This window comes from Sorghum bicolor, chromosome 5, assembly GCF_000003195.3.
Source record: "Sorghum bicolor cultivar BTx623 chromosome 5, Sorghum_bicolor_NCBIv3, whole genome shotgun sequence".
NCBI classification, from domain to species: domain Eukaryota; kingdom Viridiplantae; phylum Streptophyta; class Magnoliopsida; order Poales; family Poaceae; genus Sorghum; species Sorghum bicolor.
In genome coordinates this window covers 36509602-36581690 of record NC_012874.2, presented here as the reverse complement: position 1 = coordinate 36581690, position 72089 = coordinate 36509602, and the positions used below count along the sequence as shown (strand labels likewise).

Here is a 72089-nt window from a genome sequence, read left to right as displayed (position 1 = left end):
TTATATAAGTACTGAAGAAATAAGGAAATCTAACTATTTCCTGAAGAGTGAAATGGTGAATCGAATTGAATCATCATTTTTTGGACAGTGAAATGGTGAACTGAATTTTTAGCAACCTGCGCAGTTGAAAAATAAAATCAGAAAATTGTTAGCATACTAAGGCTTAGCTGTGCATATATAGTTGATTATAGTCAGCACTGCATACATGTAAATAGTCATATTGCAATCTGCAAACAGTTATAGAATAAAAAGTCCACTACACTTCAAGATAGTGCACTAAAGAATTTGATTGAACACGTGTACAAAGGAAGTTAGCATGGTACCAGATGTCAAAGATCCTTGCATAGTCTCTCAAAACAATGTGTTGACATTTCCTGATATCCTCGATTATAATTACCGATCTACAAGTTCGATAGCAGAGTTAATACAAGTACAATGATATTAGGACAACTGATATAGGAGCTCTCGGACATTAATGCATTTTCTAGAAACTGGATTTAATAAGGTACAGGTCTGTCAATATACATATCCATCCAGACAATGCCAAATTGCAGGCAAGTAGGCATCACCTTGCACTATGCACAGCAATTAGTAAGAAAAAAAATATTTCCATTGATAAATAAAAGATAATTAGTCAATTAGATAAGATAATTACCTTCAGAGTAGTGAATGCTTCTGAAATTTGTAGCGCTGAGTGCCAGTCTTATAGCTCATGGAGCCAACCACCCTTGAGTGAAATTTGTAGCTCATATACATGTCTTGTTCTAACATTCTTAGGGCGCATCATTTATTTCAGGTTAAAAAGGATGTTATATTATATGCTATATTGAGATCTGAGTTACCAGTGGCTAGGGGGACAATCCTTTCAACTACTCCAAGCACTATTGTAGGAGGACAGTCCATTCAATAAAGTAATAAACTAGACTTGATAGAATTTTCATTTCCACGACCTCTGATGCATGACCAATGTTTCCAATTAATCCTATATGTGATAGATAAAGGAATGCAAGAAGAGGGAAGACAAAAAGGCATCAAGCACACCTCTCAAGGGCACTACAGGTATGTCCCTTGACCACCTGTAAAACCTACTGACTAAATTCAGCACCTAGTGACAATCCTCAAGTAATGATTTAACTTACTGTTGTACTACTATAAAAATGTGGAAGGTTTTGACCAGCCAAGAAAGTTTCTGGTTAGATATTTAGTATGTAACAGTAGCCCATTTTTTCTAGGCCTTAGTCATCTTGTTTGTCACATGACAGTGCTGCTATGTTCATAAAAAAACATGACAATGCTGCTAGGTAGAGGCCTTTGCACTCGACTGATCTGCACCTAATTATTTTAGTCATCTTGCCACTAATAAGAAGTATACGTGCTCCCTAGTGGTAAATTTACTAATTCTCTAGTGCTCCCTAGGATGAGGCAAATGGAATTGTTGAATGATTCTGAAAACAAGAAGAGTTATGCCCATGGCAACCCACTGCCTCAACCTAGCAAGTGACTCAACCTAGCAAGCAGAATTTAGTTAGCAAGTAGAAGAGAGAATCTTTTAAAGATGATCCTACTCACACACCAGTAGTACACTACTATTATACAATAGCTTTATATTATTTTCTCCAACTCAACCTAGCAAGCAGAATTTAGCTAGCAAGTAGAAGAGATATTCTTTTTAACAGATGATCGTACTCACACACTAGTAGTACACTACTATTGTACAACAACTTTTTATTATTTTCTCCACTTGCCTAATTACATGTTATATTTTTCAGGAAGTGCTAGGCACAACAAGTGTTTGGCTTAAGTTCATGGAAAATGGTTCTCCACAACCTGGTGGACGTGCTTTTGGTTTTTCATTTTCTATTGTGTGCACCAACCTTAGTATTATATATCAAACACAAACTACTATATATTGCTTGGTGTACATTCATGTAAGCTTGTGTTGGATAATGTACTATGCAAGACAAGATTGTATGTTTGACTTTGTTGGATGATGTAGTGTGATGTAATGTGCAAGACAAGATTGTATGGTACAATATAGATATATATATATATATATATATATATATATATATATATATATATATATATACCTTCATGTCATGTATGACCTTATATCTTTGTGTGTGATGGACATTGAGCTTGAATGTGGGTTTGATGTGCTAAATATTTCCATATTTTTATTCGAATTGTGTCGTTGAACAATCTGACGCTATATATATGTTGATCATTAGATGATCTGACGGTATATGTTTGGCCAAGGAGTGTCTGACTCTAAACATTGCTAGGAGACTATCTGACGCTAAAAATTCTCACAGCAACAGGCTATCTGACGCTAAAAGTCTGATCTAACGCTATATGTTTTTAGCGTCAGCACTTACTGCGTCTGCAGAAGTCTGACGCTATATGTTTTTAGCGTCAGACAGCATGACGTTGTAGCGGCTTTCTGCGTCAGATCATCCGGCGCCAAATCTGGTGTTGTGGTGTAGTGCGAGAAGCAAGGCAAACATCATGACGCTCGAATTTAATCCCTTTAGGGGGTACACTTCCCTACCAAGGCCTCGGGGCTACACCCAGTGGGTGCGCTCGTGCGCACCCTTTGGATGTCTCTCATCGCAAACTACGCAGCAAAACACCTCCTTTATGCACATTACCACAGCCACAACATATTCGAACCTATGAAGTAGTGCCATACTCCTCCATAGGCTCGAGGGCTACTTGGGTATCGATATCAGGGACACCCAATCAGACGACATTAACCACATGGCTGGGTTAATGTTTCCGGAGAAGGGAGAGACTTCCACCTCGACTTACCCCTCCTCGGGCAAGTGCCGCTCGTTCGTAACACCTTTCCGTCTCGCCCAACTCCCCTGACATCCCTGTGTTCGACGCCCTATAGTAAACCATGTTGCACCCACGAGGAATCACGCCATCTCGAGGGTGCCTGACCCTCTCAGAGCAATTACGTCTCGCCCGAGAGACACACCTCACCCTCAGGCATGATGAGAATAATGCCTCCACCTCTTCCACGTAGCCTGCCCCCTCATACGGGATAAGCACGACTTTGTGTCACGTACAGAGACAGAAAAGAATGCTACCTGACGGCCTATTCTTCAATCATCCTTAGTCATGGGATCCCATCAAAATAGTTGGTTACTACTCCCTCCGTCCACGAAAAAGTCAATTTCTAGAGTTGTCCTAAGTTAAATTTTTTAAACTTTGACCAAATTTTTAGAAAAAAATGCTAAAATTTATAGTATAAAATTAGTATTATTAGATTCATCATAGAATATATTTTCATATAATGTGCATTTTATATTATAGATGTTGTTACTCTTTTCTAGAAAGTTAGTCAAACTTTAAAAAGTTTGACTGGCACGGATCCTAGAAATTGATTCTTTCGTGGATGGAGGGAGTACTATAAACACACACGAGTCTCATACCGTTATTTTTTACTGAAAAACTAATACGCCATCTATGAAAAAACGGAGGAAGTATATTATGTATAATAATAACTTACTCCCTCCATATATGATTTAGATGTCATTTAAAACACTATAAATTAAAAGTATTTTTCAAGACAAATCTATTCATATAATTTTTACATTTGCAAACTCAACAATTTAAAAAATATTAATAATTTATATTTCTAATATTTGATCTAAACCTTATCCAAAAACACCTCCTAAACCCTATATGGAAGGATGTATATTATTATATATCTCCATCGTCTACCATATTCCCTCCATCATCTTGAGGTGACCAGCTGTAATTATAGTTATATCTTGCATGCACGCTGGCCATTCATTAGATGCATACATATGTCTCCATGTAGGATTTAGGCCATTTTGGATGCTCCTTGGTTGCATGCAGCATGCTCATTAATTCTATTAATTTGACCATAATAATTTATTGAAAAGACATGAGTCATTTATGCTTTTTGGTCTCTGTGAACAAGGCTTAAACGAAGGAGAGTTATGCATATTAAATAGTGTAACACCCAAAATTTGCTTTCCAATTAATAGGAGTTAAATTGAGTTGTTTAAGTATTTTTATGAGCATTGAATTTAGCAAATAAATTATTTTGTGGAGAATAAAAATTCATCATAAGGGTAGCAACTTGATTTCTTGCATTCATGCTGAGAATAGCATTTATTTTCTTGTGTTGTTGTTTCTATTTTATCTTATTTGGTTATGTTCAAAAATTCTCTTTAGAAAAGATTTGAAAAAGGAAATAAAAGAAAAAAAGGGGGGAAAGCCTCCCTGGAATCTGGCCCAGCTTTCCCCTCCTCCCTCTTTGCGTTCGGCCCAGTCGCGCTCAGCCGGCCCGCGCGCGCCTCCCCTTTCTCAACTGACAGCCGGGCCCCATCCTTCCTTCCACTGACGCGTGGGGCCCGCGGGACAGCATCCCCATCTCCTACCTCTGTGCAGCCGAACCGGACTCAGCGCCGAATCAATCCCGCGATTTCCTTGCTATTTTCGCGTGCTATGCCCCCATAAAACTCCCAAATCAACCCCGCGACACTCCTTTCGCATCTAAACCAACTAATCCGTGCCCTAGCTTCGTTTTCCGCGAGAATTGGATCTCGCCGAGAGTCTTCTCCGCCTCCTCGCGCGGCCGACCCTCTTCCAAGCCCCCTCGGGTCACGATAGGAGCACCGGTGAGTTCGCAAGGAGCTCCGCGCCATTCCCGTGCTCTCGGTTCTGTGTTTGGTGCCCTAAAACGCCGAGGCCGTGAACTCCGGTGAGCCCAACAATGGCGCCGCCGCCGGAGGCTTGAAGTCCGGCAAGCCGCCGCCGGAGACTCCCTGGAGATGCTCTGGGGCGTCCGATCGACGATCAACGGCTGTAAAAAGAAGATACCCCTTCGCCGGTATTTTTGTTAAAGAAACCCTGAGAAACCTTGTTTTCTAACCCGCGGTCCTTGGCGCCCTGCGCAGGTTTCCGTGTTCTGAGTTAGAAAGCGTATTCTTGCCGACTGATTCAAAATACGTTTTCAGGTATTTACAGATTTGCCACTGAAATTGTTTTGCTCATAAAATGGTCATTTTAACTCCGTTTTTGTCCATCCAAATTGCGTTAGATTCGTTTCAATGAGCTCTACGTGTTAGAAATATTAGTTTACTGTTTTGAAACTTTTTAATTCTGCAGTAGCATTTAATTAATTATTTCTCTATAGGAAATCTTAGAAAATTCATATCTTCCACGTTTTAATTCCGATTTTCGTGAACTTTACGTTTATGTGATCGTAGCGCTGCGTAGAATACTTTGATAAACTTTTATATTTGTTTTACCACTGTTTGGTGTATTGTTCTAATTATAGCTTGTTTTCTTTGTGTATGACTGTCTACATTGGATTGCGTGTTGTTGATTGATGTTTGGGAATAGACGGTGAGCCGTACGTTGGTGATCAAGACCAATCCTTTGAAGACCAGCAGGCTCAGGAGAGCTTTGATCAAGGCAAGTATAACTTGGGATCATCCTTGTTACCTATACACAATTAATACAATATCTATCATATGCATATGTCCACCTTGATGACCTTAGTAAAATCATAGATGATTGTTATCCAGAATTCCTTGTTACCTATTTTGATATGCATTTGGGTAGTTTTGCTAGTGCTTGATTATAATCCATGATCTTGTAACATGAATGTTTGGATAAACAATAAACAATAAAATAAACTTTCTAGCAACTTGAATATAAAGGGTGGAAAGAACTCTGGCTTTGCTGGATTGATCTTGACCCTCCATAAGGACTTATCCCTTGGCAAAAGCTGGGACAACTCGTACAACCATGAGGGCTATATGGCTCTGGTTTTAGCTCAGTATGAGGACCTTTTTCTAGCTTGTTAGCGGTTACCTTAAATGGCGTAAGAATGGCTAGACACGTTGGGTATAGTGCGGCCTCTGTCCATGTGTATAGGCTGCGAGTCATGTGCCATGGAAGGGGGGCTCTATATCTGCCTGCCGAGTGAATCTAATGGCCCTAACTTGTTAGACGAAACCTTTGAAAGGCTTCATAGTGATCCCTGCCGACCTCCCTAGGAAGGGGGTTAAGAGACTTGCAACCTCGGGCGAAAGGGTAAATCATGACTCATGGGTAAAGATGTACAACCTCTGCAGAGTGTTAAATCTGGTATACTAGCCGTGCCCACGGATACGGGCGGTCCGGAAAACTGACGGAATAGATGGACACTGATGAACGTGAATAATGATAATAAATGATGGTTTATTGTGTTGTTTATATGTGATATTCTTAATTCTTGTATACATTGATCATGTGGTTATGGGATTAATTATGCTACCTTGATAATTGCTATCCAATAATTAAATATGCTATCTACATATAAAAGCTAATTGCAGTCAAATCAGTGTCAGCTATTTGAGCCTCATGAACCCCTGGTTATACTTGTTGAGTACGATATGTGCTCACTCTTGCAATTTCCCAACACCTCAGGTTATGATAATGAAGATGACTGGAATGAGGATTACCGTTAAGAGTACTAGGTTTGGAGTCAACCAGTCAACACTGTCCCTGTGTGGAGCTTCCGTCGAGAGCGTTGTTTAATATTATTATCATTTTTGTGTAAGACTATGTGATTTATTATGTTCCGCTATGTAATAAACACTGCAATGGTACAATTGAGATTTGTCTACTTATGTGTGCGACTATTCCTGGGGCACATATGAGTCTTTTATGCATCCTATTTTGTTTTTAAAATATGGGTGTGACAAATAGGGTGCTACATAAGCAAAATTGCTGACTTGGCAGGGTCATTAAACACCTATCTCATCTGATGAAACTCTTTCATTTAATGACCCTGCCAAGTTAGCAATTTTGCTTATGTGGCAGGCTATTTAATGTGCATGACACTCGCATGAAACATGCATTGAGACTGATCTAAGAGAGGAGTTTCATCACCATAAAATTTATGTGGCTCGGTTACATAGTTTATAAATAATTGTATCAGGGCACTCACAATGTAGACTCTATCATAGAGTCTAAAGTTATTTATTACCTCGAACAATGTGGACTTGAAGTCTAAATAAGACTTGAAGTCTTATTTTTTCTACCTCTTTCTTCAATAAATATGCTGCCACATTAGCAAAATACCATAACTAATATGTAATTAAGTGTTTTAGACTCTGTGATAGAGTTTTGCATTGTGAGTGTCATCTTAAAACTTTGCATTGAGATTGCGCTAATGGACGGAGCGAGTATTTAAGACCCACAGCGAGGATATTGTTTTTGGACCCGGTCGGTCAAACACTCTCAGCAAGAAAGCGTCTCGAACGTAGGAACACGCCCGCGCCAGTGCACTTCGGCGGCCACAATTTCGGCGGTCGCGTACGGCACGGCCTCGCGCCGTCCTCGCGCGCTGCGTGTCGTGCCGCGTAACGAGTAGCAGCTGCGCGGCCTGCAGCACGAGCGGGGGTATAATTAGTGCTGAGGTGACGTCGCTTGCTTTCGTCGTCGCGTGGGTCCCACGCCTCACGCCATCATCGGGCGTACAACCGCAACGTGGAGCCACGGAAAGGCCCCTACCGACCACCCGCAATTATCACATGGGTCCCTGGCGTATCTGCAATTTAATACTGCTCGAACCACGGGCCAGCTTGTTGTAGGCTTTCACTTTTATGTCTTCGATTCGAGTGGTTCGGTTGGAGGCAGTTTAAAGAACATTCTAATCATATTTTTTGTTCTTTCCGAAAGTGATTTTGCTGAATGGACAGGCCAAAGCTGTTGGAGCTCGCCATCCATGGTTCTTAAGAAATACTTCCATACGTATAAAAAAATCGTTGAACAGTGACATGGTGTGTAAAAACTAACTTTGTCTTCTTATTTTATAAAAATATTTATCAAAAAGTTATATATATATATATTTTATAAAGGTGTTTTTCAAGACAAATCTATTAATATAGTTTTTATATTTTTAAACTCAACAACTTTCAAATTATTCAAAATTTATATTCGTAATGTTTGACCAAAATCATGTACAAAACGATTTTTTATAAGTATAAATAAAATATACAATGGGTACGCCCTTTCATGCTGATTGGATAGACAACATTTAAAAGCAGCCAAAAGTGGTTGTAGAGGGGAATGACACTAAGGCCCAAAAACTTCTACCTCATCCTATCGAATGTTTAAACACATACATAGAACGTTAAATATAGATAAAATAATAACTAATTGCACAATTTACATGTATTTTGTGAGATAAATCTTTCGAGTCTAGTTAGTCCATGATTATAAACTAATTGTTATAGTTACATATGTAATACAATACCCAAAAACTATTCACGGTGCGAACTAAACAGGCCATAAACACTTTATTCTATGGATATGAATGATATTATATTGTGATAGTGAGAGGGTACCGCATCCACTTTATTCTTATATGTGTGTTGTAAATTAAATTCCAATCGCTCATAGCTAGAAAGCAATTAAGAAACATGTATATCTTTTTCATATTTAATGTTTCAAATGTGTGCTCATATAAAATCGTTTAAACTTCTAGAGGATAAAATTCAAACAAAATGTAGAAAATTTAATTATTTAACTTTGCCAATGTTGCTTAAGACCGTAATTCACATTTACACCAGATGTAAATACATGGTAAAAAAGAAAGATTAGAGGGTTTCATTGGATAGGCCAACACATAACATATACTCCCTCCATTGCAAAATATAATATGTTTTGACTTTTCTAAATCACTATGTATCTATACATAGTATATATCTAAGTGCATAGAATGGAGGGAGCAAGGAGCGCATGTGACTGAACAAAATGTAAATGGGAAGTCGTCGCTTGGTTTCTCATACAAAACAAGATCCTAACGAAAGACAACTTGCAGCTAAGAAACTAGCCACACCAAAACCATTTCATGCTATGCAATAGACCACTCGAAATGGCCCTTCATTTGTGCCTGCTATGCCTTGTAGCCATAGGAATCTAGTGCCTTTGTGCTGGGGTGGGAACACAACGTTGAGGAATTAATTCGGCCTTATGTGCAACCATCTAACGTAAGGGCGTGGTGGGAAGAGGGGGCGGCCAAGATACCAAGGCAGACATGAAGACACTTCAATCGGGTGGTCATCCACACAATGTGGAATATATAGAAAGAATGAAACACAAAAGTTTGGTGATGGATGTCCAATAGGTGGCCATCAAAACCAAAGAGGACAACGACCTATGCTCTAGAGTCTTTTACCACCTGACTTAGACCATGTAACTTATAACCTGGACGTGTGCGGTGTATGCTTTACTTTACTCTACACAGCCTTTGGGGATTCTAGTGCCGTTGGTACTTTTTGTACCTAAACACTCTTTCTTTCCTTAATGGAAAGGCAACGCTCCTGCCAGGTTCTTAAAAAAAACTTGAATATATATGTTGAATCCTTTTGTACCACTAGTACACAGATGATTTCTTTTGGTGGTGGCCTTTTATTTCTAGTGGCAGTTTCTCTTGATGTTGGCCACTAGAGTTCAACTGGTTCCAAATCGCCACTAGAAATCATGTATCTCTAATGGCGGTTCTTTAAAAAAATCATTTGTAGAAATAATTTAAAATTATTTTTTTGTGTTTTTAAATGATATCCTATGATGGCGGAGTGGTAGAGGAGGTTACACGCGAGGGGAGGTCGCAGGTTCGAATCCCGTTAGCCGTGTAGTGCGAGGTTTTACACAAAAAATATACTTAACTTGCGGGGGCGACTGGCTAGTGGACCATCCCTAAGATTAAAATATTTATTCCTATTTTTAGAACATGATTTATATTTTTTGAACAACCATTTCCCCTGGTGATGGTCTTAAATAAATTGACAGAGGAAATCCTATTTCTACTGGTGCTAATCTTAACTGAACCGTCAGTAGAAAATCTATTTTCACTTTTGATTTTGAGTTGAGGAAATCCCTTTTCTACTGGCGGTGATCTTAACTGAACCGTCGGTGGAAAATCTATTTTCATTTCAGTTCTCAGTTAATCGTCATCGGAGAGAACCATTTCGACTGGCCTTGCCCACCGGCCGATTCTCATTTAACGGTCAGCAAAGAGAACCATTTCCACTGGCCTCTTCCACTGACGATTCTAAAAAACGCAAGTGCAGTGTGTTTACAGCCGCTACAACTGAGGTTTTGTGTACTAGTGTACCCTTTAGCAGATATGGAAAATATGCATTTCATTGACTAAGATTTTATTCCTTACGAAACATTGTACTACGCCACGTAAATTGTTTGAAAAAAAAAAACAAATTAAAGCTTGAGTTTTAAATGGTGAGAGTTGGTGGACCTAAATGCAAATATGAAGGAAAAAGTTGAGTGAAAAGGAAAGGAGCCATCAATTCCACGCTGCTCCCGCTCCAGTCAAAGCCCCCAGCTCACAACGTGCAAGATGTGCTTTGCTCTCTCGCTTTCCATCTAGCCAACACGTCTCGCAAGAAAACGGACACACTCCGCGTCGGTCCTCCTCTCCCATATAAAGGCTCGCGAGTGTCACCTCCAGCTCTAACTGCCAACCTCTGAGCTCCCTCTCTCTTTCGTCTCTCCCCCATCTGGACCTCTCCCTAAGCTCACAACAAATAAACCGTGTGCAACTGCTGAATTACGAGGAGCTCCACCCGGTCGATCAGCCAGAAGAAGAATGGCCGTAAACCTCCCAGTATCTCAGCCTTCTTCCGGCCTATGCGTGAAACCCCACCAACAGCGGGGCCATGGCTCGACCGCCGCGGCAATGGCGGCCGTGGCCGCGCCGCCCTCCACGTTCGCTCCACAGACGACACGGCTCTCTGCTGATCCGTCCATCGCGGTGAACACCAAAAACACAACGCTGGCAGCAACGGTCGCCATGACTGAAAGAGTGACGAAGAAGAATGATGAGACGCTGGCGAGCATGTGGCGGGAGATTCAGGGCACCGGCAACTGGGCTGGCTTGGTGGAGCCGCTGCACCCACTCCTCCGGGCCGAGATCGTCCGGTACGGCGAGCTTGTAGCGGCCACGTACAAGGCGTTCGACCTCGACACATGCTCCAAGCGTTACCTCAACTGCAAGTACGGCAAGGCACGAATGCTTGAGGCTATGGGCATGGCCGGCGCCGGGTACGACGTCACGAGGTACATCTACGCAACACCGGACATCGCGCTTCCTGGAGCGGCGGAGCCTTGCCCTATCCGGTGGATCGGGTACGTGGCGGTCGCGTCCGACGAGACGGTGCGCCGCCTCGGGCGCCGCGACATCGTCGTGTCCTTTCGTGGCACGGTCACCGGATCGGAGTGGGTGGCCAACATGATGAGCTCCCTCGAGCAGGCGAGGTTCGATCCGTCGGACCCACGCCCAGACGTGAAGGTCGAGTCGGGCTTTCTCTCTGTCTACACCTCCGACGACGCCACCTGCCGCTTCACCTGCGGCAGCTGCCGAAACCAGCTCCTTTCTGAGGTGACTCGCCTGATCAACAAGTACAGACAAGAGGACATCAGCATCACGCTGGCCGGCCACAGCATGGGCAGCTCCCTCGCCCTTCTCTTCGGGTACGACCTTGCCGAGCTTGGTCTCAACCGCGATGGTGGTGGCGATACCGTGCCGATCACCGTCTACTCTTTTGCTGGCCCGAGGGTTGGCAATGCTGGGTTCAAGAATCGGTGCGACGAGCTCGGGGTGAAGGTGCTAAGGGTGGTAAATGTCAATGATCCTATCACCAAGTTGCCCGGCATCTTCTTGAACGAGAACTTTTTGGGGGCCAGGTTGGAGCTTCCATGGAGCTGTGCGTGTTACACGCATGTTGGTGTCGAGCTTGCCCTGGATTTCTTCAAAGCGAGAGATCCTGCTTGCGTGCATGACCTAGAATCCTATATAGGGTTGCTCAAGTGCCCTAAGATTGCAAAGGTGAAAAGAGAGCATCTTTTAAGCAAGGCAATGAAGTTCGTGCTTCAACAGAGTTTTGATACTTGGAGGTGGCAAATGGCTGCAATCCAAGTTGGTGAGTTAGTACAAGCCATGGGGTTGTAGATTTATACAGGGTCCAATTTCGTTCCCATTTTTGGGGGATATGAAACATACATGCCCTTGTAAATTCATTCATTTTGTCAATAAAACGAGGTAGAGAAGAGTGGAAATTAGAAAAAAAAATCACCAGTATTGTACATGAGAAAGGTAACAAAAAATAATCAAAACAATAGTGGTCATAGTTAATAGAAATACTTATGTCATCAATCCTACTAACAAAAATGCAAAAGAGATTTTATAAATAGGTTCAGCACAATAAAAATAGGTTTCTAGATGTTGCTGGCATTTTGGTTTGCCTCTAAAAATAGGTGCAATACAGTAAAATTCATATAATTTTTTAAAAGTCGAGTTGAATGAAGAAAAATTTAATATGAAAATTATAGTGCGCAAAGAGATCTCAACTTTGTAGTTGACATTGTTTTCATATGGAACTTTTAACGGCATGTTGTAAGATTTTTAATTAATACTGATTTGGGTAGTCGTGCAACAGCTCATTTGGGTAGTCTTTTACTTTCTCCAAATCATGTTTATTGCCAGGCTACTAACAAGTGATCATGTACTCCCTCCGTCCCCAAATACTGCTATTTCTAGCAGATTTCAGAAAGGTTAGTGTAGCAAACAAAAGACCATTCTACCCTCAATTAATTTGGGTACCACCATTTAATCATGCACGTTAAGCCATGGTTCTCTGGTTCCAACGAGCTGCATTTAATGCCAACTAAATAAACTCAAACAATTACAATGCGCCAAAGTACTACTCCCTAGAAGAAATTAAATAGGCTGGTGGACCACGGAAGTTTCGAAGAGAAATTAAATGGGCTGGTGGACTGAGTATGATAGTAGAAATAGCAGTATTTGTGGACGAAATTTTTTCCTAAAAACAACAGTATTTAGGGACGGAGGGAGTAGTTCTTTACAAAAGCCCTTTTGAGCTAGGCCTAGGTATCCATTCTAGGAGTTTGCGGATTGGTTGATGACCATTGGTAGGTAGTTCGCCATAACATCTTCATCTCCTCTCATCACTCAGACAGTGATCTCATACAAAGTTACCTACTACTAGAGGTTGGCCTTGCCATCATAAGTTCTAGGAGTTTGAAATTTTTGGGCCAAACTACCGTGCGGAGCTGATTGGTAAATGGTCGAAGACCTACGATGTTGCCTCCAACAGCCGCTTGGCCAAGATCGGGTTCCCCGTGGGCTTGGTCATACTCGTGTCTGTGATGCATCTGAGATACATGTCGCTCATTTCTTTTGTTTTTATGCACTCCCTTGGATCGACGTTGGCACTGAGGTGGTCGCAGAGGTCACCACCTGCCCGCTACTCCACTTCCTGGTCAGCACCGTGGCGACCACCATGGCAGCCACCGTGATTTGCTTCTCATCCAGCTTCCTAGCCTGCTCCACACCCTCCATCTTGGATTTGAGTGTTGGGTGGTTGGTGAAAGGTCCAAATATGATTAGACGGGGTTAATAGCCTATTTAAAAATCAATAAAACACTAGAGCCAATAGTTAGTATATAACAGAGCAATGCTTCCCTAGTACAGCGAAGGGATTTAGGCTCGGGCGGTAAGAGCCTTTAGTTCCGGCAATGGAACCGAGGCTAAGGTGGACTAAATGTCCCACCTTAGTTCCGGTTCCACGAGCCGAGACTAAAGATCCACCTTTAGTCCCGGTTAGTAACAGCAACCGGGACTAAAAGGTGCGCCACGCGGTGTGCCACCTGGCCTCCACTTTTAGTCTCAGTTGGTGTTACCAACCGGGACTAATTTTTATTTTTTCTTTTTCTTTTATTTTGGTTTTCATTTAGGGTTTACAATTATGTTATTATTATTTTCGAATGCGTATTGTTTGCTGCTATTTTATGGAAACGCGCACCTATAATTTATATAATTTAAAGCATTACATATAAATATACTATAAAACATTATATATATTATATATGTATCTATAGGTCCATAATATAATATTTACACATATGCATCATGGATAAAGTATTTACAACAAAATTTATCTCTGCCACTCAAGAATCGTACAAATGATCATCGTGATTTGGTTTCGTTGGCTCCTCAGGGTTGAAGTAGCACTCGCCGCCGGGATTTAGGTCTCGGTCGTTAAGAAATCCTGCAATTGTCCCTTGAATTCCTTTTAGGCGCACCGCAGTCAACACCTGCTCCTTCAACCACATCTCCTTTAACATACATTAAAGAAAAAAGTTAGAGGTATGAATAAGATTTCTTAAATAGCAACAAATAAATGAAATAAACTTATTATATATACATGCTACATACTTTTAGGTGCTCAAAATTAGTTCTTTTGGCATAGACCATCATAAACTCGCACACATAGTAGTCACACAAATTGTTGTCCGGTGTCTGCCGTAGAACCCACTGTACTAAGATAGGCTTTAAAAGTGGCGCTTTCAAATCTGGACAGTGTTTCTGCACGAACCCAACCCAAACCCTAGCAATAAAACGATCATTATTAATTATATAATACTGAGTTAAAAAAGCAGAATTCAATATTTAGAGATCGGAGTTACCCTTAGATAATATCTATCATTTCTAGGTAATCTTCGTGTGGTTTTGTCAACGAGTCATAGATTACCAATTGACATTGACAGAGATCAGTAACAATTAGTATTCAATGAAAGCTAAATTTGTGTGCATGTAGGCCAAATAATTATATATTTTCATACTGATCTGATTAATTAGTTAAATAGAATGTACACACGATAACGACACTTACTTAAAGTTATAGGGAAAGAGTATATATCTTTTGTCCTTTTAGTTGATCAATAACCTCTGTAGATTTCTCTCCGTTTGAGTTCTCCATAAGACATACGGGGTCTTCAGGTCTTTGAATACAACATATGGATCCACAAATCTAATCTCCTTGTCATTTCTAACTCTAAGGTCTCTCATCATGTTTGTGCATATATATAGTGAGTTTCTGTAATTAGATATACATATACATGATAAGTTACAGTGACATTATTGAAAGAAAGAATCACTTACAGAGAGAAGGAACTGATTAGAGATTTGTCAAGAGCGTCCATGTGGCATAGTTAGTGTATCTCATTAAATTGAATACAAATAATATCAACACCATGGAAGTAATGATAGTTTCTAATTGGGACGCAAAGATAGTCATCAACTTTTCTGACACATGCTACGATGTACCATTTGCTTAGCATGTACATTTGCGTTCCAAGTTTGCTGAGGGTCACAGGGTTGTATAGACTCTTGCCATATGTATATTCCTTCTGCCAATGATCAATTTCAGGAGCACTTTCAATTGGTGTCCCAGTTATCATTTGGGCTAAGCTAAGACCAGTTTCCGCAAAAAAAATTTCAAGCTCATCAAATTTTAAATCTGCCGGTATCTGCTGGTCTAGAACGTCGATGTTTGAACCATATTCATTTCCAATTACTAGCGGAGGCACTGATTGCTTTGATTGTTCCCCGAGCTGTGCTACACCCTTGCGTGCTCTTTTCTCTTTCTTCTTCTCTTCTTATATGGATTTCCTTAGAGTGCGATCATAGTCTGATAAAGACGATGATTCTTTCTGAGCTTCACACCACTTTTTTATTGAGCCTCAACCCTTTTTCATAGATCTTCTGGACATAGTAAGAGGTATGGCTTCTCAGAGTTTCGCTTGGCTTCACTTCACTTTCAGCATTAAATTTCTTGAAGAAACTGTCCACATCTAACTTTACCGAAGCATCTAGTTTTGCATCAGTCATCTCATAGGAATGATAGGTTGTTTCTTTTTGGAGGCTTTCTTTTTTGGCAGCGGGATGGCCGACACATTTGATTGTGTGGCCCGCCTCTTCTTTAAGGGTGGGTCCACCGATTTTCGCGCTGGAGCCACGTGTGGAGGCGATGGGGCGGCCGGTGGGGGGGTTGGAGCCCGAGGAGGTGGTGTTGGAGCCCGAGGTGGTGGTGTTCGAGCCCTAGGTTGTGGTGTTGGAGCCCGAGGTGGCGGGGTTGGAGCCCGAGGTGGTGGCGTTGGAGCCTGAGGTGGTGGCGTTGGAGCCCGAGGTGGCGGCATCGGAGACCGAGGCGATGTAGCTGTTGGTTGCACTCCCTCGTCATCACCCGCAGCACTATGACATGTTGATGACCACCTGTGAAACCAAAGAGGTATATGAGTAAACTGCTAACTAAAAGAATGTAAAATAAAGTTAGTGAACAAATGTATCGTCAGTTTTCATCTGCACCTAGGATTAGGTTCATGACGAGGAGGTGGTGGTAGACTACTCGGTGAAGCCTCAAGAATAACGATGTAGCGCTTGCGCCAACAAATGAAAGTCTTCTCTGCTTATGAGTGAATATTCCTTCAAATTTTGACACAAGGCACATGGACAACATATGAATCCATCCCGCTTGTTTTCCACGACCACTCTTAAGAAATAATGCACACCATCAATGAATTCTTTAGAGCGGCGATGGGCATTGTATATCCAATAATATGTCATTGTCTGCATTACAACGTAAAGTATTATAAGTTTCTAATTTTTTATACAGAAATTAAAGTAACAAATAACCTAAAATTTTCTATTTCTAATTTTTCTAAACAAGCAAAATTAAAATAGCACAAAAGTTCTCTATTTTTGTAACTAATCATGAAATGTGGTATGGATACTAGTTATAATTAACTAATTAACTCGATCACAAATTGCAAATTAAAGGATTATAAGTTTTTATTTTTTTTCTAAACTAATTAAAATAAAAAAGCCATAGTATCACTATTTCTCTAAAAAACGTGTCGATGATGTTGAGAAGATGAAGCTAGTGACCTCTTAAAAAAAACTATAAAATAAAAAACAATATACATAACACTAGGAAATAACATATGACGCTGCTAAATATTGAGAAGATGAAGCTAGTGACCTTTTAACAAGCCGATAACAGTGTAGAAATGATGAAATGAATGAATATCCGGAGATGAGAGCAAGAACAAGCAACTGCAAATGAAGAACATAGCAAAAGAGTGAGGATCGGGCTCGGCCAGGGGAAGAAGAATAGTTCAAATATGGAGAAGGACATTTAATCCCGGTTCCCATTACCAACCGGGACTAAAGTCCAACATTTAGTCCTGGCTGAGTGTGGGGGTATAAACCCCTATACCCTTACGGCTAGACTTGGGCCTGGAGGCTTGGCCCATCACGAAGGCAGTTCGAGGCTTGATCCAACTGCTCGGAGTTTCGCGCAAGGAAACAAGACGTGAGATCAAGCCGTATTCTGGTAGGTTAGAATATGAATTGATATTATGCTATCTATGGCAATTGTAGCCGACTAGGATTAGTTTCCATATTTGTAACCCTGCCCTCTGGACTATATAAAGGGAGGCAAGGGACCCCCCTAGGCAATTCATCAAAACACAATCCAATACAATCAGACGCAGGACGTAGGTATTACGCCCACACGGCGGCCGAACCTGGATAAAAACCTTGTCTGTGTCTTGCGTCACCATCAAGTTTGTAGCTTGCACACCGTCTACCGATAAACTACTACCATGGGTATACCCCAAGGTAGACTGCCGACTAGCTTTCGTCGACAGTGGCGCGCCAGGTAGGGGGTGTGCGTACAGCTCTCTCGACGAACAAGATGGTCATAGTTCCAGATTCCGCGGCCGTGCCTGAAGGCCTCACGTTCACCGTCGGCCAGATCACGTGGACGACTCATGGCGGCGGCCTCACGACCACGACTTCGGAAGAAACCCAGATCCGATCTGGGATGACAGCGACGTCGATTCCGATCACGCCGACGCCGAGCACTCGACCTTCGCTCCCTCGTTACAGGGGAAAGAAGGTCGACGACTCGAATCTTTTCCGAGCCCTTGATCACGCCGATCTCAGGCTCCTCGAAGCTTCCTGACTGGTAGATGGGATCTTGCGCCAATCTGATCAAGTCACGTCGGCAGACTCTTTCGTCTCCTGCCGGCCAACTCATGTTGTCACACACGAACAGCTGGGGACGTCTCTAACAATAACCTCCACCCCCACGGGGCGGTCCGTCGAGCTCAAGGCAGATCCAGACCAGAGTCCTCCTAACAGACTAAACAACTCGGCCGATCACTACTCCCGGCACGTCCAATCCCTTTTCAACAGGGCGGGCTGGTCACCGAGACAGAGCAGCTGTGGGGGTATAAACCCCTATACCCTTACGGCTAGACATGGGCCAGGAGGCTTGGCCCATTGCGAGACAAGCTCAGGGTTTGATCCGACAGCTTGGAGTTTCGCGCAAGGAAACAAGACGTGGAGATCAAACAGGATTCTAGTCGGTTAGAATAGGAATTGATATCAAACTATCTATGGCAATTGTAACCGACTAGGATTAGTTTCCAGATCTGTAACCCTGCCCTCTGGACTATATAAGGAGAGGCAAGGGACCCCCCTAGGACATCATATTCTCTCAACACAAATCAATACAATCAGACGCAAGATGTAGGTATTACGCCAACTCGGCGGCCGAACCTGGATAAAAAGCTTGTCCGTGTCTTGCGTCACCATCGAGTTCGTAGTTTGCGCACCGTCTACCGATAAACTACTACCGTGGGTATACCCCAAGGTAGACTGCCGACCAGCTTTCATCGACAGTGGCGCGCCAGGTAGGGGGTGTGCGTGCAACTTCTCCGGCGAACAAGATGGTTACGATCCCAGCTTCCGCCACCGTGCCTGAAGGCCTCACGTTCACCGTCGGTCAGATCACGTGGACGACGTGCAGCGGCGGCCTCACGACCATGGTTTCGAAAGAAACTCAGATCCGATCTGAGATCACGCCGTCTCCGACCACTCGCGTGGCGGCACCGAGCGCCCGACTACCGTTCCCGCTCTACAAGGGAAAGAAGATTGACTGCTCGGACCTTCTCCAAGCGCTTGATCGCGCTGACTCCAAGCTACTTGAAGCCTCCCAACTAGTAGACGGAGTCCTGCGCCAGCCTGATCAAGCTGCTCCAATGGATTTTTTCAAATCCCGCCGGCCAACTCGTGTCGTTACACACGAACAGCTGGGAACGTCTCTGACGGTAACCTCAACCCCCTCAGGACGATCCGTCAAGCTCAAGAAGGGAGATCATCCTTGCGGCCTGAACAACTCGGCCTCTCTTTACTCACGACACATCCAATCCGTTTTCAGCAAGGCGGGTTGGCCGCCGAAAAGGAACGGTCGTCACTACGTCAACATGGTGGCAATCCGAGAACTACGGGACGGACAGGCTTCCAGCACCAACTCGAGCACCGGTTCCGTCCCCACCGAAGTTATAAACACCGAAGACAAGGACTACGACCTGGATTTGCCTTCACACCCTCCGGGTTTCCCTCGTTTCCCGGTATTCCCCCCTCGGTGAGGAGATATTGTCTTCAACGTCAGCACCGACGAACCGGTCGTTGATGGAGAAACGGATGAGCAGAGGCAACTCCGCGAGCAGCGCAACGCCGATCGCGCCCGACGACGTGCGGACGAGCAACAACAAATTCCACCGCATAATCTCAACGACGCTTTTGACATGGTCGGGGACCAGCCAGTCTACAAGACGCCAAGCGCCAACGTGGCTGTTGCCATGGCTAATCTAGATCGGCTCCCTGATACCCCTGAGTGCCAAGGAGTCCGGACCAGCATCCGAGCACACCTGATCGCCGCAATGGGGCAGACAGCCACTCTGCTCAAGAGAGTCCAGGACGTCTCTTACACAGAAGCCACCTCCGACCAGACTAATCGTAGTCGGACCTCACCGCCTCCCAGCAGGCGTCGCCGTAGCCGCTCTCCCGACAACCATCGAAAAGATTCATGGCGCGACGATGGTGGTCGGGACACTGACGGTCACCGTGAGCAGAACCGCAGACGCGGTCAAGAAGTAAACCAACACAGGGATCTCCGGCACAACATCCCTCCCAAAGATGCCCGGGACCGCATCAACAGGCGTGCCACAGAGAGAGCAGTCCACGAAAACCTGCGCCGTATTGAGTACGATGCAACACACGGCCCCCCGGGCCTACGACAATTCTCCTCACACCTTCGCCAGGTCGTGTGGCCCCGCAATTTCAAGCTCAAAAAACTTAAAAAATACGATGGCAAGGAAAATCCAGAGAACTGGATCACTCTCTACGAAATCGCCGTCCGATCAGCAGCGGGAGATGAGCACGTCATGGCCAACTACTTCCCCGTAGTCCTCGACCAAGCTGGTCATCAGTGGCTCCTTGGCTTGCCCGAGGACTCCTTCGACTCTTGGGAAGAGCTACGCCAGGCTTTCATCGACAACTTCATCGCCACATGCGAGTAGCCTGGAAACAAGTATGACCTTGAAAGGATAAGGGACAGGAAGAACGAACCTCTGCGCGACTACATCCGACGATTCTCGGATATGCGCCTTAAAATCCCAAAGATTTCCCATGACGAGGCCATCTCTGCCTTCATCAAGGGCCTGCGTTTCCATGAAGCGCTGAGGAACAAGCTGTTGCGTAAACGGCCAACAACGGTGGCGGAGCTCCTCGCCACGGCCAAAAATTACGCCGATGCTGACGACGCAGAAAAACTAATCCGAGACGATGCGAGAGGTCCCGACCAGCCTCCCCGGCGAGATGACGGTCGCGGTCGCTACGACAACAGGAGCCACCGCCGCCCCGACAACCGCGATCACAGAGAAGGTTGGGATCGGCGGCGCGACAACCGCGACGACTTCAGGGGCAAGCGCCCTCGTCACCATGACCACGAGGTGAATACGGTCAAGCGCCCCAACAGGCGGTGGGACTACCAAGAAGATTACAACAAGACATTGAAAGGACCGTGCCAACTCCATCCCAAGTCCAATCACACGATGGAAGAATGCCGTGTCCTCAAAAGCATCTACACACAGCGGGCCGCTCAAGACGCCTCCGCCAAGAAAAATGGGAAGCAGGACGGACGTGGTCACGAAGACGGTGCGCTGATTGGGACAACAACTTTTAATTCCGGTTGGTGTTACCAACCGGGACTAAAGGCTGGGCTTTAGTTCTGGTTGGTAAGAGCAACCGGGACTAAAGGTCCCTTTTGCCGATCTCTGTCACCATAGCTGTTGGGCAGTGGACTTTTAGTCCCGGTTGGTCTCATCAACTGCGAGTAAAGATGTTTTTGTCCCAGACGCTGATTGGGCCGAGATTATTGTTCATTTTGGGGAACTGACCAATGGCCTGTTCTGTAGTAGTGCTTTTTGCTCTAACTCTAATTGAGGGTTGCAAGCCACCTCTCCAACAATTCTAGTTGCTATTATCTCTAAGTTCACACAATGACTAAGTCACTACATACATTAGAGTGCTACCCAAAGTTTCTATACAAGGAAATATAAAGGAGTAGAATAGACTTTTATATTGACGTGTAGAGGCAAGTGAACCAAACACAATAATATAAAAACCAATCACTAGGAGAAATTCATGAGACAATCACAATGAAGACACTTGATTTTTCTCCCGATGTTCACGTGCTTGTCGATCAGCACGCTAGTCCCCGTTGTGTCGACCAACACTTGGTGGTTCGGCAGCTAAGAGGTGTAGCATAAACCTTGTCCTCACTAAGACACCGAAAGAACCTAGCCACAACTAAGGTAGCTCAATGATATGAGGAATCCACTAACGTTACCTTTTTCCCCTGCCGAGAAAGGCACAACACCCCTCACAATCATCGGGAGATGGCCATGAACAATCACCAACTCATGTCAATGCTTCTCTGTTGTTCTAAGCCGTCTAGGTGGTGGCAACCACCAAGAGTAACAAGAACTCTATAGCCACAACGATCTCCAAGTGCCATTAAATGCAATCACTCAAGAAGAAGATAAGTGTGAGCTGTTTGCTTAGGCTGATAAGGATGTCAAGTATGTCTAAGTGCCAAGAGAGGCACCCAACCGCTAGCCAACTAGTATTTATATGCCTCCTCCTCAAATAGAGTTGTTAGGCTACTTGGGCTTGCCATGTGGGGGGCGTCGGACGTGGCCTCAACATTCGATGGTCCTCAAACAAGCCCACGGATTGCTACCACATGTCCTTAGTTCAAAGTGAACCATTGGTCTCCAATGGTCACTTAAATGTTCAAGTTTTCAGGAACAACGCATCAGATGTGTCACGGGCAACGCACTGGATGTGCCACTCACTCATCGGACGCTACTCAGAGAGGTTTGCAACTGCTCGGGGAGGCATCAGACGTGTTCGACGGTACCAAATTGGACATTACTCTACGTTCAACACACTCTGCCAAAACATCACTAGTGCAATGCTGACAACATGGTACATTAGATGCTAGTATGTCTGCGCCTGGTGACTTAGCGTCGGATGCTCTGACGCCTTGCTTAGAAGTGCAATAAACAACCACAACACACCAAACACTAGGCTAGCGTCCGAAGCGTCCTCGGCCAGCGTCTAGTGAGTGTTTCTCAACTCCCGTGTGTAACACCCTAGTGTTAAGCATGCAATAGGGCTTCATAATCTTACATGAGCATTGACATAAGCATGAGCACCTCATCTGATAAGCATTTCAAAGGGGTGATATTTTGTAATACCTATTTTTAAGGATAAAATCAGATATACACCTTATGTCAGTCTTAGAAGCCAAATCTCACAAATAGCTACAAATAAGGAGTAATATCAAAAGCCAATGCAAAAATATATAACATATTTAGTGTGTCAGAGATAACCTTATGCAGTAAACAACAGAAGTAACTCCAAAACTTTAGGTATTAACTCCACTCTACAAGACCCAAACTGACTCGTTGATCACAAGCCTAAACTTCTCCTAATGTATGGGGAAATAGCAAGAGTGAGTCCATGTTGAACTCCACAATTATAGCAATAGAGTTGTATAGATCCCACAATCTTGTGATCAATGTGACATAAATAATGTACATCATTAAACAATAAACAATCAGTATCTTAACACAACAAGAATCATCACCCTTAATGTAGATGTCCCCAAGGCTGTTTATGTCCATGAGCACGGCTAGTATACCAGTTTAGTAAGCACTCTACAAAGGTCGTACATCTTTACCCATGAGTTATGATTTAGCCTTTCGTCCAAGGTGATCAGCCTCTTAACTCACTGCCAAGGAAGGTCAACAGGGGTCACTATGAAATCTTTTAAAGGTTCGTCTAACAAGTTAGGGCTCCTAGGTTTCATTGGTCAGTCTGTATGATTCTACCAGCAGGTATCCATGGTCTGCTATCCTCTATTTGCACCACACGGGTAACCGTTAACTAGCTAGAAAAGTCACTTATACTTGACTAAAGCCAGAGCCTTTATAGCCCTCATGTTGTACTTCAATCCTGGGTGATCACGTATAGATAAATCCTCAAGTTGCCAAAAAATCATTTTTATCATTTGTTGCTTAAACATTAATCAAGTGACAAGATCATGGACACAGAAATAAAACCCAAATGCTATACTTACCTTAATCCAAGTTTCTCTGCTGCTCTTGTAGATTCTGCTTGTCTTACTTGTTGTCAAGGGTCTGACCTTGATCATCAACACACAAACAATCAGAGCCAAACATACACGAAGCAAACAAAGCTCTAAATAGAACAGTACACCAATAGTAGAAAAACAATAATAAAAGTTTAAAAATGATTCTATGCATTGCAACAATCACATAGACATAAGGATCACGAAAATCAGAGCTAAAACGAAGAAGATATGAATTTTCTAGGATTTCCTATAGAAAAGTAATTAGTTAAATAGGATCATGAAATTTAAAAGCTTCAAACTGGTGAAACAAGGATACGAATCTAACACAATTTTAACGGGTCAAATCAAATTAAATATTTTCTAACTAAAACAAATTTAGTGGCAATTTTGTAATTTTCTAGAATTGTATTTTGAATCTGAGTAAATGAGTTTACCCGTTCAAACAAAAAAAATGTATTTTTGAAAATCGCAACGGAGTGCGGGTTGTATTTTGAAAAAGGAGGACGACTCTTGGGTGTTGATTTCAGATCGGACGCTAAAGCGGTACGTTTTATTCTTGGGCATTGATTTCAGATCGGACGACCGTAGTGAATTTGTGTGGGGGTATAAACCCCTATACCCTTACGGCTAGACTTCGGCCAGGAAGCTTGGCCCATTACGAGACGAGTTCAAGGCTTGATCCGACAACCTGGAGTTTCGCGCAAGGAAACAAGATGGAGAGATCAAGCAGGATTCTAGTCGGTTAGAATAGGAATTGATATCGAATTATCCATGGCAATTGTAACCGACTAGGATTAGTTTCCAGATCTATAACCCTGCCCTTCAGACTATATAAGGAGAGGCAAGGGACCCCCCTAGGACATCATATTCTTTCAACACAAATCAACACAACCAGACGCAGGACGTAGGTATTACGCCAACTCGGCGGCCGAACCTGGATAAAAAGCTTGTCCGTGTCTTGCGTCACCATCGAGTTCGTAGTTTGCGCACCGTCTACCGATAAACTACTACCGTGGGTATACCCCAAGGTAGACTGCCGACCAGCTTTCGTCGACAGTGGCGCGCCAGGTAGGGGGTGTGCGTGCAACTTTTCCGGCGAACAAGATGGTCACGATCCCAGCTTCCGCGTCCGTGCCTGAAGGCCTCACGTTCACCGTTGGCCAGATCACGTGGACGACGTGCAGCGGCGGCCTCACGACCACGGTTTCGAAAGAGACCCAGATCCAATCTGAGATCACGCCGTCTCGGACCACACACGTGGCGGCACCGAGCGCCCGACCACCGTTCCCGCTCTACAAGGGAAAGAAGATCGACAGCTCGGACCTTCTCCAAGCGCTTGATCGCGCTGACTCCAAGCTACTCGAAGTTTCCCAACTAGTAGACGGAGTTCTGCGTCGGCCCGTCCAAGCTGCTCCAGCGGATTTTTTCAAATCCGGCCGGCCAACTCGTGTCGCCACACACGAACGGCTGGGAACGTCTCTGACGATAACCTCAACACCCTCAGGACGATCCGTCGAGCTCAAGAAGGAAGATTATCCTTGCGGCCTGAACAACTCGGCCTCTGTTTACTCACAGCACACCCAATCCGTTTTCAGCAAGGCGGGTTGGTCGCCGACAAGGAACGATCGTCACTACGTCAACATGGTGACAATCCGAGAACTACGGGACGGCTAGGTTTCCAGCACCAACTCAAGCACCGGTTCCGTCCCCACCGAGGTTATAAACACCGAAGACGAGGACTACGACCTGGATTTTCCTTCACACCCTCCGGGTTTCAACCGATTCCCGATATTTCCCCCCCGGCGAGGGGATATTGTGTTCAATGTCAGCGCCGACGAACCGGTCGTTGATGGAGAAACAGATGACCAGAGGCAACTCCGCGAACAGCGCAACGCCGATCGCGCCCGACGACGCGCAGACGAGCAACAACAAATGCCACCAAATAATCTCAACGATGCCTTTGACATGGTCGGGGACCAGCCAGTCTACAAAACGCCAAGCGCCAATGTGGCTCTCGCCATGGCTAACCTAGATCGGCTTCCTGATACCCCCGAATGCCAGGGAGTCCGGACCAGCATCCGAGCACACCTGATCACTACAATGGGACAGACAGCCACTCTGCTCAAGAGAGTCCAGGACGTCTCTTATACGGAAGCCGCCTCTGACCAGACTAATCGTAGCCGGGCCTCACCGTCTCCCAGCAGGCGTCACCGCAGCCGCTCCGCCGACAACCGTCGAGGGGACTCACGGCGCGACGATGGTGGTCGGGACGCCGACGGTCGCCGCAAGCAGAACCGCGTACGCGGCCAAGAAGTAAACCAGCACAAGGATCTCCGCCACAACATCCCTCCCAAAGATGCCCGGGACCGCATCAACAGGCGCGCCGCAGAGAGAGCAGTCCACGAAAACCTGCGCCGCATTGAGTACGATGCAACGCACGGTCCTCCGGGCCTAAGACAGTTCTCCTCACACCTCCGCCAGGTCGTGTGGCCCCGCAATTTCAAGCTCGAAAAACTTAAAAAATACGACGGCAAGGAAAATCCAGAGAACTGGATCACCCTCTATGAAATCGCCGTCCGATCAGCGGCAGGGGATGAGCACGTCATGGCTAACTACTTCCCTGTAGTCCTCGACCAGGCTGGTCATCAGTGGCTTCTTGGCTTGCCCGAGGACTCCTTCGACTCTTGGGAAGAGTTACGCCAGGCTTTCATTGACAACTTCATCGCCACATGCGAGCAGCCCGGAAACAAGTATGACCTCGAAAGGATAAGGGACAGGAAGAACGAACCCCTGCGCGATTACATCCGACGATTCTCGGATATGCGCCTCAAAATCCCGAAGATTTCCCACGACGAGGCCATCTCAGCCTTCATCAAGGGCCTGCGTTTCCACGAAGCGCTGAGGAACAAGCTGCTGCGTAAACGTCCAACAACGGTAGCAGAGCTCCTCGCCACGGCCAAAAATTACGCCGATGCCGACGACGCAGAAAAACTAATCCGAGACGATGCGAGAGGTCCCGACCAGCCTCCCTGGCGAGATGATAGTCGTGGTCGCTACGACAGCAGAAGCCACCGCTGCTCCGACAACCGCGATCACCGAGAGGGTTGGGATCGGCGTCTCGACAACCGCGACGATTTCAGAGGAAAGCGCCCTCGCGACTACGATCACGAAGTAAACACGGTCAAGCGTCCCAACGGACGACGCGACTACCAAGAAGACTACAACAAAACGTTGAAGGGACCATGCCAACTGCACCCAAAGTCTAATCACACCATGGAAGAGTGCCGCGTCCTCAAAAGCATCTATACACGGCGGGCCGCCCAAGACGACTCCGCCAGGAAAAACAACAAGCGAGACGGGCACGACCACGAAGATGAGGACGAGGACCAAGATAGGGACCCCCGACACCAGTACGTCAGCCCCACCGACGTGGTCCACTCCATTTTCGGGGGCAAGGTCTCCATTGAATCTAAGCGAGAAAGAAAGCTGTTAAAGAGAGCCTGCCTCAACATAGACAGCACGGACGGGCTGATCGCGGACCCAAAATTCCCCCCGTGGTCCCACAGGGAGATCTCGTTCAGCAGGAAGGACCAGTGGGCCGCTATCCCAGAGCCGGGTCGTTTCCCCCTGATTCTGGACCCTTGCATCAACAGCATCAGATTCGAGCGCGTGCTCGTGGACGGGGGAAGCTCCATTGACATCCTCTTTCGCAACAGCCTGCCCGCCCTCAAGATATCTCCTGCACAACTAAAACCTTACGACGCCCAATTCTGGGGGGTTTTGCCAGGTCAAAGTTCAGTGCCTCTCGGACAGATAACATTGCCTGTCCAATTCGGCACACCCGACCACTTCCGGACGGAGTTCATCAACTTCGTAGTCGCGGATTTCGACGGGACCTATCACGCCATACTGGGCCGACCATCGCTGACAAAGTTCATGGCAGTCCCGCACTACTCATACCTAGTCCTTAAGATGCCCACGGAGAAGGGTGTCCTAACCGTCAGAGGCAACGTCTACACTGCGTACACCTGTGAAGAAGAAAGCTTCAGGATCACCGAGGCAATCGACCTCTCAATCCGCATGGTAGAAACAGCAAACCAAGCCGCACAGCTGCCTCCCGACCAGCTCCGACTACCCGAACAGGAGACAGCCAGGAAGAACTCAAAATCCAAGGAGTACAAAGAAGTGCAGCTGGTCGAAGGCAGCCCCGAGAAGACAGCCCTCATCGGGGCCAACCTGGATCCAAAATAGGAAGACGCGCTCGTCAGGTTTCTAAGGGACAACGTGAGCGTTTTCGCATGGAAACCCGCAGACATGCCCGGTGTCCCACGAAACCTGATCGAGCACTCCTTAAATGTCTCGAAGACCGCAAGACCAATCAAGCAAAAACTGCGACGGTTCGCTCGTGACAAAAAGGAGGCTATTAGGACAGAAATAACACGGCTTCTAGCAGCCGGATTCATAAAAGAAGTGTATCACCCCGATTGGCTCGCCAATCCGGTTCTTGTACGCAAAAAGAATAATGAATGCAGAATGTGCGTTGATTACACTGATCTCAATAAACACTGTCCTAAAGATCCTTTTGGTCTCCCTCGCATCGACGAGGTGGTCGACTCAACGGCCGGATGCGAACTCCTCTCTTTTCTAGACTGCTACTCTGGTTATCACCATATCTCGCTAAAGGAAGAAGATCAGATCAAAACGTCTTTTATTACACCTTACGGCGCATACTGCTACACGACCATGTCTTTCGGACTCAAAAACGCCGGAGCCACTTATCAACGGGCCATCCAGCAATGCCTCCACGACGAGATTCGCGATGACCTCGTCGAGGCCTATGTAGACGACGTGGTCGTAAAAACAAGGGACGCGAGCACCCTAATCGACAACTTAGACCGAACTTTCAAGGCGCTCAATAGGCACAAGTGGAAGCTCAACCCCAAGAAGTGCATTTTTGGCGTTCCTTCCGGTCTACTGCTCGGCAACGTCGTCAGTCGCGACGGCATACGACCAAACCCTTCAAAAGTCAAAGCCGTACTCGACATGCGACCACCGAAGAACGTCAAGGATATTCAGAAGCTAACCGGATGTATGGCCGCCCTCAGTCGTTTCATCTCAAGGCTGGGAGAAAAAGGCCTCCCTTTCTTCAAACTATTGAAAGCGTCAGAAAAATTTTCTTGGACAGAGGAAGCCGACGCTGCGTTCACTCAGCTTAAGACCTTCCTCACTTCACCACCTGTCCTCACAGCGCCTCAGCCCAATGAAGACCTACTTCTTTACATTGCTGCAACCGACAGGGTTGTTTCCACGGCAATAGTGGTCGAGCGAGATGAACCAGGTCACGCCTACAAGGTCCAGAGACCCGTTTACTTCATAAGTGAAGTCTTAAACGAGTCCAAGGCCAGGTATCCACAAATACAGAAGCTCATATACGCCATTCTGATAACGTCAAGAAAGCTGAAGCACTACTTCGACGGCCATCGAGTCGTGGTGACAACCAGTTTCCCTCTCGGGGACATCCTGCGTAATAAAGACGCCAATGGCAGAATCGTGAAATGGGCGATGGAATTGTGCCCATTTTCCCTGGAGTTCCAGAGCCGAACTACGGTCAAGTCTCAGGCCCTGGTCGATTTCATTGCTGAATGGACGGATCTCAATGAGCCTCCCGTTCCCGATGTCTCAGACCACTGGTCAATGTTCTTTGATGGGTCCTTGAACATCAATGGTGCCGGCGCTGGGATACTGTTCGTATCACCCAACAAGGACAAACTGCGTTACGTCCTTCGGATCCTTTTTCCGGCGTCAAACAACGTCGCCGAATACGAAGCATGCTTGCATGGCATAAGACTAGCCGTTGAGCTGGGAATCAAGCGCCTCTATGTCTATGGCGACTCCGCTTTGGTCATCAACCAGCTCAACAAGGAGTGGGACGCAACCCACGAGAAGATGGATCTCTACTGCAAAGAAATTCGCAAATGGGAAACCAACTTCTACGGCATAGAGTACATCCACGTGGTCCGGGATAAGAACCAAGCAGCAGATGCGTTGTCGAAGTTAGGCTCATCTCGGGCCCAGATCCTGCGGGGTACTTTCGTCCAGGACATCCACGAGCCAAGCGTAGGCTCCCCCCTGGTCGACAAGCAACCCACCGAGGCAATGCTCATAGACGACGCCACTCCGACAACCGGTGGGCGTGACTGGCGTACCCCATTCATCAAGTACATATCGGACGGGACAGGCCTTCAGGACAAAGCAGAGAATGAACGCCTCATTCGACGATCAAAGAACTACATCCTGGTCGACGGCAAAATCATGCGAAAAAACGCAAGCTCCGAAGTACTGCTCAAGTGCATACCCCAAGATGATGGTATCAAGCTCCTAGAAGACATACACGCTGGATCCTGCGGCAATCATGCTGCATCCAGAACGTTGGTTGGAAAAGCCTTCCGAGCAGGTTTTTATTGGCCAACCGCGGTGAACGATGCGGAAAAACTGGTCCGACACTGCGAAGGATGTCAGTTTTTCGCCAAGAGGACACACGTACCTGCTCACGAAATTCAAACCATCCCGTCGTCTTGGCCTTTTGCTTGCTGGGGACTTGACATGATCGGGCCATTTAAACCAGCCCCGGGCAATTTCAAGTTTGTTTTCGTGTTAATCGACAAGTTCTCTAAGTGGATCGAATACATGCCCCTGGTCAAGGCAACCTCCGAGAAGGCTGTGGAGTTCCTCAATCAAATCATACACAGATTCGGCATCCCGAACAGCATAATCACCGACCTGGGCACTCAGTTTACTGGCACCACTTTTTGGGACTTATGCGATGACAGAGGCATAGTCATAAAATATGTGTCAGTGGCACATCCACGTGCCAACGGTCAAGTTGAATGTGCTAACGGAATGATCGTTGACGCCCTAAAGAAAAGGTTGTACACCGAAAACGACAGAGCACCCGGTCGATGGATGAAAGAATTGCCGGCAGTGGTCTGGGGCCTCCGAACTCAGACCAGTCGAAACACAGGGGTGTCTCCCTACTTCATGGTGTACGGTGCAGAGGCGGTCCTGCCGTCTGACATACACTTCGGATCTCCTAGAATCGAACACTTCGACCAGGCGACCGCTGACAACGCCAGAGAACTCGAAATCAATTGCATGGAGGAAAAGCGTTTAGATTCTTGTCTCCGAACAGCAAAATACCTCGCGGCAGTCAGGCGATACTACAACAGGAACGTCAAGGACCGTTCCTTCGTGGTCGGCGATCTGGTACTTCGATGGAAAACAAGCCAGGAGGGAATGCACAAGCTATCCACTCCCTGGGAAGGACCCTTCGTGGTGACCGAGGTCACACGACCTACGTCCTACAGATTGGCATACCCAGACGGAACACGAGTGCCTAACTCTTGGCACATAGACAAACTGCGACGTTTCTATCAATAAAGTTTTAATAACTTTCCTTTGTAAGTATCTTATAATTGTTGATAATGAAATTCTCTATTTTTTGCCTATACCTTGTCGCACACAGCACTCGGCAAAACTCCTGCAATGGATGCTCTTAACGACTACCAAGACGAATACGGTGACACGTCACTCAGATAATCTTACAGCGCTCAAAACAACAGTCATGACAAAAAGCAAACTTTATTACAAACTTTACATACAAAGTTTACAATAAATACCCTGACGGGCAGACACTAGTCTATTCCTACAGACTACTCTATTGGCCTAGCTGCTCGGGCTGATCACCCGCCTGGCCCTGCTGCCCGGACGAAGGGGTCGGGGCCACCGGCGCCTGGCTGGTCGAGACCGCAGGCGTCGACCGCCCATCTCCCGCAACGGACGCGCCCGACAACTCCCTGGCCGACCTATCTGAACTCGGCTGGTCTGGGGGAGTGGCCGTTCCGCACAGATTGATGTCGCCGATCACTGTCGACGACAAGTCCAGCAGACTACCCCGAAGCTCGTCCGCTTCCTGTGGGCCGACGTCCTTCGGGTACCCCTTCTCCAGCCTGCTCAAGTCGACCAGGGGATAGTGGCCGCGCACCATGCTGAGGACGTGCGCGCCGGCAAACTCCCCGGCGTCCTTCACGAACTGCTGGAGCCAGTCCCACGCCCGTTGCGCCTTCTCGACCGGGGTCAACTGTGGCGCGCGGGGCTGGCTCTCCGGGAGCTCGGGACTGATCAGGTCTAGGACCGGGGACACTCCTTTCCAGATCCTGCAACAGTTGACCTTCCAGGAGTCCTGGTCCTTGATCAGATCATCCAGGTGCTTCTTGGCGTTCACCTTGAGCACTGCAAACGAAACAAAGCGTTATTTTCGGCATACCAAACAAACAAAGGGGCGACAAGCAGCAGCTAACAAGGCGGCACCCATTACCAGATAATTCCCGGTCCTTTCGACCCAATTCCTCTCCTGCTCGCCGCCCGGACTCCAGCGCACCGGCGAGCTGTGGGCTGAGCTGCTCCTTCTCTTGTCGGAGGCGCGCCACCTCCTCCTCCAAGTCTGCGTGAATCATAAACTGGTCAGTAAAGCAAACTACACAAGTACGCAAAGCTGCTCGGAGCGTGTGACTAACCTTCTCGCTGCCGGTACTGGTCGGCCAAGCGACGAGTGAGGTCGAGACGACGCTCCTCTTGGGCGCTCATCTCGGCCACCTTCTCCCCGACTTCCGACCGCAGCCGGTCTACCTCCGCGGCCAGGGCCTTGTTCTCGGCCACGACGCCTTCTATCTGGTCAAAGCACCGTTTCCGGTACTTTTCCGTTTTCATTGCGCCCTACAAAGCGAACATATAACGACCATGCAAGACAAGGCATAGAATGTACAACAGTACAAAAAGTCGCTTACCTTGACTTCGTCGACGAGGCGCTTGGCCGCGCGCTCCACCCTGGCGGCCTCCTCGGTCTCGGCGAGCTCCTCATGCCCGATAAAGTGATCCCCGCGTTGGCGCCACACATACACGTGTTGGCGGCCATCACGGGGACGACCCTCAATCTCTTCCACCTCGTCACCGGAGGCCGCCCGGGTTTCCTCCTCGTGCGCTGCGTCACCCCCGGTGGTGGTCCCAGGCATTACTGGCCCCCGGACCAGACCTGGGGAGCCTGCAGCCGAAGAGGTTCCTGCTTGGGGCGGCGTGGGGACTCCACTCCCCCCGGCAGGAGGAGGGGTCGGGGCTCTTCCCTCCTCTTCTGTGGAGCCAGCTGGGGGAGCCTCTTCAGCCCTGATCGGGCTGCCTGTCGTAGTCGGTGCCGCGGTCGGGAGCCCCTCGGTGCTCCCAGGCGCGGCTACAGCTGTAGGCTGCTCTGTGGTCTGGAGGGCCGTATCTTCAGCAGCGCGGACAGGCTCGCCCGTCCCCTGGCTGGCAGCCTGGCCGGGGTCGACATCCGACGCCGCACTACAGGAACAAAAGTGTAATTTAAAAAAAAAGCAAAGAGGAGTCCAAAATACATAAGTCGAACACTTACAGGTCTGATCGACGGTGGGTCGCGGTGAACCTCCTCCTCGCCCGGCCGGTCGGCACCTGCGCCCCCATCTCGACAACTTGCGGTGCAGGGGGGTCGCTGGCCACTCGATCAGTAGCGGCCGGCGCATTATCTGGGCGGCTCCGAGGCCGTCGGACTAACGACGGTGCAGCCTCCTCGTCGTCGTCGTCAACGATCCGCACGAGCCGACGACGCTTCGGCGCTTGGCTGCTCTCCGCCGGTAGATCTGCCGGCAACATCGGTGTCGGCAAGGGATCTGCCGGCAATGGCCTTTTCCCCGCTACCCTCTCCTCGGTGGTCGGGACGGGGCGGGCTTGTTCCTCCTCACTGCTGGTGTAACGAGTACACCTAGCAACATCGTCTTCTTGCAGGTCTTCTCCCGCAGGATTCTCCATCCCCGGTGCCAGTGATACATACACTGTGCACCGGTCGACATCGCCGATCTGCAAAAGCAACAAAGATGAGTCAGCTACAGACGATATACGAATGCTAAAACAAAATACTCTGCAACATACCTTTGGTGCTGGTCGGCCTAACTTGAAGGCTTGCACCCGATCACTGCCGCGGATGAAGCCTCCGTCCGCAAAGTTGAACAGCTCGTTCAACAGCTGTTGTACCTCCGCCTTCTCCAAGATCTCCGGTTGCATCCTGGTCGGGTCCACGCTTCCGGAATACTCGTACGCCGAGTGCACCCTCTTCTGGCAGGGCATCACCCGACGACAAATGAAGTTGGCGACCACGCCAAGCCCATCCAGGCGCGACCAGTCGATCAGCTTCATCAGATCCGCCACTTGACCGTCGAACTCCGGGCGGTCGGTCCAGCTTACCCTCTTCTCGGGAATGTACCCCACGTCGCAGAACGTGGAGCTGCCCGGTTCCTCCCTGACGTAGAACCACTTCCTATACCATTCGGTCAAGGAAGTGTTCCATGGACAGTGCAGGTAGTGATTCTTCATTCCATCACGAAGGTTGAGGTACACTCCACCTGCAACCTTGGAGCCTCCAACTGCTCCCTTCTTCCTCAAGCAGAAAAGGTAACGAAAAAGATCGAAGTGCGGCTCTATGCCAACATAGGCCTCGCACAGATGAATAAACGTGGAAATAAGGAGAATTGAGTTCGGGTGCAGATTGCCAATCCCGATCTCATAATACAGAAGAAGACCTTGGAGAAAAGGATGAACCGGAACCCCAAAGCCCCTCTTAACGAAATCTTCGAACACGACGATCTCACCGGCACGAGGGTCGGGGAAGCTTTCTCCTTCCGGTGCTCTCCAGCCGCCGAGCTCCGAGCTGTGCAGGAGTCCCATGTCGACGAGGTCACCGAGGGATTTGGTGGTGCTGCGGGACTTCTTCCACTCCTTGGCCATCAGTTCAGCCCTCTTCTTGGCGTTGCTCTTCGCCATTGGAGGTGAGAAGTGGATTTGGGTTACGAAGATGCAGGTGATTGAAGGAGGCGAAAATGGAAGGCTTGAGGGCAATGGCAGGGTAAGGAGTACAGGCGGAACTGTCAGGCTTTTATAACCCGCAACTCCACCTCTCCCACTTCCCGTATTCTCGGGAAGTGGGCGGGCCATGCGGCGGATGCGGCGTTTCGGTTTATAATGATTATAGACAATTAATGCGGCGGAGTTTTCGTACCAATTGATGGTTCCCTTTTTCTCAAACCACGCAAAGGGCGGCTGTACAGTTGCTAGGCGCAACTTTTCATGCGTCCATCTGACAACCCATCAGGAGGTCTCGTCATGTCAACTTTAATTGAAAAGATCGTTTCAATAAAAAGAAGACAAATATGCCAGAGAGTCAACAATCCGGGGACTGCACCGACCACCGAGCACTCGACGCTCGGGGACTGGTCGCCCAGTCTATCAGCTCGGAACTTCAAGGACTGCACCGACCACCGAGCACTCGACGCTCGGGGACTGGTCGCCCAGTCTATCAGCTCGGAACTTCAAGGACTGCACCGACCACCGAGCACTCGACGCTCGGGGACTGGTCGCCCAGTCTATCAGCTCGGAACTTCAAAGACTGCACCGACCACCGAGCACTCGATGCTCGGGGACTGGTCGTACAGTATAGCAACGCAGAATTCTAAGGAGCGCACTTGGTGCTTGGGGACTGGTCGTCATACTATTATACACCCGGGGACTGGTCGATTAGTCTATTCAATTGCAGACGGACTGGTAAATTCAATTTTTTAGACCTTGCTACAAGGCTCATACTTCGCCTTCCAGCAAGCTCGGAGACTACATCGGTACGATGCATCTGGCGATGCATCTCAGTTACAGAATTTCTTTGAGGACTTTTATTTTGACCCTGGCACCACGTGCCTACGTCACCTACTACCAGGCTCGGGGACTAAGTGGGCACACTTCACCTTGCGGTGAATATGCTTGCTTTTTTGATGTTTATACCTTTCAAAAAAGTAAAGTGGGCACACTTCACCAGGAAAGAAATCTTTTTTAATTTAGAGCACCATGCATTCTTCGAACAACTCGCTTCTTCGATGTCAATGTTGATCAACTGTCTTTTGAGTTGGTCAAAGAACCGTTGCAACTGTTTGGGCGACTTTCCCACTTATTGAAGACGTCAAGTCTCACTGATCGAAGAAGCTCAAGACGGCGTGTTACATCACAATACATGGTGCTCGGGGACTAGCTGTGGGGGTATAAACCCCTATACCCTTACGGCTAGACTTCGGCCAGGAAGCTTGGCCCATTACGAGACGAGTTCAAGGCTTGATCCGACAACCTGGAGTTTCGCGCAAGGAAACAAGATGGGGAGATCAAGCAGGATTCTAGTCGGTTAGAATAGGAATTGATATCGAATTATCCATGGCAATTGTAACCGACTAGGATTAGTTTCCAGATCTGTAACCCTGCCCTTCAGACTATATAAGGAGAGGCAAGGGACCCCCCTAGGACATCATATTCTTTCAATACAAATCAATACAACCAGACGCAGGACGTAGGTATTACGCCAACTCAGCGGCCGAACCTGGATAAAAATCTTGTCCGTGTCTTGCGTCACCATCGAGTTCGTAGTTTGCGCACCGTCTACCGATAAACTACTACCGTGGGTATACCCCAAGGTAGACTGCCGACCAGCTTTCGTCGACAATTTGGAACGGTTTGGCCCGCTGGTACAGTAACAGCAGCGACGGTGGAGGCCATTAATATTGACGAGAGCTCGCCGGAGATGGGGAAAATGGCCTAAAGAGCATGTTTTTCAACGGGGAGAACACCGGGAACAAATGGATTTGGATGCGACTGACCAAGTGTGATTTTGATGAGGGGGAACGAACAGAGATTACACAGGGCCCGATGGAGCGGCGATAGCCTTCCTGTGAACCACAACCATGACACGTGACCAACAAGATGAAGAGGAGAGAGGTGGAGAGCACCAGGGGCTTTGTCACCTCAATGTGGTCATTGGCAAATGAGAAACAGCGGTGACAAAGATCAAATGAACGGCGACGGCGTTCTCTGCTTATGGCAAGATCTGAACGGAAACCTAGAGGCAGAACCAGGGCAAGAAAATGGCACACAGATGGAAAGGAGGATGCAGAGGGGGTCGTGGAGCTTTATAAGGCAGCTCGGCTTGCTCCCACGTGACGAATCCAACAAGAATCAGGATCGTGCGGATTTGAATGCCTAGAGGGAGTCCTGCTCCCACCCGACGCGAGGTAGCAGAAAGGGAAGTGGCTCATGGGTGGGGTCTTGCTCGCAGGAAGAGAAAAAGCGAGAGGGTGTGCTGGGCTGGCTGCTGCCGCTGAGCTTGCTTGCTGGGCCGTGAGTTGGGCCGATGCGCGGGAGCAGGTTGGTGAGGGTTGGGCCACTTGGGCTAAAAGCTAGGATAGGGAGAGCTCTCTCTTTTCTTTTTTTCTTTTATTTCAAAGCCTATTTCAAAAGCAATTTGAAAACCATTTTTTTAAAAGCAGTTTTAAACAAGTTTTGAATCTAATTCAAAATCACACAGCAAAATCTCCTACAACTAAAAAGAACAAAAGTAAAACTTTTCTTGGTGCGACATCCGGTTTCGTTCCGTCGGTCCGCTCCACCGCGTGCGATCGGTGAAAAAGGAAACTCCCGAACCCGCCCCATCCCGTCCCCGAGCGTCTCCATCGCCGCCATCCGCGCTCCCTTCCATCCTCCCCCGCCGCCACTACCTGCACTCCCCTCCATCGTCCCCCGCTGCCGCCAGCCCCTGCCCTCGTGACTCCTCCAACGATGGCCGCCACGATCCCCGCCGCCTCCTCAATCCCTACCGCATCTGCGCCATCACCAAGTCTCATAGCCATCGGCGATGATGCCTGCAGCCAGGCGACAGCGAAAGCTGACAGGTCGTGCCCGGCGTTGATGGTGAGCCACCACCACTGGATACTAGAGGGCCGACCTCTCCCCTTCTAGGTTCATGATTGCAGCAACTGAGGAACGAGTGGTCAACTACATCGCCGCGAGATATCTGCATGACAGCGACTCTCCGTGCATCGAGCGACCTCTACCTGCATCGTGTCCCATGGTGAGCCACCAATACTCCTCAAAGGCCTTCTTTTCTCTGCGTTCCACTATGCACAGCCATCCTCTCCCTCTCCTCACTACTGCTATTGAGATCTCCTCCATCCTCCACTTCATTCTTCCCATCGGTGCCGTCCTCCTCCTTATTTTCCCTGGTCCATTCTGAACTAGATCTGCCGACGTGTCGTGGATTCACTTGATCTTGCCCGAGGTAGTTTAAAGATCCGGTTTTCATTTGTGGCTGGTGGATTAAGCAGCTGCATTCCAGGATTTTAGCACTGGATGGTTCGATGATATTGCCTTCGTTGGTTGGAAGATTGGCGTGTTAGGAATTAGGATGGGGATTTGGACAGGCGGAGATTGAGTGGAGATCCAATTTGTTGCATGCTGATGCTATGCTTGAAAAGGTGCGATTTTTAATTCTTATCCAACTGATATGAGCTATTGTTGCTTGCTGCAGCCCAACGACAGTAGGTGTGATGGGTAGGAGAAGTCAAACTACTTATTTAGCCTGAACTGGTGATTGTTTGGCCATATAATTTGCTTGTTCAGGCCTTTGTAAATTATTAGTTCAAAAGAAGTAGCTTGGATCCGTAGGATAGTGATAGAGGCCCTCAGATTGTTTATTCGTGCTTCAGATAATTATTTCCTTAAGTTTCAGCTTGGATCTGTAGGACAGAGAAAACGACCAGTGTAAATAGTTCTGAAGGAGCAGCTTGCAGTTTCCTATTTCAGATAGCGCAGGTATGATCCCCAATTTTAGCTTTTGACATTTGATTATTGATTTTTTTTTAGAATTATGGGTTCAGGTCTCAACTAAAAATAGATTAGATGATATTATTTTGTTTCTTTCGGTTTTGTACTTGTAAACTTATTTTCTTCTTTTTTTTCTATTCCTGTAAACTTGTTTCCTTCATGGTACATTGTATAATTATCCCGAATAATAGTAGGTCATTGATTGCATCTTTTACCGAGACATAATTAGCGTATTCAGTATCTTTCTGTATTAGTTGTTACAATTAGTTTGCTCCATTAGTACCTAAATAAATATACTATGATCACTATATTCTTAGAATATATTTTTAGTCATATATATTTCAGTGTTAGCGCATTGCCATTGAAGCTACTGCACAACCAGCGTGTTTCAGGGAACAGATAGCAAAGAATTATAAGGGTCTCGCTGTTTGTTCAGTTTTGCTAAAAAACAAGCATAAGCTGCTATGATCTCTGAACCCATGTTTGTAAGAGTAGACATGAACTCCGCATTGTGTATTGGATTTGATAACCTGAACTCCGAAGTTGCTACGATCTCTGAACTCATGTTAGTAAAAGCAGAACATGAACTCTGAATCATGCATTGGATTTGACAACCGGAACTTTGAACTAGGAGCTAGGTGAATCATTGCTTGCTAACCTATATTCTCAAGGCTGGAACTAAATTTACATGCTGTCATATATTTGATAGTGCTTTGCTAACCCCTGAAACTGATATGGAACATGTATTTGATAGTGTCAAGTCATGACGTGGGAACTTTATTTCCTATGTCAATTCGTTCTATTCATTCATGTATTTTCAAAGAAAAATCATGCACACAGATAGGAAAACTAGCACACAAGAAACATGCAATTTCTTCTTGCCTGAAGCTACTCTAAGAATATCTGTCCGATACAAGGAAGCATGATATTTTCATCTTTTTCATCTTAGATAAATATTTTAATTGGATTAGGTAAATCAATTCCTCCTGATTTGTTGAGGAGTTAACCAGCAGTGAGTTGTGTTCTCATAATGTACTATTTATGCAAGAACAAAAACATGTTACCTACTAATTTTTCTTTATGCAAAATATTTTTGGCTGCTGTGCTGTTGGGAGAAGTTGTCATGGGAACACTGACTACAACCACTAGGGTGAAGTTTAATTAACTTTTTTGTGTTTAGGTCATATGCAAATTAAATCATCCTTAGCTTTTCTTGTTTTTGTGTTCCACTACGTATCTTCCTCAAGGATGCAACCATCTAGCATTGATATGTAGTCTGATAATTGTTATATCATATTCTATGGTCTCGCTTACCAACAATATGACGTGTCTAACATGTTTTTGTGAAAATTAAGCTTTGGTGACAAAAATGGCTAATTCGTTGCTAGCATGAAAAACATGATTATAGATTTCCTTGGTGTTTTTTTCCCTTTCAGATTGTAGAATATGTTTCCTTCAGTGCATTGCTAGAATTATTAACTAGTTCAGTTCCTTGTTGCCTACTAAATCTGGTGATATATTCTGGTTGTAATCAAAGTTGGGAAACTTGCCCACATGTGGGATAAGTAGAAATATGATCCAATTAACCTCTCCTAAAGCTAAAATAACTTCCTTTGGTCATCCCGTCACTGCTGTTTGCTCTTCCTGTTCATTGTCATCTATTGTTGTGCTTTTGATCTGTATTTTCATTTCACCGAAGTACAAACTGATCTCTAGGATACATTACATCGGTTCATGTTGTTCAGATTATGTGAAGCCATCTAATGCGTTGGTGCTTGGCTGTCGGATCCCAAGCTCGATGCATCCCGTGCTCCTAGCCACATCCATGCTGCGAGCCCTAATTGGCTGCTGGAAATCGTGTTTTGCAGCTTAGGCCAAATCCTCTGCTCGGTGGGTAAGATAAGAAAAACCTAACCAAACTGTGACCTCTTGGTGGAATTACTGAAATTTAGTTTTTTTTCTTCTCTCCAATAGACGGATTTGGAGATGAAAAGCGCCTCACAACCGTGAAGACTATGAACAGGAGTGGTAATTAATCAGATACTGTCATCAGTTTCAGGGTTCCTCTGGTTAGAATTAACATGGGAGATCTCATGATAAATAATCAAAGCCTATTTACTAATTGTATATTCATTTTGTGATCTGCAGTAACGAAACTTCCATGGTCTCTGCTAGCGACACCTCAAGAAGCTTTCTGCTGCCTCGGTGAGCTCTTCCCTTTTCCTTGTTTGCTCTTCCCTTTTCCTTGTTTGGCTCATTTTTTTAGTTCAAAGTTCTCTGTGTAACTTGCATTGCTCTGAATTGCTTCATAATTGAATCTGGCGCTTGTGCTGCTCATTGTTTATTGATTTTTTTCCATTTTCACCACTTCAATGAATAAATGTTTGCTATTTTGTACTCCAATAATCTCCTAGGGAAATGGTGCCGAAAATGACTTTTGCTTCTGTAGTCGGTTTGCTAGAGCTGCAGCAGTATCAGAGAATAGTTTTGTTCAGAAAATGGTTTCCATGTGTTCAGGTTGTTCAAGCTGCACTTATTTCTAGGATACAAAGATTGAAGCAGAGACTAATGAAATTTGAGCCTCATGTGAGCACCAAAGAAGTCTCTGCGTCCTTAAACTTTTTATATTACATATAGCTCTTGCTCTGCAGGTAGGAAACTGTACACGATGATGTGTTTATTTTACTGCATACTTTATTTAAGCATTGTCACTTACATGCTTCTCAATCATTGACTTCAAACCTTTAAGTTGTTACTGCCATCCCCTATTTCATTGGGATTTCAATTTAGGCAACTTTCATTATAGTGCACAAAGTGGAATTTAAACAAAATACTTCCAGTTATTTCTATCTCTTATATGCCTTCTAGGAGCCCAACTGCAAATTCACAATCCATCCGTTTCCTATAACACATTTCCCATCTTAACTAATCTAGGCTCCTGGCTAACTGACTCTACAACAGACCTCATATAGGACATGCTGTGCCAAAGGTCATTGCATCACTTCAGAAAGCTAATCCATTAATTTGTCGTCAGCTTTTGACTATGCTCTTTTGAGATACAGTAGGAATAGTTTTTAAAACTTTTATTTTATTGTGAAATGAAGTTTATGAGCTGCTTAGTGGTTTAAACGCCACCATAGGTCTTTAAATTTGTGTTGTATCATATATTACTCCAGCACCTAAAACTAAAATAACAAATATTCTCTTGATTGAAAAGTCATTTACTATCCCCACGCTCACAATTGAAACCCTCCTCTGCTCCAAAAAAAAAAAAAACTCTACATCCTGTGTCTACCAACAACACGGTTTATCTTGTACACGAGTATCTCCATCATAAACTCTTGATCTAAACTCTGTCATGGCATAAAATATTGCATTAGAAAACTAAAAAATTACATTAACAAAAAAATCATTGAAATTTTTCGTATATTTTCATATATACTCAACCGTGTGTACATGGTAATAATGAAGATGTGGCGAACTTATCCGTGGATTTATTGGCGCCCGGAAGAAATGAATATCGGAGATTTTCTTTCTACCAATATAAAACATTATCTTAGTCATCTATACAGGAGAGTCGCGCTCTCCATGACTGTGTTAATTTCACAAACTTTATTTTTTAAAATTAAATGCCATGTTAGTATTGGTATTTAATTTTTACAGTTATCTTACCGTGCGACATATGTTTTAAAGTATAAAATGTTAGCTATCCCGTAGCAACGCACGGGCACGCTACCTAGTATAACTTATGCACCAACATGAATACACAACAAGTCGCTAAGTCCTATGATATATTATATTTTAACAAAAAGTATTATTTTCCTATGTTTTCATGAGCACAAAAATACACAAATAAGTTATTTTAACTCTATTTCAAAAAGGAGCAAATTTTAGGGTCTTACAAATCTACCCCCTTAAGATGAATCTCGTCCTCGAGATTTAGAAGAGGCTCAGATTCTGAAAGAGAAACAGGAAAAAGAGCATGATAACTCTTTCACCATCACACTTATATTCCAAATGTAACACTTATGTCTCAGGATCACAACTTGTGAACAAAGTTTACATAGAATGTCTATTATTCATAATTGACCAAAATCCATCTTGACTACTGATTTCTTTAGCTTACAACTCAAAGACATGAAAAATTAATCTGCATTTGCCTTTTAAGGTAGGAGTTGATCATCGTGATACTCAATTCTTTTCCCTAATGGTGCTGTTAAGAGCATTTTGCATTGGGTACCATGGATTACTCCTTTGTGTGCACAAAACCATCCATTGCCAGGAACCATAGGGATACTGAGTGACTCTAACACAATGAGGTTCATAGTGAAATTTTCCTTGTTTATGACTAGATTGATATTTGAGCAATCCTGATCTACCTATATTTCTCCCACTAGAGTTTGAACTAATAAAGGCTTCTGTAACACCCTAAAATTTGCATATGTTGAAATAGGTATAAAATGATTTAATTAGGTATTTCTGTGCTCATGAAAATATAGTAAAATGATTTTTTCCTTAATTTAAAATTCATCATAGGGTTTAGCAATACTGTTTTGCATACATGCTGATGCATAAGATTTGATGCAATGTTTGCTTGTTGCTCTTTTGTGTGTTGAGAGTGAGCAAAGTTTTTAAAATACGTTTAGTAGATCGATCTTTCTTAACCGGTACATCTTTATGTTTATCTCTAATCAAAATCCTTGTTTGTCAGCTCAAGTTTTTTATTAGAAGCTTTCTAAAATCTTTTCTTTGTCACCCAAACCACTTCTTTTAGTTTCTGATTCATCAAACAGTCTCTACAAACTTTTCGGGAATTTTTCCACCTTGTGTTATCACTTTTCTATGAGCATAATCTAACTTTTCGAAGTATTATTTGTGGCTTAAATAATAATTTTGGATTTTTCTAGAATTATTTTTTTCCATGAAATTAAATAATTCCGAAAATAATAAATTTATTATTCTTTTTCCAACTCTCAATCGCCAATGTCTTTATTTACTAATGGTCTTTATAATTATTAGGCCTATTAGTGGAGGTGGATGGTACAACATCAATTAGTACTATATTGTTTATTGATATAGATGTAGAGAGTTTTCCTCCCTATATATATACCAACCCTTTTGCAAAGCACCCCACAACTATTGTCAGAGAAGTCCCTAGTTTGGCAAGTCTCTCGTGTAGTAAATTAAAATTATCTTTTACTATCAATGTCACCGGCGCAGTCAACCAGCCATAACTGGAGTTCAATCGATCCGTACCTCATCATCATCATGTTCTCACTATGGATCCTTATTGATCGTGTGATGACTTGCAACGGGCCATGTCGTCAGCTCCGAGGCCACTCGAGAACCCTCATCATGGAAAGATTAAGCCATGATAGTCTCCTCTAAGTCCAGCCGTCATCCCTATCACATATATATCTTGGGTGAGCAACTCCATAATTTGTATATCATGACGCCCTGCTAATTATATCTCCACGTTGAGTGTATATATATTTTTATTTGCACTTTGTGTAGCTCACCATCGTCCAGCTATCGTTCTTGCCGAACTGCATCTTAACAGCGACCAGAGCAGCACCGTATGCTGACCTGCATGCGACTTTCTTCCATATTTTCAACGACCAAGTAAACTACCAAAGGCCAAGGCCATTCGTGCGTGCCAGCGTACGTGTATGGCAAGCAGGACAGAGCAACACGTCCACCTGGTACACCTTTTGTGTATAACGAGCCCTTCTAATCATATAACTTTTATGTTCTATATATTATCTACTCTAGCAATCGAGAATTAGCACATAGATTAATCAATCCTTATTGTTTTCTTTATCTCCAGCATATGCGTATTAAATCCTTTTGGTGTGTGTTTGCCGCCAGTCATCTACGCACTTTCAATACATGCATCCTTTCGTAAGTGAACCTCTCAACATTCAATTCTCTACCGAATCAAGTCTCCTAGGGCCTGTTTAGATTTGTAATTTTTTGGACTCGATAAATTCATATGCGCCGAATCGACGCCACATAATCTCTTTAGACCAAAAAATTTCAAATCTAAACATGCCCTTAGATTCATAATTTATACAGTAATGCTAATGTTTTCATGTCATGTGTTTATTATTTTATCAATTTAATTGCTAAATAGATTAATATTTATATAATCAGATTTATAATTGAAAGCTATAAGGTTTTATAAGTCTGTAATTTATGAACAAAATGTTAATGTGGTTAGTTGCTTATAAAATGTGTTTCTAAATTCTAAGTTGCTTAGTTAAACACGTTGCATATGTGATAAACTTATTTAGTTGCTTTCACCTATACTCTTTCTTGCGCAAAATTAAAGTTTAACTTGATTAAATTATATGACATTGTTTATAAATAAAATATGAGTAGTTTTAGGCTAAGTTTTGAATTAAATTATGTTTTGCCTAATCTGATCTAAATGACTTTTTCACAAAGTTTTTCTCAACTAAAATAATATGTCAAGCATATATAGGCTTTTTCTTTAATATGATATAAAAGTCTCAGTAGTCGTTCCTTTTGAACCGTAGCTCTGATTAGCATGCTTTTTACGACTGTGTGCTCGTGGCGATGCGTAGATTAGTTTCAAACCTTTTTATTGATTGATGTACTATTCTAATCATAGCTTTGTTTGCTTCGTGTATGTTTGGTTCTGGTTTGTTTGTTTGTTGCGATTCGATGACTGAGTATAGATTGTGAGCAACTCATGCGTGATCAAGACTGCTACTACGATCAAGATCAGAACCTAGACGACTAGTAGGATCAGTAGGAGCAGCAAGAAAGGTTTCATTAAGACAAGTATAGCATTTGGATTTTATTTCTGTGACCATGATCTTGTGACTTGATTAATATTTAAGCAACAAACGATAAAAAATGACTTTTTAGCAACTTGAGGATTTGTCTGTAAGTGATCACCGGAATAACAGTGCAACCATGAGAGCTAAAATGGCTTTGGCTTTAGCTCAGTACGAAGACCTTTTCTAGCTTGTTAGAGGTTACCCGAAAGGGCACTAGAGGGGCTTGCCGTTTTGGGTATAGTGTGGCCTCTGTCTTTATGTGTATAGGCTGCGCGTTATTGTGCCATTGGAACGGAGGCTCTATATCTGCGCGCCCGGGAAACCTTGCGGCCCTAACATGTTAGACGAACTTTTGAAAGGCTTCATAGTGATCTCTGCCGACCTTCCTTGGTAGTGGGTTAAGAGGCTGATCACCTCGGGAGAAAGGGTAAGTCATGACTCATGGGTGAAGATGTACAACCTCTGCAGAGTGTTAAAAACTGGTATACTAGCCGTGCTCACGGTGAAGAGCGGCCTTGGGGATTCTTACGCTAAGGGTGATGATTCTTGTTGTGTTAAGATACTCTTTGTTTATTGTTTAATGCTCTACATTATTATGTCACATTGATCATGAGATTGTAGGATCTATACAATCTAGTTGCTATACTTGTGGAGTTCGACATGGACACACTCTTGCTATTTCCCCAACACTTTAGGAGATGTTATAGGTTTGTGATCAACCAGTCAGTTTGGATCTTGTAGAGTGGACATAATACCTGAAGTTGGAGTACTTTTCCATTGTGTGCTGCCTAAGGTTATCTCTGATTTATTATGTATGTTATATATTTTATGCATTATCTTTTGATATTACCCCATATTTGTTGCTATATGTGAGATTTGACATCTAAGGCTCACATATGGTGCATATCTAATTTTGTCCTTAAAATTGGGTATTACAACTTCCTAGTTGGACACTTCACCTACTTGATTGTCTCTACCAAGTCGGTAGAAATGAAATAATGCGAAGCACTAGGGTAAAACGGAGCAAAAATTTGTACGGAGTCTACTTGAATATAGCCTTCCACCACTTTAGTGGCTTCTTGAATGTTATGCCTATCCACATTGCTCAGTCTTCCGTTAACATAGTTCTGTTGTTCTTTACTTCCATGAGTAGGCTTCTTATGACGTCTCCATTTTCACTTTCGTCGTTGTGGGTTCTGATTTTATTCAATGTCAACTTGCTCTTCAATATTATTATTTTGATAGTACTCAGCTTCATCATACCCATAACATCCTTCAAAGGCAGGATCATCATTCTCTTCCCACATATCTATGAGAGGCGTCATATAGGGCTCCTGATTCATGGGATACTATGCTTCCTGTCATCAAGTGACCAACGTCAGTGACATCAGCAAGGATCAATGATCATAGTCATGGGGTATCTCAAGTGACAACTTTCACTTCAAGATAAATTGAAAATGCATCAACCCGTGATATCAAGGTACTACCCCCCTTAAAATTAGATGGATCGAGAGACACTATGGACTAGCTCTCTTATCCATTCTAGACGCTACACATCATATAGTCTTTTAAAATGACTGTACCGAGCCTCTTAATCCAAGGCTGGTTTCATCACTAAGTTCTAACTATTAATATATCACACTTGAGTTCCTTCACTCTCACATCCTACATATAACTTCGTAGCCTTTGGTGTCACCTGATCCACATAAGCATAACTCTCAATCTATGAGTACCAGCTAGGATATATACCTCCATTGATATTCTCCAAGTGGGACGATATCTTGAAACAAAACTAAACATACCGTGCACATGATGACCTAATACATGATCCAACATTAACCAACACTTCTCCTTGTAACTCCTTTAACTAGGCAACCCCCATAAGAAAAGGTCAACTAAGGGACACAAGAAGGGTATCTTGCAATCTTTTCTAGACAATTTAACTACCATTGACATCGGCTGACATCCCAATGAACTTATGTGTAAGTAAAGAAATAAATATTCTGAAATTTCCTCGCGATATGAAAAAGACCAGCATAGTAAAATAAGCATAACTCCTATTTAGTTAATCCAATGGAGTTGTATCTTATACTGTTATAGAGCTAATCAAATTCCCTACAACTTTCATATAGAAGACTTCGTTAGGTTCTATCTTTAAGCTTAGGTAAAACAGCCAAACATAATATCCATTCCGACAATATTTCAGCACAGATGCAGTATCTTGCAGAAGTCATATCTCGAGCTACTTAAATCATATGGTGACAATCCTCACATTGTGGAAAACATTATGAAATCATCTATAACTTTTGTATACAACTCTTTCCCATATTCTGATGTTAATTTGGCTGAAAATAAGAAAAACCAGGATCACAACTTGTGAACAAAGTTTCCATAGAATGTGTATTATTCATAATTGACCAAAATCCATCTTGACTACTGATTTCTTTAGCCAACAACTCAAAGACATGAAAACATAATTTGCATTTGCTTTTTAAGGTACGAGTTGATCACCGTGATACTCAATTATTTACGCTGATGGTGCTGTTAAGAGCATTTTGCACTGCGTACCATGGATCACTCCTTTGTGTGCACACAACCATCCACTGCCAAGAACCATAAGGATATCGAGTGACTATTGTTGACACTTGCTAACACCACTTGAATACTAGGTTGTCATCCCCAGCATGGCACTAGAGTGTACTATGGTATTTATACGCACATAGATAAATCCGCAAGCGCACAGATACCGTTGTAGCTTTTACCCGGTTAAAGGTTTTATCGTATCCACAGGGAAACGGGAGAACTGATCTACGCTCTAACCTAACCTAGATAGATAGGTAGGTGTAAATAGGAAAGATGGTAGAATTGAATATGAACAATATTAAAGGTAAGATAACAATGGGTGATAATATGGGAATAGAGAGTAGAGCAATCTAGTATATGGGCGATGGTAGGAGAATAGAGAGGATAACTATGGTTTCTCTACTTCAAGAGGTATGTCTATGTCTGGGATGAACCACGTGACAAGAATACACCACAAAGGATGCTTATCCATAGGCCGATAAACCCTACCAGTCCTGCTAACGGGAGGTGGACTACAGTGGACCAATGTAGCTGTCACTCACGTGGCCTGCCACACGATCCGGCTAGACAGGGGATATCCACAAGTAATCTAGGTCTAAGCACCATGCTTACACCTATACTACAACTCTAACCTATAGGGTCCTATAGATTAAAAGTACTCTAAAGAGTTGTGAACCAGAACATACATGAATACTATTTTCATAATGAAATAGAAGTAGATTACCAGAGTCATCCCATTAGCAAGCTTGATTAGAGCTTGATCATGGCGAAGTACAACCGGAGGAAGAACCGACAGGCCGGCCTCTCCTCCAATCCTCCCTCGCTCTCCATCTCGCTACTATCTAGATCTACTCTAGTTTAGAGATGAGAGGAGAGCTCTCATCTCCAAACCCTAGCTTTTACTCTGTCTATGAATAATGAATAAGGATGAACGGGTGCCTCCTCTAGGGGCCAGGGGGTCTGCTTATATAGCCCCTCCAAATGAATGTGGGCCGTCGGATCAAACCGACCTTAATCGCACGGTTTTCCTTGATCCTTTAGGTCGGTGGAGCATAATCCGCGAGGCGGAGCCTAATTTGTTCCTGTAGCTAGGCGGGCACCCAAGGGGGGAGGGCGGGCGCCCTATCCCCAAGCCCGCTCGACTTCTCGTTCGTTCCCATGGCTTCTGGAGTCTTCTAGATGATAGAAAATTGTGCGGCACGTTAATATCTCTATGTAAACCCAACATGTGGGCCTTTCCTCCATATTTCCTGATAACCCCCTGCAGAAATAGACAAACACCAAAACTCATGGAATTCTGTCAGATAAAACCCTAAGTCTGGGTGTTGGTTGCATTTGGATCCTTTTCTTTATTTATTTGATGATTAAATTTGATACTTAAGGACCGTCCACAACTCCCACAAGCTTACCTCTTGCTCGTCCCTGAGCAAGGATGGACTCAAGAGTTTCTGCAGTGGTTTCATGCCTTAAAGGTACACATGCGTTCAAACAAGATCTCATCTGTTGGGTATTCTTAACATCATTACCAAAAGTAGACTAAGTTCTAAATCTAGCAACGGTGCCAAAAATGCCAAACCTATCCCTCACACCACTTAAGCCAAGTTGTCATCCCCAGCATGACATGAGAGACGCGGTATTGAAATATGCAATTGCTCTTCTAAATAAATAATGAATGGGATCTGCAAGCGCACAGATTAATACCGATGCAGCATTTTAACCGGGAAGTATTCCAGGTATCGTTATTTATATTTTTACCACTGGGAAGGGATTAGTCAATCATCACTATTGATTACAGAATAGAATATGAGATTGAGCATCTATCATTGCATGTATAATTGAGAACATTATATCTAACTCATCATACAGGGATAAGTGTCACATAAAAGATATATGAAATGATAATAGTGACAAGGATAACTAATCTGATCTAGCCACATAATAAATATGATAAGCACCTCAATTAGATACTCTAGAAAGTCATTAGCATGGTATTAGAACGAACTACAAGAATATTCCCTAAGTTATTCTCAACTATATAGTCTAGCATATCATAGTTAGTGCAAGCATACTTAGCAATCATTGCGAGACAAGACTACGCCCATGCATAGTGATATTAGCAAGGAATATGAGAAACATAGCAATCACTCCCCTGTAATAATGTTGCTCTGCCAGCCCAATACACGAGAGGGGGACTATATAAGAATCAATGAAGCTGTCACTATCACGAACTACCCCACGATCTGGCATATTGGGTACAATCGCAGATAAATACGGTATAAGCACCACGCCTACACAATATCTATCATTTACCCATGGATCCGATGGATAAACGCTATACGATCCTAAGCATGTATATAGATCGTATCTAACTAAGCCAAGTACATAACTATGATAAACTAAGAACAATATAATCTTGAATATAAGCAAGTAGAGCAAAGTCATAAGCAATATATTGAAGTAGAACAAAGTCATATTCATAATATTGAAGAACAAAGATAATTAGAAAGCAATTAGAAGCACAATTAGAGAATTACCAAGAATCCTCCTGACAGATCCGGAAACCAATCGAAGATTGACTCCTTCTAGTTCTAATCCTATGTAGCTATGCTAATCTAGATATCTAATTGATGTGGTGGCTCTAATCTTGATCAGAGGCTTCTTCTCCCTTGATGGAACAATGAATTAGGGTTGAGAGGCTCTCTCCTCCAGGGGCCAGGGGGTCTGGTTTTATAGTCCCTTCAAGTGAATATGGGCCCTTGGATCAAACCGACATAGATTGTATGGTTTAGATTCATCCTTTAGGTCGGTGGAGACTTCCCGCAAAGCAGAGTCCTCATTGGACTTGGGGGCAGGGCGGGCGCCCTGTCTCTGGCCCCGATTCGCCTCCGCTTCGGTCTCGTGGCTTCTGGAGTCTTCTAGATGTAAGATAATTGCGCAGCACGTTAATATCTTTACGTAATCCTGACATGTGGGCCTTTCTTCCATATTTCCTGATAACCCCCTGCAGAAATAGACAAACACCAAAACTCGTGGAATTCTGTCAGATAAAACCCTAATTCTAGATCTTTATTTCATTTGGATCCTTTTCTTTATTTATTTGATAATTAAATTTGATACTTAAGGACCGTCAACAAACTCCCCCAAGCTTACCTCTTGCTCGTCCCTGAGCAAGGATAGACTCAGCTATGGATCATAAGTTGTTGCAATATCTTTTAAAAATTTGACGGTACACATGCTTTTAAATAAGATCTCATCTTTGAGTTAGAGTAAACTGTCAAGACTTAAAACTTACTTACTTTACCTTCACCATGGGACTTGTAACTGTCACTTCTGTCTTGAGTGGTTAAAAGATAGAACAGTCTAGCCAAGTGCCATGTCTCTTATTCTTGATCAGCTATAGCTCTTGGATTTTTGCAGATTTTCAAATAAAACTCAGAATTCCTTGTATGATTCTCTCAGGTCTCTCTTTTGTGGTATTTTTGGATTCTTACCAAGGCATTGATGGTATATGCCTTCTCTCTCACCCTACTCTAATAAGGCTTTAATATCTGGAGCTCATAGGTGGGAGATAAAGTATAAATACTTACAAGACATTTATTGCATAGTCAAACCATGGATCCAAAGTAACAAGTCAATAAGTTTAATCAAGATGTGCATGTGTGGCGAATGAATGGTATATGGTGATGATGGTGATAACAATGGTGGTGGAAGTCTAATTCTACTTTTGCTCTTTAAGGGGATACATACCTTCCTTGCTTTTGAAACTTTATGAGGAGAATGAGATGCTCTTCTTTTTTTCTTTTCTCTCAGGTGGGTATCTTGCACCCCTAATTCTACTGTCGGACACTTGTCCATTTTTACCTCTCGTCTCACTCTTTTTATTTTTTTTTTCGAGGTTCCGAGCACTTGCTCCTTTTTATTTCCTCGTATTATTCTTCTCTCTCTTTTTTTTAGAGCATTCATCGCTTGAGATAATATAGCAAGTGGTAGTAACAAGATAACTTGAGCATTTATTTCACAAGGGGAAAACAGAAATATTTTTGGTTATTCTCTCCCGGATTAGGAGTAGAATATTTTTAGGTGGTTCTGGAGATGGAAATGAGTGGATGTATGTGGATGGTACTTCCGGAGTAGAAGTAGCATATATGAGTGAACGTGCAAGTGAAATCTTGATTTAACCACATGACAAGCTCCTAAGGGTCTACACAGCTTGACCATACTCAATGCTCATAAGCAGTAAATAGTAAATGCGTGGCTCAAAGTCTAGCAAGCATGTATATATGGCTGTGGTAGGAATTTTAAGCTCTCATCATACAGGAACTCATCATGCAACTTTTTAAAGATTTTCAAAGATAAAATTCTCCAGAATTCTAGCATCTCTAGAAACAGATAAACAGCAGCTCAACCTTCCTATATCGTATCCGTTAACAACTTATACTTCAGATCAAGTTTTCATCCCACAAGTTTAGGTCTAGAGCAAGCTTTAAATTATAACAGTTATGTCTAAACTTGAGAGAGAACTTAAAATGTGCAAATTAGGCAGAGCAACTATTCATCATATCCATGCTTAAGTTTTATTAGATACAGATTAGCATAGCCACTTTATTTATTTATTAAACACACTAAGTAATATATATATATAAGCATAAAATATTTATTTGGTTTTCCCATAGTTTATGTGTATTAATATTCTAAAATAATATAAGTATAAAGATAGATAGATAGAAATACTTATCGATATAAATGGGGGTGCTCTCCCCCAAGCTGAATTTTGACGTAATTTCTCTTGATGTAGCTAGCAGGTGGCAGAGGTGTATTTGAAAGTCAGCAGCCTTCTGACAGCGATTAGAATGTCCTCCTTCTGCTAGTCTTCTTGATTCTTAAATTCTGTGGAGCTCAAATAGACAACAAAGCTTGTGGAACTGATTAAGTGTTAGCATAAATATATAGCCTTCATTATCTTGAGACTCCTTAATAATTGCTACTCCCTATTTTTATATTTTTGTCTTTATAAAGCAGAAAAATATTTATTTTATTTTTATGCCACCACAGTGAATATACTTATGGGTTTTATGCCACTCGTCTACTCACATGGGGCTTAAGTTTCTTCACATTTTTATTTTCTTTTTTTAAGATAGTATGAACATGATTAACTAAGTAAACTATTTGAAATAATTGAAAGGGAAAGGATAACTACCAAGTTTACCTCTTGGCAAGGCGTTCGGTGTTTTTAAGTCCTCCGAACGGGACTCTCCAATTTCTTAATCGTCCTGAGGTTCGTTGGGTGGCGTAGTCGGTACTTCCGGCAGCGCCTCCTCTTCTTGTATAGTTATCTTCATTTTCCATACCTGACTCGGTGCTTCAATCTCCTCTGGATAATTTTGTTTAAACTCTACGTCTTCTGACCTTACAACTTCTCCTTCATAGTCTGCCCATCCGTCCCTGATGATCTGCCTCCTCTGGTTGCGGTTGCGTCGTTTTCTTATCTGCTTAGATTCTTCAACGATATAGTTAGGGTCACTAAAATAACGGCGTACCTTCTCTGAGGGGAAGTGCATATGGACTTCTCCGGTTCCAATGTAGATATTGGCTTTAACGGTGCTGAGGAATGGTCTTCCAAGGATGATGGGTGGATCATACTCGTCTTCTCCCATGTCAACAACTTGAAAGTCTGTGTAGACAAAGTGATCGTCTATTTTGACTGGGACATCAGATACTATTCCTTGAACTTCTCGAAATGTCTGATCTGCCATCTGGAGCTGAATGTATATTGGTCTTAGTGGCATGGTCTCGAACAAGAGCCGATAGGTGACTGCGGCCATTATGTTGACGCCTGATCCGGTGTCGCAAATCGTCTTGTAGAAGTTGTATCCATTTATGGAGCAGTAAATGCTTGGCATTCCTGGGTCGTCCTTCTTGGTAAAAAACGGTGACTTCAATTGGTGATTTTGGCCTCCATGGACTACAGTGACCATCTTAGCTGACTCGGTCCACACTTGCTTGTTCCTGTTCCTCCTGTTGGTCCTCTTCCTTGATTCACGTCTGGATTGATTTGGAATTTGTGTAGTCTTGTTCTTGAAGAAAAATGTCTCCTTCTTCCCTTTGACGTAGAAACTGATCTTGGCAGCACTGGCGTAGATGATAGCTCCCGTGGTGTTCAGAAATGGCCTCCCTAGGATGATATGTGCTCTCTCATCATTTCCGGTCTCTACCACTACGAAGTCTGCTGGGGCATACAAGGTACCAACTCGGACACAAAGGTTCCTCACTATTCCTTTTGGAAAAGTTATCGTCTGATCTGCAAACTGCAAACACATGGTTGTCTCTAATAAAGGATATGTAAAGAATTTTTCATAGAGTACCCTGGGTATAATGTTGACACTGGAGCCAAAGTCACAGAGTGCTTCTGGGACATCCACCATGCCGATAGAGATCGGGATGACGGGGCGTCCTGGATCGCCTCTCTTGACCGGCAGACGGTCAGTAGAAAATTCATTGACGGGGTTACTCCAATTACCTGCATCAAACACGTCTACAAGATTTGCAGATTCTAATCCTTCCAGTTGTGATGGTATACCGGGGTTAGTAGTAGGAACAGCAGCAGCTATTTGATTTAACTGAGATTCAATCATTTTATTAAAGCTAATTTGATTCTTGATGGCAGTAGAGAAATTATCCATTCTATTATTTATATTTTCTAGCATTTTATCATTAGATGCCAATTTCTTAGATAGATTATCCATTAGCTTTCCTTGATTAGACACTAACTCTCTCAAAGGTGGAAAATTATTATTGTTGTTGTAAGAATTGTTACCTTGATAATTACCTGAGTAGTTAGGCCTCTGTTGATTCCAACCTTGATTTTGTTGAGGACGGTTGTAGTAGTTGTTGTTGTTGTTGATGTAGTTCACATCCTCAAGTATCTCAGGGCAGTGGTTGCCTGAGTGTCCAGTGTCTCCACACTCCTCACAAGTCATGTGAGAATCGTAGATGTGCATAACTTCTTTCTTGTCTCCAGCTCTATCATCGAGCTTCTTCATGAGCAGGTCTAGCTTTGCAGACAGCATGTCTACCTCCTTCAGCTGATGCATACCTCCACCTCTCTTGCGTGTCTGGGTCCTCTCTTCATTCCAGCTTTGATTGGACGCCATCTTCTCCACAAGAGCTGTGGCTTGTGGTATAGTAAGTGATAAGAATGCTCCTCCAGCAGCAGCATCCATAGTCTCTCGGGCACTGTTGCTGAGCCCATGATAGAATGTCTGCATCAATAGCCAACTCTCCATTCCATGATGGGGACATTCTAGGATGTAGTCTTGAAAGCGCTCCCATGCTTCTGGAACAGATTCATCATTTTGTTGCTGAAAACTTGTAATCTTCCCACGGAGAGCATTGGTCTTGCCCATGGGAAAGAACTTAGCCAGGAAGTTTGTTGAGCAGAGTGCCCACGTAGTATTCTTCTCCTTTGTAGCGTAGAACCACTGCTTCGCTCTTCCTAACAGTGAGAATGGGAAGAGGCGAAGTAGTATAGCGTCTTTGGAAACTCCTGCTATGGTGAATGTGTTGCAAATCTCCAGGAAGTGTTGTAAATGAGCACTAGCATCTTCGTGTGCCTTCCCACAGAACTGGTTGGATTGCACCATGTTGATAAGTCCAGGCTTGAGCTCAAAGTTGCCATCGATCTCTGCAGCAGGTCCAGTGCGAATGTTGTCCGTAGTGGGAGCTGAGAACTCGCGGATCGATTTGTTCGCCATGGCTTCGAACTCCGAAGACAAGTTCCGGTGATCTTCTTGATTGGATGAAGCTTCTTCGTGAAGTGTTGATGATTTCTTTAGCTTGGCTCTCGTCTTCTTGAATAATGCTTCAGGATCGTCAACAAAATTCCCTGGAAGATGTCTTCTATTCATACATTCCCCTGCATAAGATAAAATAGAAAAATATCGGGGTAAAATTGTATGAGAGAATAGATAAGCTCAATCATATTAGTGATGCGAATGATGACTCAAAATCTTTTATTCCATTCCTGATTGGTAATCAACCTTCCCCGGCAATGGCGCCAAAAATATGCTTGTTGGGTATTCTTAACATCATTACCAAAAGTAGACTAAGTTCTAAATCTAGCAACGGTGCCAAAAATGCAAAACCTATCCCTCACAACACTTAAGCCAAGTTGTCATCCCCAGCATGACATGAGAGACGCGGTATTGAAATATGCAATTGCTCTTCTAAATAAATAATGAATGGGATCTGCAAGCGCACAGATTAATACCGATGCAGCATTTTGACCGGGAAGTATTCCAGGTATCGTTATTTATATTTTTACCACTGGGAAGGGATTAGTCAATCATCACTATTGATTACAGAATAGAATATGAGATTGAGCATCTATCATTGCATGTATAATTGGGAACATTATATCTAACTCATCATACAGGGATAAGTGTCACATAAAAGATATATGAAATGATAATAGTGACAAGGATAACTAATCTGATCTAGCCACATAATAAATATGATAAGCACCTCAATTAGATACTCTAGAAAGTCATTAGCATGGTATTAGAACGAACTACAAGAATATTCCCTAAGTTATTCTCAACTATATAGTCTAGCATATCATAGTTAGTGCAAGCATACTTAGCAATCATTGCGAGACAAGACTACGCCCATGCATAGTGACATTAGCAAGGAATATGAGAAACATAGCAATCACTCCCCTGTAATAATGTTGCTCTGCCAGCCCAATACACGAGAGGGGGACTATATAAGAATCAATGAAGCTGTCACTATCACGAACTACCCCACGATCTGGCATATTGGGTACAATCGCAGATAAATACGGTATAAGAACCACGCCTACACAATATCTATCATTTACCCATGGATCCAATGGATAAACGCTATACGATCCTAAGCATGTATATAGATCGTATCTAACTAAGGCAAGTACATAACTATGATAAACTAAGAACAATATAATCTTGAATATAAGCAAGTAGAGCAAAGTCATAAGCAATATATTGAAGTAGAACAAAGTCATATTCATAATATTGAAGAACAAAGATAATTAGAAAGCAATTAGAAGCACAATTAGAGAATTACCAAGAATCCTCCTGACAGATCCGGAAACCAATCGAAGATTGACTCCTTCTAGTTCTAATCCTATGTAGCTATGCTAATCTAGATGTCTAATTGATGTGGTGGCTCTAATCTTGATCAGAGGCTTCTTCTCCCTTGATGGAACAATGAATTAGGGTTGAGAGGCTCTCTCCTCCAGGGGCCAGGGGGTCTGGTTTTATAGTCCCTTCAAGTGAATATGGGCCCTTGGATCAAACCGACATAGATTGTATGGTTTAGATTCATCCTTTAGGTCTGTGTAGACTTCCCGCAAAGCAGAGTCCTGATTGGACTTGGGGGCAGGGCGGGCGCCTAGTTGGACAGGGCGGGCGCCCTGTCTCTGGCCCCGATTCGCCTCCGCTTCGGTCTCGTGGCTTCTGGAGTCTTCTAGATGTAAGATAATTGCGCAGCACGTTAATATCTTTACGTAATCCTGACATGTGGGCCTTTCTTCCATATTTCCTGATAACCCCCTGCAGAAATAGACAAACACCAAAACTCGTGGAATTCTGTCAGATAAAACCCTAAGTCTAGATCTTTATTTCATTTGGATCCTTTTCTTTATTTATTTGATAATTAAATTTGATACTTAAGGATCGTCAACATCATCTCTCGGTTAGGTTAAACTGTTGAGACTTAAAACTTACTCATTTTACCTTTCACCATGGGGCTTGCAACCGTCACTTATGTCTTGAGTTGTTAAAAGATAGAATGGTCAAGTCAAGCACCATGTCTCTTGTTCTTTGATCAACTATAGCTCTAGTGTTTTTGTAGATTTTTAAAATAAAACTCAGAGATTCCTTGTATGACTCTCTTAATTCTCTCTTTTGTGGTATTTCTGGATCCTTACCAAGGCAGTGATGGTATATGCCTGTTTATGTTTCTTAAGTATCAATTTTAATTATCAAATAAATAAGAGAAAGGACCAATATGCAAACAACACCTAGAATTAGGGTTTAATCTGACAGAATTCGACGAGTTTTGTTGTTTATCTGTTCCTGTAGGGGGTTATCGGGAAATAAGGAAGAAAGGCCCACATGTCGGGATTACATAGAGATATCAATGCACCGCGTAATTTTCTACCATCTAGAAGACTCCAGAAGCCACGGGAACAAAGCGGAGCCCGAACGGGGCCTAGCCCAGGGCGCCCGCCCCCTCCTGGACTCCAATCGCGACTCTTTTCGTGGACCAAGCTCCACCGACCTAAAGGATCAAGGATAACCGTCCAATCAATGTCGGTTTGATCCAATGGCTCATGTTCACTTGAGGGGACTATAAAACCAGACCCCCTGGCCCCTAGAGGAGACAAGTTCATCATAGAGTTGAGAGGAGCCCTCGAAGGAATACCTCTCCTCTAAATAAAATTTCTTTTAGGCTCAGCATCCAATGTGAGTAGAATTAGATCTTCTAGTTTCTACTAGATTGAGAGAGATAGAGTGGAGGTGTAGATCGGAGGAAGCCCGGCCTGTCGGTGTCTATTCCGAGGTTGTACCTGCGGGATCAAGTTCTCCTTACCCGAAGCTTGCTTCTAGGATTCTTCAGTATTTCGACTTCTAAATTCTAGTAAGTTCTTGTTTTATTGTTCTTTGGTTTATGAGTTTACTTTAATCTCTTCGCGTAGAGTTTAGAGTAATCATCTCTAGCGTAGACGTTGTGTTTGGGCTAGGATACTCATAGATATCCCCTGACTAGCTGGACTGCGGTAGTAGCGAGGAACGTGATATTTCCGAGTTACCTTTGCAAACCATATCTCGTTAGCAGGAAGGATAGGGTTTATAGGTGCGGGTTGAACATCCTCTGTGGTGTCTAGATTCCATAAGCTTCCCCAATAGAATAGTAGATCATCCTTACCAAGGTTAGAAAGAGATTACGGTTGTAGTCTTCTCTATTTATCACTCACATCGAGAAACATTCTTTGTAGCCTAAAGGTTAGTAGTAATAGACCAGGTTAGTCAGATACACTCTTTCTCCTAGTGGTAAAAAAATAAATACGATACTCTAGATAACCTCCCAGGTGAAGTGCTCACCGTATCCGTGCGCTTGCGGATCCATTCCTTATTGCGGTCCCAAATATCAACAAGCATTTCTGGCACCGTTGCTGGGGAGAAAGACGGTTTGCTGAGATAACCTTGAGTCTTACTACTAGCTTGTATCTATACTTTTATCTTTTCTTATCTTTTATATTCTTTATTTATTTTCATTACTCTTATCTTATGGAAAACCAAAATTCTAAATCGATCCATGAATTAGCAATACTTCAGTAACTGACCTTTTACCATGGGAGTCATCACTACCTATCCAAACATCCCAGTATAGGTTAAGTTCTAGGTTGATTGCCATGATTCAAAACCTATCTTTTTCGGGAAAGGAAGACGAAAACCCTTACCTTCACATTAGAGATTTTGAGCAAACATGTGATTGTGTTCGCATTAAAGGCATTTCTGATAAAACTTTACGTTGGATGCTTTTTCCTTTTTCTTTAAGGGGAGAAGCTAGACAATGGTACAGTGAGAAGGTAAGTCAACAACGAGGTGAACGGGGAGTTTTACGATCCAACTTTTGTCTAGATTTCTATTCCCTCGACCGTATCGGCGACCTTAGACTCGAAGTCCTATCTTTTAAACAAAAAGATAATGAAACTTTGGGAAAATCCTGTGGTCGGCGTCTAGACTCGTGGTCTAGACACAAACGTGTATAAGTATGCGTGAGCACCGAAACCTGGATGGTGATGCAAGTGGAACACAGAGAGTTTATACTGGTTCGGGCTAAGGATGCCCTACGTCCAGTGAGATCGGGGGTCTGTATTGCCTTGCACCCAAAGGTGCTTGTAATAGGGGTGTACAAGCAGGTTGCAAGAGAGGGCTAAGTCCCAAGTCTCGGCTTTGCGTGGTGGATAGAGCGCTGCTAGCTACTCTGTGTGAGAACTCGCTTGGAGTGTGGTGTTGCTTTGCCGTCATTGTGTGTTGTGTGGATGGCCGTGTCATGGTTGTGAGCCCTGGCTCCCCTTTTATAGTCTCAAGGGGGCACAGGTTTTTACATATGTGACTGGTGATCTCCTCTGCTGAGTGGTGAGGCCACAGTTCCGACCCTGTAGAAGCTCGCCCATCTCGTCCTTGAGGCATGTGTTGGGTATTTTAAACGCAAACAGAAAAATCCACAAGCGCACGGATATCGATGTAGCTTTCACCTGGGAGTATTTCAGAGTATCGATTTTCCACAGAGAACGTGAGTGTACTAATTAAGATCCAAGATCGCCCAAGGATAACTATATAATTATTTTTGGTGGGAAGAGAGGAAGTTTCCTGAGAGTTCTCTAATTGATCTAAGAATCAAGAATTACTTCAAAGATTATTTATATCGGGACATCAGAGCACTAACCACAGAAAGAGATGAGAAGGGGGCTAGGAAGGTCTGACTACGGTCCTACAAACACCGATCCGAACGAGGTGGAATACGTCGACCGTTAGGGCTATCACTACCCTAAGGCTATGACAACAATCCGCAGGATTGGGTGCAATTCCAGGTAATTGCAAGACTAAACACCACGTCTAATCTATTAATTACTACTCTAATGTTTCAAAGATTAGAGCACTTGATGCAAGCGGGAATCCAATAAATAACTTGAATGTAAATAAAAGTAATTAAAGAACTCAGGAATTGTGAATTGAAGAACCTGGAGAACGATGAAGAACAAACCAGTTGCTGCAAAAGTATAATATTGAGGAAGATCCGACAGATCCGGCTCCTCCTCCGCTCTCCTCTTCTCTCTTCCTATTTTCTAGATTACAACTAGAACTTACTAGAACTAGAACTAGAGGAACTAGAACTAGAAATAGATGAACTAGAACTGGATCTAGATGAACTAGAGGTAGAACTAGAAGAACTAGAGGGATCCTCACTACTTGGATGAAGAATTGAAACCCTAGCTTTGATTCTGTAGAAGAGGTATGATCTCCTGGGGCCAGGGGGGTCTGGTTTTATAGTCCCTTCAAGTGAATATGGGCCATTGGATCAAACCGACATTAATCGCACGGTTTTCCTTGATCCTTTAGGTCGGTGGAGCGTTGTCCCCGAATTGGACTCTGATTGAGCACTGTAGCAGGGCGGGCGCCCTCAGGACTAGGGCGGGCGCCCGGTGCCTGAGCCCTCTCGGCCTCCGCTTCGTTCCCATGGCTTCTGGAGTCTTCTAGATGATAGAAAATTGCACGGCACGTTAATATCTCTATGTAAACCCGACGTGTGGGCCTTTCTTCCGTATTTCCTGATAACCCCCTGCAGAAATAGACAAACACCAAAACTCGTGGAATTCTGTCAGATAAAACCCTAAGTCTAGGTGTTGGTTGCATATAAGTCCTTTTCCATGATTAGTTGATGGTTAAATGTGAGCATTAAGGACCGTCAACAAGCTCCCCCAAGCTTAACCTTTGCTCATCCCTGAGCAAAGATGAACTCAAGAGTTTCTGCAGTGGTTTCATGCCTTAATGATACACATGCGTTCAAACAAGATCTCATCTTTGGGTTAGGGTAACTGTTAAGATTTAAACTTACTTATTTTACCTTTCACCATGGGGCCTGTAACCGTCACTTCTATCTTGAGCAGTTAAAAGATAGAACAGTCTAGTCAAGCGCCATGTCTCTTATTCTTCGATTAACTATAGCTTTGGAGTTTTTTGCAGATTTTCAAATAAAATTCAGAGATTCCTTGTATGACTCTCTCTAGTCTATCTTTTGTGGTATTTCTGGATCCTTAGCAAGGCAGTAATGGTGTATGCCTTCTCTCAAAGTATGTGGTATTTTTGGTATGAGGCATAGTGACATTGCCTTCTCTCTCACCCTACTCTAATAAGGCTTTTGATATCTGGAGCTTGTTGATATTTGGTAACGCAATTAGAAAATGATCCGCAAGCGCACGGATATCGGTGAGCATTTCACCCGGGAGGTTATCCAGAGTTATCGTATTTATATTTTTACCACTGGGAGAAAGGGTGCATCTGACTAACCAAATCTATTGCTACTATCCCTTTAGGCTACAAAGAATGTCTCTCGATGTGAGTGATGTATAGAGAAGACTACAACCGTAGTCTCGTTCTAACCTTGGTAAGGATGATCTACTGTTCTATTGGGGAGGCTCACGGAATCTAGACAACACAAGGATGTTCGACCCGCACCTATAAACCTACCCGTCCTGCTAACGAGATGTGATCTGCAAAGGTAACTCGGAAATGTCACGTTCCTCGCTACTACCACGGTCCAGCTAGTCAGGGGATATCTATGAGTCCCCTAGCCTAAACACCACGTTTACGCTAACAAGTGATTACTCTAATACTCAACCGGAAGAGGATTAAAGTAAACTCATAAACCAAAGAACAATAAAAGAAGAACTTACTATTATTAGAAGTCGAATTACTGAAAATCTTAGAAGCAAGCCTCGGGTTAGGAGACTTGATCCCGTAGGTACAACTCGGAGTAGACACCGACAGGCCGGCCTTCCTCCGATCCACACCTCCACTCTATCTCTCTCAATCTAGTAGAAACGAGAAGATCTATTTCTACTTTACATTGGTTGCTAAGCCTAAAAAGAAATATTATTTAGAGAAGAGGTTTTCCTTCGAGGGCACCCCTCAATCTCTATGATAATTTCTTGTCTCCTCCAGGGGCCAGAGGGGGTCTCCTTATATAGTCCTCCCCTTCTATGTGTTTTTGGGTCGATAGGCGAGGTGGTACTATGTTATTCTGGATCCAATAGGTCGGTGGAACGTCGTGTGCGAAGAGAGTTCGGAACGGGGTCCAGAGGTGGGCGGGCGCCCAGGTCCTTAGGGTGGGCGCCCTGGGCCTGGCCCCTTTCGGGCTCCGCTTCCTTTCCGTGGCTTCTGGAGTCTTCTAGATGGTAGAAAATTGCGCGGTGGGTTGATATCTCTATGTAATCCTGACATGTGGGCCTTTCTTCCTTATTTCCTGATAACCCCCTGCAGAAATAGACAAACACCAAAACTCGTGGAATTCTGTCACATAAAACCCTAAGTCTAGATGTTGATTTCATTTGGATCCTTTTCTTTGTTTATTTGATAATTAAATTTGATACTTAAGGACCGTCAACAAACTCCCCCAAGCTTACCTCTTGCTCGTCCCTGAGCAAGGATGAACTCAAGAGTTTCTGCAGTGGTTTCGTTTCTTAGAAGTACACACGCATTTAAGCAAGATCTCATCTCTGAGTTAGAATAAACTGTTAAGACTTAAAACTTACTTACTTTACCTACACCATAGGACTTGTAACCGTCACTTCTGTCTTGAGTGGTTAAAAGATAGAACAGTCTAGCCAAGTGCCATGTCTCTTATTCTTGATCAGCTATAGCTCTGGGGTTTTTGCAGATTTTCAAATAAAACTCAGAAATTCCTTGTATGATTCTCTCAGGTCTCTCTTTTGTGGTATTTTTGGATCCTTACCAAGGCAGTGATGGTATATGCCTTCTCTCAAGATATGTAGTATTTGTGGTATGAAGCATAGTTACATTGTCTTCTCTCTCACCCTACTCTAATAAGGCTTTAATATCTGGAGCTCATAGGTGGGAGATAAAGTATACATACTTACAAGACATTTATTGCATAGTCAAACCATGGATCCAGAGAAACAAATCAATAAGTCAAATCAAGATGTGCATGTGTGGCGAATGAATGGTGTATGGTGATGATGGAGATAACAATGGTGAAAGTCTAATTCTACTTTTGCTCTTTTAAGGGGATACATACCTTTCTTGCACTTAGAAGCTTTTTTTTTGGGGAGAATGAGATGCTCTATATTTTCTTTTTTCTTACCTCTCAGGTGGGTATCTTGTACTCCTAATTCTACTGTCGGACACTTGTCCATTTTTACCTCTCGTCTCACTTTTTCTTTTCTTCGAGGTTCCGGGCACTTGCCCCTTTTTATTTCCTCGTATATTATTTTCTTTCTTTTTTTAGAGCACTCATCTCCTTAAATAATATAGCAAGTGGTAGTAACAAGATAACTTGAGCATTTATTTCACAAGGGGAAACAGAAATATTTTTGGTTATTCTCTCCCGGATTAGGAGTAGAATACTTTTGGGTGGTTTTGGAGATGGAAATGAGTGGATATATGTGGATGGTACTTCCAGAGTAGAAGTAGCATGTATGAGTGAACGTGCAAGTGAATCTTGATTTACCCACATGACAAGCTCCTAAGGGTCTACACAGCTTGACCACACTCAATGCTCATAAGCAGTAAATAGTAAATGTGTGGCTCAAGGTCTAGCAAGCATGTATATATGGCTGTGGTAGGAATTTAAACTCTCATCATACAGGAACTCATCATGCAATATTTTAAAGATTTTCAAAGATAAAATTCTCCAGAATTCTAGCATCTCTAGGAACAGATAAACAGCAGCTCAACCTTCCCATATCGTATCCGTTAACAACTTAGACTTCAGATCAAGTTTTCATCCCACAAGTTTAGGTCTAGAGCAAGCCTTAAATTATAACAGTTACATCTAAACTTGAGAGAGAACTTCAAATTTGCAAATTAGGCAGAGCAACTATTCATCATATCCATGCTTAAGTTTTATTAGATACAGATTAGCATAGCCACTTTATTTATTTATTAAACACACTAAGCAAAATATATATAAGCATAAAATCTTTATTTGGTTTTTCATAGTTATGTGTATTTATATTCTAATATAGTATAAGTATAAAGATAGATAGATAGAAATACTTATCGAGATAAATGGGGGTGCTCTCCCCCAAGCTGAATTTTGACGTAATTTCTCTTGATGTAGCTAGCAGGTGGTAGAGGTGTTTTTGAAAGTCAGCAGCATTCTGACAGCGATTAGAATGTCCTCCGTCTGCTAGTCTTCTTGATTCTTAAATTCTGTGGAGCTCAAATAGACAACAAAGCTTGTGGAACTGATTAAGTGTTAGCATAAATATCTAGCCTTTATCATCTTGAGACTCCTTAATAATTATTACTCCCTGTTTTTTATATTTTCATTTTATAAAGCAGAAAAATATTTATTTTATTTTTATGCCACCACAGTGAATGTACTTATGGGTTTTATGCCACTCGTATACTCACATGGGGCTTACTGTTTTTCACATTTTTATTTTCTTTTATTTTTAAGATAGTATGAATATGATTAACTAAGTAAACTATTTAAAATAATTGAAAGGGAAAGGATAACTACCAAGTTTACCTCTTGGCAAGGCGTTCGGTATTTTTAAGTCCTCCGAACGGGACTCTCCGTTTTCTTAGTCGTCCTGGGATTTGCTGGGTGGCATAGTCGGTGGTTCCGGCGGCGCCTCCTCTTCGTGTATAACTATCTTCTCTTTCCACACCTGACTCGGTGCTACGGTCTCCTCAGGACAGTTCTGTTCAAGTTGTATGTCTTCAGTCCTTATCACTTCTCTTTCGTAGTCTACCCTTCCGTCCGATTTGCCTCCTCTGGTTGCGGTTTGTCTTCTTCTTGTCCTGACCTGCTTAGAATCTTCAACTATATAGTTAGAATCATTAAAGTAGTGGCGTACCTTCTCAGAGGGGAAGTGCATGTGGACTTCTCCGGTTCCAATATAGATAATGGCTTTGATAGTGCTGAGGAACGGTCTTCCAAGGATGGTGGATGAATCATACTCGTCTTCTCCCATGACCTGAAAATTGTCTGAAGCTGAATGTATCTTGGTTGTAGGAGCATGGTTCCATGCAGGAGCTGATAAGTGACTGCGGCCATTATGTTGTCGTTAGATCCGGTGTCGTAGAGTGTCTTCTAAAAAAAGAGTATCCATTGTTTGTGCATTCGATTCTTGGAACACTAGGGTCGTCCTTCTTGATCAAGAAAGGTGACTTGAGTCGACGATCTTGACCTCCATGAGCTGCAGTGACCATCTTAGCTGACTCGGTCCACATTTGCTTGTTCCTGTTCCTCCTGTTGGTCCTCTTCCTTGGTTCATGTCGGGATTGCTCTGAAGTTTGTGTAGTCTTGTTCTTGAAGGAAAATCTCCTTCTTCCCCTTGATGTAGAGACTGATCTGGACAGCATTAGCTTAGATGACTGCCCTGGTGTTTAGGAATGGCCTCCCTAAGATGATGGGTGCCCTCTCCTCACTACTAGTCTCTATCACCACGAAGTTTGCTGAAGCGTACAAGGTACCAACTCGGACACAGAGGTTATTCAATATTTCCTTTGGGAAATTAAGTGTCTGATCTCCATTGTGTTTGTGCTTGTAGATCCCGGTTCTTCACTTGATGGAATTTGGGAGTTGTAAAACTCCTTCATATTACGCTCGAAGTGTTCCTGCTCATAGAGACAAGGTAGAGATCAAGTGCATGGGCCCTGTTGGTGGAAAACACCAACAGAACCAAAAGTGTATTTGTTCTTCTCTAACCTTAAGCATAGTGAGCAAGACAAAGCTGATGGATCATGAGTGTAGCATTTGTCAGATCAGATGGCTCAACCTAATGGAAAGATAATCTATCTATATTTATGTTTTGTTTATATCTTCCAAAGATTGAATGTGCAACATTTTAACTTATATGATTAGGAGTATGGGATCATGAAGGTAGTACTAAGAACAAAGATTAAATGACTAAACATGTTGAATTAATTGGGTTGATTAATTTGGAGCTACAAATCATACATGTTTGTCTCTTTATTTTATGTGAACGCTAGAACCAAGGAGAAGCTTATAAAAGTGATAGTCAAGTACCTTAAAATGTTACCTTACTTGAAGAGTGACGGTACAGTATCACCTTGTGGAAGCTTTCCTTGCATCGTGTTTGTGGCACCCTCCATGGATCATCTCTTTATGATGAATGAGCTATGTCCTTCTTGTGCAAATTGTTAAACTTCATGTGTCTCCTTTATCTCCAATGAGTTTGTATCTCAGGACTTTCCAGGTTGATATTGAAAGTTTTCCTACAGGGGTTAGTCCAACAAAATATCCCATATCTACTATAGCATAATATCGGCTCAAAAATCAACCTAGACACCATGTCTAATTTGATTTAGGAGGGCATTTTAACCTAAGCACCATGCTTAATTTAAAAATCCTTTGGAAGTAAGATCATCATTCCTAAACTAAGCACCATGCTTGATTTAAGAGATAAATGAAACTACTCCAAACCTAGACATATACTAAAGCAAATAAAGGTAGCATGAGAGCATTTATAGCGATCTACTCAAATGGAGGTCAAGTAGTGTAATTAGTACTTAACAAATTGAGCATGTCTCAAATGTAAGGACAACCAACATAGCAACATGGCAAATGATGTTTTTATGTAAAGTACTCCCCCAAGCTTGAATTTTGCAAAATTCAAGATTGGATGAATTTAATTCAATGTTGCATGATGATTGGTTGGACATACCTTGTGCTTGTTATTCATCCGATCTTCTTGCTCCAATCCTGGAAAGGTTAGTGACAAGAATACCCGAAGGAATATTTCTACAATTATCTCAATATGCTCAATACACAAGGCAATGTTGCAAATAATTAGAAGTTCATGTTACGATATGATAAGTGCTTGTTTAAGGACGCTAAGCTTATCCTTGGGAAACCATCAAGTTATGTTGGTGAAGTGGTTTCCCCTCCAACACCAACCTATATCAAGATAAACTCAACGAGATCTGCAATATTTATTATAGACATATGCAACGATAACCGCTCTTTTAAAGTTTTTATAAATAGAAAAGAAGAGAGGGTTGGAGATCTCAAATGTGATAAGGATGGAGAGACTAATTGATTGGAGAGATGTTTTATATGAGCAAGGACTGGGTAAGGTATTTATGAAATAACTTCCATGCTCACTGTTGTTTCTCTCATTCTCAAACTCCAAGGATGATTCTTCATGAATGCTTAAAATTCCTCTAGGATTGTCTCTCAAGTTTGTTTTATTTATCCATTCAATGGTGATAGCACATGGATTTTTAATGCCCTCTAGCCATCGATGTTGCTCTTCTCGATCCTCCTTCTTATGCATGGGATGTCTAGAGAGATTTATAGAATTATCGGGAGGTTCAAGAGAAAAAGCATAGTAGAAATTATTAAGCTCAAGGATGGGTTGGATAGCTGAATTATGGGATTGAAATGATTGGAAATCGGCTATTGAAACTTCCTTTCCTCGTCTGGGAGATGATTCCTTCTCTATCTCTAAGATTTTTCTATGAAGACTAGTACAAGAAGGATGCCCACGAATGAAGACATACCTTCCTTTACTAATAGATAAAGAAAGAAGGACTCTACCAAAGGTTATATGATTAAGACCAATGTGAAAATATCGAGAAAAAACATGGTCTTGTAGGGCTAGGTCTAAACCAGAATTTATAGAAAGATTAAAAGATTCCCTAGGTGTAGCTAAAAGTGCATTATCTTCTTGATTAAAAGATAGGACCTCGGCTATAGAAAAGGGTTGGTTTTGACCTATTGCAATCAACTCCGGACACAGATCATAATTAGGGGCAGGACGTGTTGACTCCCATGGTCTATGGCTGGTCTCTGAAGGTGCAAAGAATTTAATAATAGGTATGGAATTTGAGTTATCCATAAAAATAAAAAGATAAAAGAATAAAAGTATAAAAGTATAATACAAGATAATAGCAAGACTCAAAGTTATCTCAGCAAACCGTCTTTCTCCCCGGCAACGGCCCCAGAAATGCTTGTTGATATTTGGTAACGCAATTAGAAAATGATCCGCAAGCGCACGGATATCGGTGAGCATTTCACCCGGGAGGTTATCCAGAGTTATCGTATTTATATTTTTACCACTGGGAGAAAGGGTGCATCTGACTAACCAAATCTATTGCTACTATCCCTTTAGGCTACAAAGAATGTCTCTCAATGTGAGTGATGTATAGAGAAGACTGCAACCGTAGTCTCGTTCTAACCTTGGTAAGGATGATCTACTGTTCTATTGGGGAGGCTCACGGAATCTAGACAACACAAAGGATGTTCGACCCGCACCTATAAACCTACCCGTCCTGCTAACGAGATGTGATCTGCAAAGGTAACTCGGAAATGTCACGTTCCTCGCTACTACCACGGTCCAGCTAGTCAGGGGATATCTATGAGTACCCTAGCCTAAACACCACGTTTACGCTAACAAGTGATTACTCTAATACTCAATCGGAAGAGGATTAAAGTAAACTCATAAACCAAAGAACAATAAAACAAGAACTTACTAGTATTAGAAGTCGAATTACTGAAGAATCTTAGAAGGAAGCCTCGGGTTAGGAGACTTGATCCCGTAGGTACAACTCGGAGTAGACACCGACAGGCCGGCCTTCCTCCGATCCACTCCTCCACTCTATCTCTCTCAATCTAGTAGAAACTAGAAGATCTATTTCTACTTTACATTGGTTGCTAAGCCTAAAAAGAAATATTATTTAGAGAAGAGGTTTTCCTTCGAGGGCACCCCTCAATCTCTATGATAATTTCTTGTCTCCTCCAGGGGCCAGAGGGGGTCTCCTTATATAGTCCTCCCATTCTATGCGTTTTTGGGTCGATAGGCGAGGTGGTACTATGTTATTCTGGATCCAATAGGTCGGTGGAACGTCGTGTGCGAAGAGAGTCCGGAACGGGGTCCAGAGGTGGGCGGGCGCCCAGGTCCTTAGGGCGGGCGCCCTGGGCCTAGCCCCTTTCGGGCTCCGCTTCCTTCCCGTGGCTTCTGGAGTCTTCTAGATGGTAGAAAATTGCGCGGTGGGTTGATATCTCTATGTAATCCCGACATGTGGGCCTTTCTTTCTTATTTCCTGATAACCCCCTGCAGAAATAGACAAACACCAAAACTCGTGGAATTCTGTCAGATAAAACCCTAAGTCTAGATGTTGATTTCATTTGGATCTTTTTCTTTGTTTATTTGATAATTAAATTTGATACTTAAGGACCGTCAACAGAGCTCATTGGTGGGAGACAGCTAATACATACTTACAAGACATTTATTGCATAGTCAAACCATGGATCCAGAAGAACAAGTCAATAAGTCAAATCAAGATGTGCATGTGGTGTGGTGAATGAATGGTGTATGGTGATGATGGTGATAACAATAGTGAAAGTCTAATTCTACTTGTGCTCTTTTGAGGGGATACATACCTTCTTTGCTCTTTTGAAACTTTTGGAGAGAATGAGATGCTCTATATTTTCTTTTTCTTTTCTCTCAGGTGGGTATCTTGTACCCTAATTCGATTGTCGGACACTTGTCCATTTTTACCTCTCGTCTCACTTTTTTCTTTTCTTTTGAGGTTCCGGGCACTTGCCCCTTTTTATTTCCTCGTATCTTTTTTTTCTCTCTTTTTTTTATTAGAGCACTCATCTCCTGAAATAATATAGCAAGTGGTAGTAACCAAGATAACTTGAGCATTTATTTCACAGAGGAAAACAGAAATGTTTTTGGCTATTCTCTCCCAAATTAGGAGTAGAATATTTTTGGGTACTTCTAGAGATGGAAATGAGTGGATGTATGTGGATGTGTACTTCCAGAGTAGAAGCAGCATGTATGAGTGAACGTGCAAGTGAATCTTGATTTTAACCATATGACAAGCTCCTAAGGGTCTACACAACTTGACCACACTCAATGCTCATAAGCAGTAAAAAGTAAATATGTGGCTCAAAGTCTAGCAAGCATGTATATATGGATGTGGTAGGAATTTAAACTCTCATCATACAGGAACTCATCATGTGATATTTTAAAGATTTTCAAAGATAAAATTCTCCAAAATTCTAGCATCTCTAGAAACAGATAAACAGCAGCTCAACCTTCCCATATCATATCCGTTAACGACTTAGACTTTAGATCAATTACTCTTCCCACAAGTTTAGGTTTAGAGCAAATCTTAATTAATAACAGTCATGCCTAAACTTGAGAGAGATTTCAATTTTGAGAACTAGTCATGGCAGAGCAACTATTCATCATTGTCATGTCAGAGCTTATCATGAGGGTTCATAGCAAACTTTATTTATTTATTTATTTAGCAAACTAAGCAAAGATATATATAAGCACAAAATCTTTATTTGGGTTTTTATGATTATGCATATTTTTATTATTAGACTGAAGTATAAACGTAAGTAGAATACTTAGCTGGGTAAATGGGGTTGCTCTCTCCCAAGCTGGATTTTGACACAATTTCTTCTGATGTAGCTAGCAGTGGCGAAGGTGTATTTGAATGTCGGCAGCACCCTGACAGTGATTAGGATGTCCTCCGTCTGCTAGTCTTCTTTGATCCTTGAATTCTGTGGAGCTCAAATAGACAACAAAGCTTTGTGGAACTCTTGGCAAGGCGTTCGGTGTGTTTAAGTCCTCCGAACAGGACTCTCCGTATTCTCAGTCGTCTTGGGATTCACTGGATGGCGTAGTTGGTGATTTTGGCAGCGCCTCCTCTTCATGTATAATTATCTTCTCTCTCCACACCTGACTTGGTGCTACGGTCTCCTCAGGACAGTTCTGTTCAAGCTGTCTGTCTTCAGACATTACCACTTCTCCTTCGTAGTCCACCCATCCGTCCTTGATGATTTGCCTTCTCTTGTTGCGGTTGCATCGTCTTCTTCTTGTCCTAACCTGCTTAGAGTCTACAACTATATAGTTAAGGTCGGTAAAATAGCGGCTTACCTTCTCAGAGGGGAAGTGCATGTGGACTTCTCCTGTTCCAATGTAGATGATTGCTTTAACGGTGCTGAGGAACGATCTCCCAAGGGTGATGGGTGGATCATACTCATCTTCTCCCATGTCAGTAACCTGCCATCTTGGAGTTGGTTTGTCCTTCTTGGTCAGAAACGGTGATTTGAGTCAACGATCTTGATCTCCATGAACTGCAGTGACCATCTTAGCTGACTCGGTCCACATTTGCTTGTTCATGATCCTCCTGTTGGTCCTCTTCCTTGGTTCATGTCGGGATTGCTCTGAGATTTGTGTAGTCTTGTTCTTGAAGGAAAACGTCTCCTTCCTCCCTTTGATGTAGAAACTGATCTTGGTAGCACTAGCGTGGATGACAGCTCCTGAGGTGTTCAGGAATGGCCTCCCTATGATGATGGGTTCCCTCTCATTAGTACCAGTCTCTATCACCACGAAGTCTGCTAGGGCGTACAAGGTACCAACTCGGACGCAGAGGTTCTTCAATATTCCCTTTGGGAAACTTAGTGTCTGATCTGCAAACTACAAACACATGGTTGTTTCTAGGGAAGGATGTGTAAAGAATTTTTCATAGAGTACCCTGAGCATAATGTTGACGCTGGAGCCAAAGTCACAGAGTGCTTCTAGGAAGTCCACCATGCCGATGGAGATCGCGATGACGAGGCGTCCTGGATTGCCTCTCTTGACTAAGTAGTTAGGCCTCTGTTGATTCCAACTTTGATTTTGTTGAGGTCGGTTGTAGTAGTAGTTATTGTTGTTATTGTTGATGTAGTTCACGTCCTCAAG

The 72089-nt window shown here is 43.5% G+C and overlaps 1 protein-coding gene and 2 long non-coding RNA genes across 7 annotated transcripts; all 3 read left to right on the top strand.

The window, feature by feature from the left end:
• Window positions 10524-12225, top strand: LOC8064415 (phospholipase A1 EG1, chloroplastic/mitochondrial). The gene has a single exon (XM_002450666.2). The coding sequence runs from the start codon at window positions 10643-10645 to the stop codon at window positions 12002-12004; it is 1362 nt and encodes a 453-aa protein (XP_002450711.1). The 5' UTR covers window positions 10524-10642; the 3' UTR covers window positions 12005-12225.
• On the top strand, window positions 36956-41408 carry LOC110435531. 5 transcript variants are annotated; one of them, XR_002453249.1, is made up of 7 exons: window positions 36956-37632; window positions 37738-37828; window positions 38096-38165; window positions 39923-40071; window positions 40152-40205; window positions 40326-40382; window positions 40592-41408. It is a non-coding gene; the product is annotated as an uncharacterized LOC110435531 (long non-coding RNA). The 5 variants fall into 5 exon arrangements; XR_002453252.1 differs by having other exon boundaries at window positions 36956-37828; window positions 38101-38165; XR_002453251.1 differs by having other exon boundaries at window positions 36956-37828; window positions 40695-41408.
• Window positions 43213-44078, top strand: LOC110435418. Its single transcript, XR_002453077.1, has 3 exons — window positions 43213-43600; window positions 43692-43879; window positions 44005-44078. It is a non-coding gene; the product is annotated as an uncharacterized LOC110435418 (long non-coding RNA).

Coding starts and splice junctions, on each gene's coding strand:
- LOC8064415 (XM_002450666.2), top strand. CDS start 10,643: ATGGCCGTAAACCTCCCAGTATCTCAGCCTTCTTCCGGCCTATGCGTG.